The following is a 71696-nucleotide window of genomic DNA, read 5'->3' as shown; positions in this document are numbered from 1 at the left end:
CAGCCCCCAATTGTGAACATTTTTAATAAGGGAGAATTGTGTTTGATAAGGAGAATTTATTGGCTTTCTAGTATAAACACTCCAAACCCTGTCTTGAAAAAACCAAAAAACCAAAAACCAAAAACAACAACAACAAAAAGAATGCTAACTGGAAATGGCCTGGGATTTTGAAACCTCAAAGGCCCCCAGTGACACATGGAAACTTGGTGGCATACAAGCAGACATGCTGCTGGAGAAGGAGCTGAGAGTTCTGCATCTTTATAATGAAGGCAGCAAGGAGAGACTGTGTACCACACTAGGTGTAGCTTGAGCATAGGAGACCTCAAAGCCCACCCGTAGAGTGACACACTTCCTCCAACAAGGCCACACCTCCTAATAGTGCCACTCATTTTTAAAAAATCTTTCTCGTTTTTAGAAAAGATTTATTTCTTTATTTATTATATGTAAATACACTGTAGCTGTCTTCAGACACAGTGAAGAAGAGGGCATCAGATCTCACTATGGATGCTTGTGAGCCACCGTGTGGTTGTTGGGATTTGAACTCAGAAGCTTCGGAAGAGCAGTCAGTGCTCTTAACCACTGAGCCATCTCTCCAGCCCCAGTAGTGCCACTCTTATGGGTCAAGCATTCAAACACATGAGCCTCTGGGGTGACCATTCCTATTCAAACCCCCACAGGGACCACTGTTGTTCAAACCTCACATTAAGCAACTCCATTCCTAAAAAGATGAGATTCCAGCTCCACACAGTTGTTCACAACAGCACTACTTGTAACAACCAAAAGAAAAAGAAAAGTAATTTTCCCAACAGCGGCTGAGCAGCTCAGTAAGTTGTGCACATCTCTACAGTGGAGATGTTATCTGGCATTGAAAAGCTGAGGTGCTGGCACACGCTCCAGAATGGACGAACCTTGGGGACTCAAAGGAAAGAAGTGCCAACTTGTCTAACTCCAGGCTAGGAAATGTCCAGGAGAGACAACTCACAGAGATGGGGTCAACCGATGGCTTTTAAGAGCTGGGTGTGTGTGCATGCGGAAAGGATGGGGAGGAAATGTCGATGGAGTGGACTTTCTTCTACAGGCTTGAAGTTTTCCTAAAGATGGGGCCAGCAAGAGGGCTCAGCAGGTGAAGGTGCTTGTCACCAAGTGTGGTGGCCTTGAGTTGGATCCTTGGAACCCACATAGTTGAAGTAGAGAACTTACCCTTGCAAATTATTCCCTGAGGACCTCATGCATGCTGTGACATACACACACACACACACACACACACACAGAGAGAGAGAGAGAGAGAGAGAGAGAGAGAGAGAGAGCATCAAATGAGTGGGATTTCTGTGAGGTTTATCCAATACAGTGATTTAAGAAAGAGGAATGGAGCTGTAAAAGCTGTATATGTGCTTCATGAAGACAGTACAGAAATACCCCGCACACCAAGAAGGGAACTGGAGCCTGGCTCCTCGGGCAGCCTTCAGCACCTTTGGAAACAGTCTGTACTCATCCATGCCTGGGACATTCTCTGCTGTGGTACTCATAGCCACAAATACGCCAGTCCACTGTGGGCCTAGACCAGTCCATCTGTTTTAAGAAATATACGTGCAGAATATAGCCTGTGAAATATGAGGCAGAGATGCCAGTGGGTGCCAAAGAAATTCAAAATGCTCATCGGACCAGTGCCTGGAAGGAAAGAGGGCACTGTCATGAGGGAGTGTGTGAGGTGCTTCTCTCAAAGCTGACCCTGCCACACAGAGACAGTGCAGGCTAGCCATACATCTTCCATGATCACTCTGCTCAGAGCCCCTTGAAGAGTCAATACCGGTATCTTTTGGGGGTGGTCACAGTTTATTCCCTCAAAAACATCCTATTTTAAAAAAAATGGAGTCAGCATAAGACTTAGTGCATTAGGTTTCTATATAAAAGAAACATATGTGAGACCAGGGATGTGTGTGTGTGTGTGTGTGTGTGGTGCAGCTTAGGTGTGGCACTCTGGTCTCCCATGTGAGCCCTGGGGTCCAGCCCTAGAACTGAAACAAAAGAACAAAACAAACAACAACAACAACAACAAAAAACACAAAAATATTGAAAATCTGGGTTACGGGATCCAACTTTCCTGGGGTGTCTGTGGGGGAGTCCTCGCCCTTAAAAACTATTTATTGTGTACTCCTCTGCTCTCTAAAATAATTATAGGATCCCTCCTACGCTTTTCATTCTAAGCCCGTAGAGTCCATTGCACCTTTTAGTTCCTGGGCCTAGCGGTGTCGAGAGCAGAATCTACCTCTAGGTGGAGACAGGCCCTTGTCTCTTGTCTTAAGGGTTAATTCAGCACTGTGGCAGGCCAGGGACCTGGCTGGCTAGGGGACCATAAGAAGGCCGCTCACCTTAGACAGAGTGCTTTTTCTGTCCAGACTCTCGCTCCCCCACCCCCACCCCCACCCCAAGCCCACAGTGTAGCCCCTACAGCCAGCAAAGTTGCCAGGAGGCTCAGGGATCTGTCCCTGTCTGATGGCCGACATAGAACACAGAGCTATTTGTTTTTCTTTTCTGCAGTAGGACCAGGTCTTAAGTATTCTTTCGAAACTCCTTAACCAAAGCTCTGGGCTTCCTAACACCTTTTCTAAGCATCCCCCTCCTGGAGGGTGGCTCACCTCCGGGCTACTTTATCTCAAATAGCTTGGCTGTTTTTCTTCTGTCCTCCCTTCCACGCAGCCAGGAGATCCGTAGCTTGCCTGCCTTAGGGTTCTCCTTCTAGACTCTAAAAACTGTCCTCCGGCTTCTGTGTGTTCAGGGGGTTGGGGGTGGGGATGGATGTGGATTCTATTTGTGTCCCTAATTCTATTAATGAAACTAAGAAGCCTGAGAGAGCAGAACTTGGTTTCCCAAGTATCATGTGACCATGGGTGGCCAACACCCACCCTTCCAAGACACTGGCCACGCTCTGTCCTACTTTAAATTCTTTAATTAGGAAAGCAACTATGGACAGAAAATAAAAATACATCTCAAAAAAATAATTTAAAAAAACCCAAGGTTCCAGGCCAACCTGGGTTATATAGAGACCCTGTCAATCAAGAGTCAGAGAGAGAGAGAGAGAGAGAGAGCTCGATCATCCTTATTCCCTTATATAGTAGAATCTAAACTCATGTACTAAATTCACCTATTACCTATTTAAAGTGGGGGGGTCACTGGAGAGAGGGCTCAGAGATTAAGAGCATTGACTGCAATTCCAGAGGTTCTAAGTTCAAATCCCAACAATCACATGGTGGCTCACAACCAAAGCAAGCACTCTGCTGACCGGGACATAATTTTTCCTTTAAACTTATTCTTTCATACCAAATTTTCTGTTCTGTTTTTGATTGAGGAGTTTTCATAATTCTCTAGAACCCAAATCTCTATGTAAATTAAAATTAGAAAAATTTATACTTGCAAAGACTACCAGGCTGTAAGCAAGTTAAAATAATTTATGTGTGTTAGATGTTTTCATAAATGGCCAACATAAAAGGAAAATTTTTATTAGGCTTTCGAACTCATAGTCCATGAATCCTATGACATATACTACATATTAATGGATATCATTTGTCTCTCTTTACTTCATATATACATATATATGTACACATACATATATATTATATATTTATATTTATAAATAAATATATTATATATTTATATTTATAAAGATATGTATACTTTATATTTATATATATAATCAATATATAGTGGTTAACTTTAAGTATAGGAAAGTGCACATGAGTGGCAGGTGGTGTCCATTTGTTACATTGTAGTAACCACTTCGCCTCTTGTAACATTGTTACACTTCACAAGCACTTGGTAAATCCTCCTCCTGCCCGGTATACTATATTGTACAGACCCAGGCAGAGCAATCAACATCACCAGTTCTTCGAAGTTCTCAGCCCTTCTTTCTTTTTTTTTTGTTTTGCTAAAAATCCTGTTGATCTTTCCTGGAACACTCTAGTAGCTCCTTCCTGAGAGAGGTTAACCGTGAAGGGGACAAGTTGAGTTGGCCTGTGCTGACAGTTCAGTGTCCTGTCCCCTCGGTCCCCACCACACTCCTTAGGAAGCAGTGTGGGAGAGACCAGGCTCATCACAGCCCTCCTGTGATGGTAGATGAGCTTCTGGCGGTAAATAGCTCTGTTCCTGACTTCTAGTGCCCGAGGCTACACCAGATCCCAGAATTCCCTCTTTTAATGCCTTCAATTAATGTTACATATTACTGAAAATCACCCATAGTGCATTGGGCATCATGTTCTCTGTTGTACATTATTTCACACTGTGACTATATCAGGGTTTACTACTCTAGTCTCTTACATAACGAGGCTCGGGTTTCACATTTCACACCCATTTCAAAGACTACCAGGCTGTAAGCAAGTTAAAATAATTTATGTGTGTTAGATGTTTTCATAAATGGCCAACATAAAAGGAAAATTTTTTTTTTTTTTTGGTTTTCCAGGATGCTTTATGTCAAGGCCACCATGTGGCTTTTGTCACAGTTAATACAGCCGATGTGAGCTCTCCCTGAGAGCCCTGTGTAGGACTATTACTTACATCATGCTTTAACAAACTCATGACAATGAAAGGACCTCTGGACACAGAGCACCTTGCTACATCCCTCTGGTTAAATCTCTCCTTTCTGATATGACCATGTTGGTAGCTGAGTTCCTCCGACCATGTCAGACAGATTGAACTCCGGTGGCTTGTCAGAAATCTCAGTGTGTTCCTCCATGAAGGTGTGGGAAGATGCTTGGGAATATAGAGGCACTGTTGTAATACATTCCAGTGCCCCAATGGGATGGCTGGTCTTGATTGTCAACTTGAGTCAACTAAGAAGCTTGCTTCTGCTCTGCTCTCCTCCATCTTGTCTGACCCTTCTCTTCTCCCCTTCCCCAAAAGGAAAATTTTTATTAGGCTTTCGAACTCATAGTCCATGAATCCTATGACATATACTACATATTAATGGATATCATTTGTCTCTCTTTACTTCATATATACATATATATATGTACACATACATATATATTATATATTGGGTCTTTTCTTTTGTGGTTCTTTCCTGGCACACACTTGGGGTCTTAGTCCATGTGTGCCTCTGTGGAGCCCTCCTGTACTCGGGAGGATCTCTGTGGGTTCAAGACCACCTGATGTACATAGCCCTGTCTCCAAACAAAGCAACAGTAAAAAAAAGTGCCTGTTAGAAGGAAACAGGGTACTTTAAAAACATAATTTCTAACCCTTGCCTCCCTCTGGTCCTCCCCCTTTTTTCCCATCTCCCCCCTCTTTCTTCTTCTCCCTCCCTCCCTCCCTTCTCCTATCACTATTTTGTAGTTTAAGGTGAAGCAAGCATCTAGAGAAACAAACCACAAACTGAACATTCACCCAACTCAGAAAAAGTACTAGATCTAAAGGGAGTTAGAATCTTTGTCGGGTTTTTTGTTCTTGGTTTTTTTGGCTCCTGAAGTCTAACCAAGGGTTTCACAAGTGCCAGACGATGCTCCACTCCTGAGCTGGCGCCCAGCCTGGTCCATGTATTCAGGAGCATTCTCTGTTTATCCCACCACCCTGCACATCACTGGCACCCAACACTAGTTAACAAGCGGATCGATCCACTATACTGGATTTTTTTTTATATGCCTAACTCTGATTTCTTTCCGATTGAGAACAGATGGGCACAGACATGCTTTTAAGACATTAAGCAACATAGAAGACAAGTTTTTCTGCCTCTGGGTTTTGTGTCCTGTTGGCTATAAGAATAAAGCAGCCACTCACAGAAAGAGATGGGGGGGGGGGTAATCTGAAAGACATGCATAGCTGTGTAAAACCCAGAGAAAGGCTTACGGCTGAAAACAGTGCTTAATGGGAACCCAGAGGACAAAATAGAGTGGAGAAGGATGGGGTGCTGACAGGCTGCCACCTGGCAGCAGCTCTGTGGGCCTTTACATTGTTTTAATTTGTTAGTGTATACATCTTATTTATTGATTTTGGGGGTGGGGTGGATTTTTTTTGTTTCGAGACAAGGTCTGTATTTTATAGGCCAGGCTTGCCCAAAACTTCTGGCATTCCTCCCTGTCCAGTCCAGAGGTTTCATGCTTTCTTCCATCAAATCCCACCACAGTGAATTCTTTCTTTCTTTCTTTTTGAATTCTTTCTTTTTATCCAGTGCTCAAGCTCGAACTCGGAGCCTTGCATGCTCTGGACCAGTACTGAGGGTCTGAGCCACATCCCAGCTCTGAACACGATTTTATACAACAGGTGGTGCCACATTGCAAGGTGGTACCTCGAGAACACTGATTTGGGTCACAATCCAGAAAGTAGTGGCTTCTGTTGCATCAGATCCTTTTGCGTTATTAATAAATTACGATTTCGGCTGGGCGTGGTGGCGCACGCCTTTAATCCCAGCACTCGGGAGGCAGAGGCAGGCGGATTTCTGAGTTCGAGGCCAGCCTGGTCTACAAAGTGAGTTCCAGGACAGCCAGGGCTGTACAGAGAAACCCTGTCTTGAAAAAACCAAAACCAAAAAAAAAAAAAAAAAAAAAAAAAAAAAAAAAAAAATTACGATTTCTGTAGATTGGTCAGGAAAAGAATACTAGATAAAAACGGATGGAGGCAGGACAGTACTCCCTTGTGCTGGCTGCAGAGGGCCGGAACAGGGTCTGAAGAACCCACACTATCTATGCAGAAATTCACGCAAGAACTTCACATTTTATAGTTTCTTCAACTTAGAAATGTAACCTCTGTGAATATATTCTTGAGCTGGCAAGAAGTCTCAGGGGATAAGGACACCTGTCACCAAAGACTGATGACCTGAACTGGAGGGCCAGAAGTCACACTGTGGAAGGAGAGAACAGACTCCACAAAGCTGCCTTCTGACACACACACACACACACACACACACACACATAATAACTTTAAAAAGAAAAATCTGGAATGAGTTTAGATATATAAATCCTAGAACATTTGTTGAAGTATGACTTTTTAATAGTAAACATGGGAGAATATAAGTGTTAAAAAGTAGGGTATTTTTACCCATTTTTGTGTTTTGTTTTGTTTTTCGAGACAGGGTTTCTCTGTATAACCCTGGCTGTCCTGGAACTCACTTTGCAGACCAGGCTGGCCTCGAACTCAGAAATCTGCCTGCCTCTGCCTCCCGACTGCTGAGATTAAAGGTGTGCGCCACGGCGCCCAGCTTATTTTTACCCATTTCAATGCCATGGAAACTGATCATATGATTATGCATCACATACAAACAGAACGGTATTCCGGGTGAAGGTAAGAAACCTTAACTGGACCCCAACAAGAGGCGGGGGGGGGGGGGTCACAGCACTGAGAGGGACGCAGAAGGCCAGGAGGGGTGACTGTGGCAGCAACAGTGAGCACAGCACTGGGAAACAAAAGGCAGAGTCTGAGGGAAGATGTAAGCACGAGTTGACCCTAAGAAAGCAAGGCAGGAAGAATATCAGAAACAGATTATAAAAAACACCCAGCCCGAAGCAGGAAGCCAGCTGCTGCTGCAGCTGGGGAAGAATTGGTCCCCTGAAGAGTAAGTCTGACGAGAGTCAGTGTTCAGAAAAAACACTACGCATCCGTTGTGAGCTAAGCACCTACAGGGGCCAGGCACAGTAGACATATTTGGTGTATTCTTCTCCATAAGGAGCTTGGAAAGGCCAGAGGTCGAGGTCACACGTGTTTGTAACTTAGAGCTGCACTCTGACCTGTCTTAGGGCAAAGCCAGTATGGCACAGCAAGGAAGACATGGTTGGGAACAACAGTCTCTAGTAATTCTGACTGGATCCAGACAGGGTGGGCACAGACCAGCCAAGTGTGGTGTACTGTGGGTGCCTGCCTTCTCAATGTCTCAAACAGCAGCAACAATAACAATACCACACACACACACACACACACACACACACACACACACATACACAAAACACACATACATACATACATACATACATATACATACACACACAAATACACATACATACACACACAAACACACATACACACACATACACATACATACACACACAAACACACACATATACACACATACACACACACAAACACACATATACACATACACACATACACACACACAGAGCAATGTTGTGGGCCATCTCTAAAGTCGCACACATTGAATATAATTCACTGTAAATGACAGGACCCAAGGTGGCCTGTGCCATCAGATTGTGCTCTGTTTATGTGCCCTCATGTGGGAGGACCGGAGGGGCTTGTTCAACTCCTGTTGACGAACAGTGAACCTATAACAAGCTTTTGTGCAAAGAAGAGTCATCCCCTCTATTCTGACTTGATTAGTAAAACACTATTTTCTTCTTATAAATATTTTGAGCAGTTAGCAGTCCCTTAACCATTAACGTTTAAAAACCACTGGGCTGGGATGTAACTCATGGGCAGAGCATTTACTTAGCACACATGAAACCCTTGGTTGGTTCCCAGAATTGCATACAAATGATATTTCCTAACATAGTTATTTATATATGACTTTCATAACTAATAAATGTAAATTTTTGAACATTGTTAAAATATTTTTACATTTATTTATTTGCATGTGTGCATGCATGCACATTCCCATGTGTGTGCACATTCCCACGTGTGTGTATACGTGCATGCTTGCATGTGTGCTTGCCTATGTATGTACTATGGTATACACGTAGAAGAGGTAACTTTTGGCATTGGTACGTGAGTTCTGGGGATCAAACTCAGGCTGTCAGCTTTGACAGAAAGGGCCCTTACCCACTGAGCCATCTTGCTGGCTCCAATTTTTGAACTTTTGACAGATTAAGATCCTTATCTACCAGAGATGGGTGTGGTGGCACACACACCTTTAGTCACAGCACTCTGAAAGCAGACGCACATGGATCTCTCTGGGTGTTTGAGGCCAGCCATGGTCTCTAGAGTGAGTTCTAGCTGAGCCAGAGCTCTACTGTAAGACTCTGTCTGAAAAAACAAACAACAGAACAAACGAAATCTTTATCAATCTTAAGTAAGAAATTCTTAACAACATTTTCCAATCACTTGATTAAGACACTAACAAGTTCAATAGACAAGCAAAAGGCAAGGGACTTAAAAAGCCGCTTGTCCGTGCTTTTACGCCCAGCTCCCTTCCTATACTGTTTTGAGATTCATCTGAGTGTGGCATGTCTCAGTAATTCCGCCTCTCTCTTGTTAAAATTCGCTTCTCTGTTCCTGCTCATAGACTTTGGGCTGGTTCCCAGTCTGAGAAATCTTATAGATCAAACCATTCTCAGCTGGCCAGGCCTTGCTAGGTCCTACGCTGGGATCTTGTTCTTATTCGGTCCCTTGCTAGCAGACGAAGTGTGGGGAAGTAGCAGCCTTTGTCTTGACTGTTTCTGCCTCCTTCTCTCTACAGCTGCAGTGACCTTACAGATTCTAAAAGTGAAAAATGGTTTTCAGGTCGGACCTTCTGCGGTTTCGGGATCTCTGTTGCAGACTGGTTCCAGGTTTGAGAGCTCAGCTCACACTGGGTCTTTAGTTGGGGAGAAAGAACCACTGGGCCACAGCTGGACGCCTAAGAGACTCAAGTCCCACTCTCTTTTATCCACAGGAGTTCTCAGGTCCACTTTCTCATGGATTCTAGCTTGCTCAGAAACAGGGTATCCGGTTAGGCTTCATCTGGTGAGCGGTGCCAAACTCATGGCCCCACACTTGCATGTTAATCCGGCTCATTTGCTTTTTCTTTTATGGTGCTTGGACCACCTAACACAAGCTCTCTGCTGTTGAGCTACGTCTCCAGCCTCTTTTTTTTTTTTTTTTTTTTTTTTTTTTTGGTTTGCTTTTTAAATGAAGCCATACTGCCCCATGAATATTTATTACGGTGAATCGTTTAACTTTTTAGTTTTAGTTTCTGCATTTTGGGCCTTAGGAAAAAGAGAATGCAGCTCTCCTCCCCTCAGGCCCTTTGCCTATTTTGTGGTTTTGGAGCAGTGCATTTGGGTTGGTGATAGTGCACTGCTGGTGTTGACTGACTTCTGGCCCCCTCTCTGCTGTTATTCACTCACAGCTGGTGCTCTTTAGTCTTATCTGCTCTGGGGACAGTTCCTGCATTTTTGGAGTGGTTGCACTAACTTGTGGTTTTCCATGCATGTTCACTTATCGATTATATGGATTGTAAGTGAACTATGCTTTCTAAGCCAACTCATCAGAAGAGACCTAAGCATCCTGATATATTAATAGCTATAATGGTGTTTCGCAATTGCCTTTCTGTGTACTCTATATTTTCTTGTCTTCTGAGTATTAGGATAAGTCCCCTGATAAGATTTATCCAGTTGACTTACAGTTTCTATCTATAGTTTATAAATTGTGCCCACTGGGGATTCATTAGAAATGGAGATCCTGTCTGTCTATTTGTCTGTCTGTCATTGTTGTTGTTGTTTAGTTTTCCAAGGCAGCTGTTTCTCTGTGTGTCCCTGCCTGACCTGAAAGCTTGCTTTGTAGATCACACTGGCCTCAAACTCATAGAGATCTGCCTGCCTTTGCCTCCCGAGTGCTGGGACTAAAGGCACACACCACCACGCCCAGCCAGAAATACAGATTCTTAAGTTCCAAGTCAGATTTTGCAAACTTGTTAAATTTAGCTCTCTGGAGATGGGCCAGGTAGTGTGTTTCCACACGTGTAGTTTTTACTGATGCTCACTTGAGTTTGGCAACCTCAGTGGGAGCTTCCCCTGGGTGATGCCACCACCCCCTTTTGTGTGCGTGATGTGTGTGTAACCATGTGTGTGCACACTTTGTAAGTGCAAGTGAACCTGGAGGCCAGAGGTTGATGCCAGGTGTACCTCCCCCATCATCGTCCACTTTATTGGCTGAGGCAGGGTCTCATGCAGAACCCAGAGGTCAGGAGTTTGAGCTAGCAAGCTAGCCTTCCCAGAAGATCTACCTGGCTCTGCTGTGGATCCTGGAGATCCAGTCTCTGGTCCTCAGGCTTCTGTGCCAGACACTTTGTCTGTGACGTCTTCTCCCTAGGGCTCAACCAAGCATTTTTTTTTTTTTAAAAAGCATCATTGCTTTCTGGGAACAGTACAATACTCCAGATTAAAAGTGAATCATTTTCCTCCCTGAGACAGTCAATCAGCTTCTCTTCTCCACAGTGTCTTCTTTAGAGAAGCCAGAGGATGCTATCTCAGTGCCAGTGACATACATGCTGGGGACCATCCAAGGGACAGCTCCAGAAAGAGAGAGTGCACCTGCAGCCCCTGCCCAGCCCACCCAAGTTCCTCAGTGTTCCTTGTGTATGAGGTTGAATGAGGTTTTAACATTCTCTACATTGACCACCCGGACCTTCCTGTCACTGTTTCTTTTCCAAGTACCCAAACTACTCTCGGTGGTGTTTGAGAAGTTGTTAAGTTAAATTGCACTTCCTTCTTCAGAGGTTGTTCTTTTGAAGAGCAGTTCAAGTGGGGAGACCAGGGCAGCTTTGCAGTGAGCTTCTCTCTCTCTCTCTCTCTCTCTCTCTCTCTCTCTCTCTCTCTCTCTCTCTCTCGCACAGTGTGACAGAATGGAGGGGGTGTGTGGTGTGTATGTTCCCTTACTCTGGGAACTCCTGCAGCCAGTCTGTTTCTTATTACTGAGATCTCTGCCTTGCCTAGTTTTCATTGTAATTATATGGTCATCTTGAAGTTTTCTCTATGGCGGTGTGTGTGTGGGGGGGGGGGGGGGAGGATTCTGAAACAGGATGTTTCAGAATTCTCAGGAGGGAATTTTGCATTCTTTTCAGACCTATCCCACCCCCATCCCCATCCCTGTGATGCCAGGCCCCGTGTTTTACCACTGACCTACATTCCAGATCACCACAATATGGTTGTTGTCCTTGTTTCTTTTGTTTTAGAGACAGGGTCTAGCTGGCTCACTCTTGCTCTCACCTGAAGCTCATCTCCTGACGTTGACTCCTGACTTCTGGGGATTACCGGCTAATGTCACCATCTCCAGCTGCATTCTTCTCTCATCTCTCCACACAAAGTGCTACTGGCCCGGTCGCCAGGTTCCTGTGTGTCCATCTAATGATTTCTACTTGTGTGAGTGCCTGGGTCAGGAATGTGCGTGGCAATGATTTATTCACTCACGACATAGTTAAGGTTACCATCGCTGTGGTGACACACCATGGGGAGCAGAGGGGTTTTTGGCTTTCGCTTCCACATCCATAGTCCATCACTGAAGTCAGGGCAGGAACTCAAACAGGGCAGGAACCTAGAGGCAGGAGCTGAAGCAGAGGCCATGGAGGGGGCTGTTTATTAACTCACTTATCATGGCTTCCTCATCCCGCTTTTTTATAAAATTCAAGTTCTCCTGCTCAGGAATGGTACCACCTACAATGGGCAGGGCCATCCCCAGCAAACACTAATTAAGAAAATATCTTACAGCTGGATCTTATGGAAGTATTTATTTCCTCAAGTTTCCCCTCTTTCAGATAGCTCTAGCTTCATGTCAAGCTGACAGAAAACTAGCCAGGGATATGCAACAAATGAAAATTTAGTATTTATCATGGGCCAGACAGGGTATAAAAATACTACACACACACACACACACACACACACACACACACACACACACACGACCGAGTCTGATTGCAAATCATATGCCACCTCATTTCTGCCACTTGAGAAATTTATTTTTCCCTCTGGAACAATAAGATGCTACTCCAGAATAGCACCCCTAGTAGGTTTAAGGTCACATCTGTTTTCTTTTCAGGAGTTTTATTTGTGACAGAACCATTAAGAAACCCTTCAACTGTAGTCAAGTGGGGTAGGTGAAATTCTGAAGGGGCTGTAGTTGTAGGTGTGTACAGTTGTAGTTGTGTACAGGTGTGCAGTTATGGGTACGGTGAGGTGGGGACAGCTAGAGAGAGCAGAAAAGTTGGACAGATACTGTGTTGGGGCAACTCCTGGAGACAGTACTCTTTTCTTTTGGTTTCCCAGAGAGTAGCAGCAGAAAGTTATAGAGTCCACCTCTGGCCATCATCTGGCTTGAAGGCCACCCAAGAAGTGCTGTGTACTGTTTTGGTAGTGTACGACTATTATATCAGCATGGAGGAGGCTGAGACAGAGGGCATGAGGTTGAGGCCAGCCTCACATAGCAAGACACTGTCAAAAGGAGGCAGGGCTGGAGATAGCCAGAGGACATGGGTTCAATTCCCATTACCCACATGGCAACTCACAACTTCCTGTAATCCAGTTCCAAGTGATGTGACACTCACACAGACACCCATGCAAGCAAAACACCAAAGCACATAATAAATAAATCTTTTTATTTTATTTTTTTAAAAGCAAGCCACAAACCTGCCATATGACCCAGTCTTCCTCCTTCCTTCCTTTCTTCCTTTCTTTCTTTCTTTCTTTCTTTCTTTCTTTCTTTTCTTTTTTCTTCTTCTTTTTTTTTTTTTTTTTTTTGAAACAGGGTTTCTCTGTATAGCCCTGGCTGTCCTGGAACTCACTTTGTAGACCAGGCTGGCCTCAAACTCAGAAATCCACCTGCCTCTGCCTCCTGAGTGCTGGGATTAAAGGCGTGCGCCACCACGACCAGCATGGCCCAGTCTTTCTACCCTTAGATTTATTCAAGAAAAGCAGATGCCCCTAGTTGCATACTGGCTTTATTTGTAGTAGATCAACCCAGATGCCCATCAACAAATGTGTAAATGAAGCATGGTAGATCCACATGGTGGAGTAAGACCCATCAGTAAAAAGGAATCACACAGCAATATGGGTAAGTCTCAACATAATTATAGAAGAGTGCACGTGATTGGTTCCACTTATATAACTAATTGAAGGTGACAAAGTGATGCAGGGTTGCAGGGGCGGCGGGGGGATCACAGTAGGGCAGGAAATAAAACCTGTGTGTATCTATGTTCAATATCTTGTGAGTGTATGCTAACATTTTTAACCCTCTAAATTTGGGTAGCTAATTGCATGTGAACTGTACTGAGACAAATACAAAAATAGCCACAATAATGCCTTTTTCTGTCTTTAAAAGTTCTCTTGTGGTGTGCACAGTGACGCATGCCTGTGACCCCAGCACTTGGGAGGTGGTATGAGGTGGAGAAATATGAGTTCAAAACCAGTCTGAACAGAGAGCAAGATCTGGGCTTAAAAACAACTGACTAGGGCTGTGGGGAGCTCAGTGACAGATGCATGCCATGCACAAGGCCCTGGGTTTGATACCCAGCACTATGGAAAGGACACTACCGCCCCCTTAAAACCAACAAACACAGCAGAGGCTCTCTTACCTTCTCTGCCGTGCTCAGCCATCCTAAGGCAGCGCCTTGACCTCTGGAGTACTCTACTTAACTTCATTGCTTGTTTGTTATACATCCTGGTGAGCCCTGCCAGAGAGCAGATATGGTGTTGGGAGTTAGGGAGGCAATGAGCCACCCAGGGTCACGGGGAGGATGCATCCAGGGAGTGAACTGATGTGAAGCTGAGCACTGACTCCAGTAACTGGGTCACATGGACAGGACTAGTTTTGCACTTGTAAAATACAGGTCCTAATACTAACTTCATGAATTTGTCACCAGGGCCCAAGAAGAGAAATGTCAAGAGTCTGTCTGATAAGTATCAAGGGCTAGTATTGTTTCTAAAGACTGTTTGGGGACACCAGCTTGGCATTCCGGAAATCTTCGGGCTTCTCTGGAATTTTATAAGGATAATTAGAGAAATGTCGTCTGCGGCTGGAAGATGGTGATTTGTGAGTCTGTGGTGAAGGGTGTGTGCTTACTGTTGGAAGGGAAACAGAAAGGCGCTGAAGGTCCTCATAGTGTGGAAAAGTAACGGCACAGTCCCTCTTGTTTCCAAGAGTGTATTTTACACCCAGTCAAGTGCACACTAACTCTAAGTATAATGGTTTTATTGTTGTTGTTGTTGTTGTATACCGTAAGTATTAAACACACAAATGGAGACACAGAACATTTCCTCGAAGTTCCCTTGGTCCCCCTTTAACTGCAATGTGCTACCCCTATAGGTCTGGCTCAGATCTCCACTGATTCTTTTTGTCTGTATTTGAATTTAGATTCATGCAGATGGAGTCATACTGTGTACAATCTTGTCAGCATTCCTGCTCCTGCTGTGACACGTGACCACACAAATGCGTATCTTGCAGCTTTTTGTGTTAGAAGCCCAGCAAGGAACTAGGTATGGCAATGCAGTCCTGAAATCCCAGCACTCAGGAGGCAGGAGAGGGAAGACTGTGAACCCGGGGTAGCCTAAGCTACTGCACTACAAAGCTAAACAAAAGCATAAAAGAAATCCATCAAAGGTTTTGCTGGGCTGGTGTCAGTCGATGTGCTGGTAAAGCCGCATTCTTCTCTAGATCCCTAACAGGGAAACTGTCTTTTTGTCTTTTCTAACTTGAGACACATCCCCACTCCACTAACCTCCCCCCGCCCCCCCAACACCTTGACAATACTTGGCCCACAACTCCTTCTCCAGTCTTCAAAATTAGCAGCGACACACCCCTTATTTCTATCCTCCCCATCCACAGCCTCCCCCCCCCCCCACCCGCCCCTGGCAGTGGCCAGGAAACATTCTCTGCTATTAGAGATTCATGTTATCAGACTGGGCCCTGTCTGGCTTCAACACGCTGTTTCCCCGTAGACTTGTATATTGTGACCCTGTCCTAGGAAGGGACAAATGTAGTTCTCTGGTGACTCAGGTTACTTCTCAAGATGAATTATTATGAAAATAATAATAATAAACAAGCCCAAAAAATAAAAACCACCCTGCATTTTACTGAGTTTTTGTCTCTCAGTGTTCTCGTTCTTAAATAAGTTCGTACCACAACGCTGTCTGCATGGTGTGATATAGCAAGGACTCTTGCCAGAGCTGGAAGCTGTAAGGCTGGCCAGTGGTGGGCTTCTGGCTTCCAAAGCCGTGAGCTGAATACCTGCCTTTTGCTTGTAATGTACTTAGAGCCAGGTATCCTGTTACAGCCACAGAAAATGAATCAATGCAGGCTGTCTTAGTTAGGGTTTCTAGGACTTTGAAGAGACACCGTGGAGACTCTTATAACGGAAAACATTTAACTGGGGCTAGCTTTATACTTTCAGAGGTTTAGTCCATTATCATCATGTCAGGAGGCATGGCAGCATCCAGGAAGCTATGATGCTGGAAAAGAAGCTAAGAGTTCTACATCAGGATCACAGGCAGCAGAAACAGACTGAAAAAACACAGTAGGTCTGGCTTGAGCTCCTGGGAACCTCAAAGCCTGTGACACACTTCCTCCAACAAAGCTGCACCTACTCCATCAAGGCCACGCCTCCTAATAGTGCCACTCCCTGTGAGCCTGTGGAGGCCATTTTCTTTCAAACCAGCACACAGGCTCGCTCAGATAATCCACAGTTATCTACCATGGCCAGAGCTTCAGCCCCTGTCGTAGGTGCCCCTTTGCCATGCTTGCTAGCTTGTACGCCCACTCAGGATGATGGGGTACAGACCTTTGAGGGGCACGAGTGATGATCCTCAGCCTCGTCCACCTTGTTGTGATGTCCCACGAGTTGTATTGCACGTTTTTACATTCATGCCTTTGAGGATGTTCAGGCTGTTAGCAACTGGGGCCATTACACATAAGAACTTACTCTTACCTTGTATTTCATTGCATTTGTAGGGGAATTGCTAACCCATGAGAAGATGGCAGGCTAGACTTTATGTGCTCATGGGGGGTCATTAACATCTCTTTCTTTGTGAGGCATATCTTCAAGTGTCCCGTCTGTTACATTTTTGTCGGGTTGTCATTGCCTTATGAATTTGTAGAAGGTCATTCTATGCTTTAAAAACAAACTATTTGTCATACACATGCATTGCACATGTATGTGGATATGGGTAGGGTTCTTCCTGCTTACATTTTTTTTTTCTTTTTTGCGATATGTCTTTGGTCAGCAACCATTTTTAATTTTATGAGGTCTGATCTCTTAATTTTAAAAAAACAAAGTGCCTTCCAGTTACAGTAGCACAGAGTGCAACCCCAGCACTTCGAGAGTGGAAGAAGAGGCTGGAGGATTCCCAGCCATCTTGGACTGCAAAGGGAGAGCCCGTTTAGGTCGAGACAGCTGGAGAAACAGCTCAGTGGTAGAGTACTTGCCTAGCATTCATGAGAGCCTAGGTTTGATCCTCGGTACCGAATAAATGAAGAGGAAAAGTTGCTTTTGCACCATGTCTGAAATCACTGAGTCATAAGGATATTCTCCCGTTTCTGACCGAAAGCAGCTTAGCTTTAGCTCATCCGCTATCGGTCTGTATTCTATTTCCAATCAGTTTTTTTGGATCTGGTTTGTGGTAGACAGCTATGCCAGATTTCTTTGTCAAAAGGACTTTTCTCACGGTATTGTTACTTCTTAGAAGTCACTTTATCAAACATGTTTGTATCCATTTGGGGAGTCTATCCTGTTCTAGTGGGTCATTTGCTTAGTCTTTTATTTTGAAACAGAGTATCACTAGTTTCAAAGCCAATACCCAAGCTGGCCTTGAATTGGTAATCTTCCTGCCTCAGCATCCTGCACCACAATCCTTTGCCAAATTAATCTTTCTTTTGCTTTGTGGTGGGAAGTGTGCAAGCAGTCTGTTGTTAAGCTGCATCTTAAACCAGCTTTCTTCATCACAGCTTTATACCAAGTCTTGACTCTGTATCATCTCTAATATGACTCTCATTAATGGAGGTCCATTTGGGGTTTATACCACTGGGTTGGGTTAAGTTGTGTCACACTCTCAGATTTGCTCAAGTACCTCTGGATGTGACCTACTTCGAGATAGCATCTTTGGAGACGAGATGGAGATAGGGTAAGGCCATCCAAAGTTACAGCTAGCTTAATCCGTGTCAGGTAATAGTTGCTACCCTTAAAAGAGAAGAGATCCAAGCAGACATACAGGGGATATCACATGGCAACCAGAAGATCAGGGTGACACACTGACCAGCTTGAGGCACTGAGGATGACCTGCACACCCCCAGGAACCAAGCAGAGGCCTGGGGCAGATCCTCCCTGCATACCTTCCGAGGAAGCTGGTCCAGGCAGCATGCGATCCCAGGTTTCCAGTCTCCAGAGCTCCAGGAGAGAATGCACATCTGTTGTTCTAACTTCCCTAGCAGCTCAGCTATGGACAGATGCTGAAACATGACTCAAGCTAGGCTAGGGAAGAAGAAGAAGAGTCTGTCTCTTAGAGTTACAGGACCAGAACTGCCAAGCCTGTTATTTATTTGTTACAGGAGGCATTCAGGCTAAAGCTGAATTGTAAAGATCAGAACATACCCTTCCCCTATAGGAGTGTACACAAGATGGTGATCTCACTCTACTTATTTATTTTTGGTAGTTTTGAGGCTCGAATCCAGAATCCCACATGCTCAGCACATGCTCGGCACATGCTTGGCACATGCTCAGCACATGCTTGGCACATGCTCGGCACATGCTTGGCACATGCTCGGCACATGCTTGGCACATGTTTAGCACATGCTTAGCAGATGCTTGTCCACTGAGCTACATCTTCAGGCCCTGACGGCTTATTTTATTTTTCCCCTGTAGATGTCAGTTACCGATAGGGTTGGTTAACATAGCTGCTTCATGACATCAGAGACCCAAGACACTTCTATGTTTCTGCTGCCATTCTAGGAAAGTGATCTCTACCTCATGGCTAAAATCCAGCTTCAAGGCTGCCTGTCATCCTGTAGGAGAAAGCCAAGTGAGGGAGACTTACTCAGGAAGCCACATAGGAGAGCTCTGTCTGCTGCCCAAAATTTAGTCATATCACCAATTTTAACTCAAGATAGACTGGAAATATACTGTTTCGGGAATGCATGAGTCTACTTGTTTGTTTACAGATTCAACTAGAAGCATCTTCCATAGAGTGTTTGTGGAGAAATATCAAGCGCAGAAGTCCTATGGGTAATTGCAGGTAAGACATTTAAGGGGAGGAATATTTGTTCTGAAAGTAAAAAAAAAAAAAAAAAAATTAAAGTGAATGAATTTCAGTTATACATTTCCAGGAGGAAGGTGAGATGGCTGAGAGAAAGTAAAGTCCTGGAAGAAAGGATCCAGGAGGGTGCTGGTGAGATGGCTCAGTGGATAAGAGCATCGACTGCCCTTATCCTGTCCTGAGTTCAAATCCCCAGTAACCATATGGTGGCTTACAACCACCTGTAATGAGACCTGATACCCTCTTTTGGGGTGTCTGAAGACAGCGACAGTGTACTTACATATAATAAATAAATAAATAAATAAATAAATAAATAAATCTTTAAAAAAAAAAGAAAAAAAGAAAAGAAAAGAAAAAAGAAAGGGTCCAGGAGAGGCAGGAGGTTAGCCATGATAACCTGGAGGATTCAGAAAGATGAGACCCTTAGGTGATGCTCTGGACAAGTTTCATGAAAAGAGTGGCCAGCAGTGTGCAGAGAAGAGGTGGCTATGGTCTGACTATGTCAGACCTTGGGGTGGCCTGAACATTACAATCTCATTGCAAGTTTGATCCTGTCAAACAGCGGGGCCTTTGTGAACTGGCTGTCACCAGAATAGAGCTCTCCCAGATGGAAGTAAGGGTTACCAAAGGGCTTGAAGGGGGCGCCGTTTGCTCTTTCCTTCCTTTCGCCCTGTGAGCAATCAGCAAGCCCTCACCAGACAGCACTGGGTGGGAGTCTTGATCTTGGGCCGCCTGGCCTTCGGAACAGTGGGGAAGAAATCTCCGTGATTCACAAATTACCTAGCCTGTGATATTTTATTATATGATAGCAAAGCATATCTACGGGAGAGACCGGTTAAAATAAAGATCGGGTCTTTACAGCACTAGAAGTCCTGACTTTCCTGTTGGAAATTAAAGGAGACATCAAGTCTTTTTCTTGAGGCCATTGCAGCCAGAGACTGAATGACTGAATGAGCTTTTGAAACCTGGAAGTTAGGTAAGTCTCAGTGAGGAGATGAAGGATACAGCTCCCCGTGCCTCCTGAGGGACGGGTTGCACCTGAACACTGAGGTCATTGACTATCTCTGTCACCACTGTCAGGTGGGGGGGGGGGGCATAAAAGGCCCTAGGATATGGAGCCCAGCCAGAAGGCTCTGGAGAACAAGGGTTTAAACCTTTACCTGGTTCTAGGGAAGAAATCAACACATGTGCAGCACTGAGTGAGGCCTTTGCACTGAGATGTGTGTAAGGATGGGCTGGGGGCAACCCAATTTCACACCAGGTGAACTGTGGACAAATGAATTGTGTTCCACGCACTAACTGAACAGGTAATTGGCATCTTTTTTTTTTTTTTTTTTTTTTTTGGCTGCTCCTCCCAGATTGGTTGCTGCTGTTGGCTTATCTGCTCTGGGGCTCAGTGCCACCCTTGACTGCTTAGTTCTTCTTCACCCTAGGGAGGCAGGGTGTGGCTAACTTCAAAGTGGTGCTGAAAAGAGACAGGCCTGCCTTCTATTAAACCACTAAGGGGTAGGCAAGCCCCTTAGCTGCTCTATTCCAGTTTTCACACCTGCCGACCACTGGCAATGATTATATTATTCAGGGGTGGCTGTCAGGAGTGACCTGGTGCATGCCACATTCTGACACCTAGGAAGGCTGGAGTCACTGGGGAAAGATGTCCTCACATAACACCATCCAAAGATTCTGTGATGATGGCCGTTGATCACTTGAAAGTGTCTAGTATAGCTAAGGAAGTGTCTGGTGTAGTTAAGAAAGTGTCTGGTGTCTGGACTGAAAACTTTCACTTTATTCAATTTTGATTGTTTTACATTTATTTATTTATTTTCTTTTGCAGGTCTGAGGATGAGCCTTCAGACTCAGGGCTCACCCATGCTAGGCAAGCACTTTATTGCTAAATCATATTCCCAGGCCCCAGCTAGCCCCTTACTTTACATTAATTTAGTGGTGTGTGTGTGTGTGTGTGTGTGTGTGTGTGTGTGTGTGTGTATGTGTGTGTGTGGTGTGTGTGTGGTATGTGTGTGTGTAGCATGTGCATATATGCACACAAGGCGTATGTTGTGCCGGACAAGATCAGAGGTCAACCGCAAATGTGATCGATTCCCTGGGCACTGCCCACCTCCATTTTTAAGATACAGCTTTTCATTGACTTGGAGTTCTCACTTTGGGATTGGCTGGGGAGTCCCAGGGATTTGCCAGCCTTTGCCTCTCAGGGCTGGGATTATAAGTGGTGTCCATCTAGTTTGGATTTTTTAATGTGGATTTTGGGGCTTGAACTTGGATCTTCATGCGTGCACAGTAAACTCTTTACAGACAGGATTGTACTATGTAGGGTTTTTTTTCTTTTCTTTTCATGCAGTAGTCCTCAAATCTCCACTCTCTTGCCTAGACCCCCTTCTACCATCCTCCTTAGGGCTGGGACTATAGGCGCAGGCCACCAGCAGGCCTCTTATTTTACGTTTAATAACTACCTGGGGCAAAGGGCTGTTGGTCACCTGAGGCAGGAATTCTACTGGGCTGTGCTAAGGATGGACGCTCAATCATACGGACCCTATACCAGAATGCATCTGTCCATGTGGTACTCTGCGCTCAAAGATCATCTCAATTGAAGACTGCATTCACCTCAACCCACTGCCCTCAGCTGTCCACTCTGTCCACGCACAACCTTATAAATTCCTTGAGAAAAGTCAGATGGAGGACTGGTTCTTTGCAGAGGCTACTGAGGCCCTTGGCTCCTTTATTTTTGCAGCAAACAAGGAGGCTTTCTGCATGTGCAGTTCCATTTCATAGATGAGGCTCAAGGAGGCTCAGCCAGAAGGCGGGAAACAGGGTAAACTCTTGGAGAACTCTGATGCCCGCAAAGACACTTCCTTGGGTCGGGTTGTCAGGGTGGTAGAGAAAGCGGCGGGTAAATATTTGGGGCGGTATCCTGGACTCCGGCGACACCCGTCACTGCGGTTCTTCAGAGGCCAGCGCGTGGCTAGGGCGGTGCCGGGAGTAGGGGGTGGAGGGACAGGGGCGTCCCCTAGGTCGTCTGGGACTTACTCAGCAGCCCCGCCCCGCCCCGCCCCTGCCGGTGGCTATAAGACGGAGTAGCCGGCGGGTGGCGCGGCTCAGGCGAGTAGCTAGCGCTCAGGCTCGGCAAGGAGCAAGGCAGAGGCACCGGAGCAGACTGCAGTGCAGGCGGCAGCCACCAGGGCCAACACCTCGCAGCATCTCTGCTACGCGTGTCACTGAGCAACTTCTCCATGAAGCCGCCCTCAGCGCAGAGCAGTCCCGCGGCGGTCGCGGCCGCAGGTGAGTGCCTATTTGGAGGTGTCTTCTCCACCTCTGCGCCCCGGGATCGAAGCCAGGGACTGCGTCCACGCTAAGCTACACTCTCAGCTCCGGGGCCCCTGAGAGCTGGAGCCTGCAAGTAGGGGCGAGAGAACAGAGGTCGCTAAGGTCTTCTTCCACTGCCCACCCTTCTGTCCTCCATCACCCTGGCATCCCGTCTCCGGATCGCTCGTCCGATGCAGGTTTAGTTTGGTTTTCCACGCGGGACAAGGAACCGGAGTCTGACACGTAACGGGTGCCTGCTGACTCAGACTTCCCGCCGCCACGCGCTCCAGGGAGCGAGCGTGGGCAACAGTAGGAAAGCGCGTGGGGTGGGCTAGGTGACTTCCAGACTTTCAGCTCAACCCACGGAGGCTTCTTCTCCTCCGTGTCTGGTGACAGGCGCTTTAGAGGGTGGTTGGGAGGTTACGGAGTAACTGACTGCGTGGCTGTCACTGGCAAAGGCAGAGTGGAGTTCTAGGGAACGCTGGCCGCCCCTCCAGATGCCCTCTGTGCCCTCCCTCCCCTAGCCCCGGCCATGGACTCCGCGGCCGCTGCAGACCTGACCGACGTGCTGTGCGAGTTCGACGCGGTGCTGGCCGACTTCGCGTCGCCCTTCCACGAGCGCCACTTCCACTATGAGGAGCACCTAGAGCGCATGAAGCGGCGCAGCAGCGCCAGCGTCAGCGACAGCAGCGGCTTCAGCGACTCGGAGAGTAAGTGAAGCCCTGTTGAAGTCAGTAATCCTCAGACTCAGGCTTCCTAAAGCTCTAGATTCACCTGGGTTATCTTTAAACTGAGGCACGACATCTGGGGAAAGTCAGACCCGGGGATCTGCACGGCTCTGAGATGCCTGAAGAGTTGACTTTCTGAGTCGTTAGCCCAGATGTGCGGGGGTCATTAAGGCGTTCTTGGGGAGAGAGGTACGAGGGTGGGTGGGTGGCTCTTAAAGAGCTGTGGGTCTACCTGTCACGGCAGGTGTGTACCATGAGGCCTGAGGGTTTGTGCAGTCAGCCAGAACTCCTGGGAGTCCAGCCAGGCCTTCCAACCTTTTCCCGCCTTTCTACCCACTCTTCGCTCTTCATTTTTTTTTTTTTATTTTATTTTATTTTGAGACTCTCCCAAGGTGATCTATGTAGCTGCGGGTGACCTCGAACCTCTCTGATCCTCTTTCCTCGGGCTTCAGGGTGCTGGGGTGACAGTGCAATGCCACCACATTTAGGCACATCAGTTTATAGGCAATGCTGGGGGTCAGACCTAGGGCTTCTTGCACGCTAGGCAAACACTAGACCAACAGCACCCTCCCTTTCCTTTTCCAGAATGGGTGTTGGGGAACATGAGGACACGAGTGAGCACAAGAATGAAACATTTGTGAAACCAAAATGGTTTCATAAGCTGCTGTTTTTGGAATGCTTGAAATAACTTCGTTCACTTTCTGCCTAGCTCCCAGGCTCTTTCGCCACTCCAGGCACTTTTGAAACAGTCTCCCGCTGGGCTGCTGAGTTCAAGTACAGGGTTTCAGGCACGCCCACCCTCCAGGTTACCCACAGAAGGTCATCCTAGTAACCTTTTCCACATTGCCTCTGGAGAGGGGAAGGGGGAGGGGAGGGGGAGGGGGAGGGGGAGGGGGAGAGAGAGAGTTAGTTTTCAGTAACTCAAGTGACCTGCAAGAACAGTGAATTTGGTGACCTTTTATTTATTATTATATAATTGTTTTCAAATCTTGGCTTATTCACTGTTTTTCAATGTGAACTTTAAATTCTGTTTGTTCTTGTGCCCTTAGTCCCTAGATACAGGCTCAGACATCACCAATTGTGCTGTCCCCAACTCTGGGAGTAAAAGTCACATTGCTGTTTTGAAATCTAGAAACATTTTCCTTTGTTACTAGGTGAAGATTCTGAGCCTGAGCTGTCCTCCTGAGAAGGGATGATGTTTGACATCCAGGTCAGGATTTGAATCTGAAACCCAAGCTCTGGTTTGATTTTCCTTAGCCACCTACACAGATCACCACGTGACTTAGGGGGCGAAGGGGGAGGGAAGAGGGCTGGTGAGCTGTTCATTTCCATTTAGAACTTTTGCGTCTTGATGCCAATGACCTGGTCACTTGTTCTCAGCAGTCAAGTGAAGCCTGACGCTGGAAATTTTTCTCCACAGCTGTGGTGTAACTTGAATATATTTCTTTCCACTGGGTCAAGGAACAAATTTTTCATTGTGTATAAATTCTCTTCTCCACAGAAGAGAAGGCTAGGTCTGTCCCCGATGCTCTGTAATCAAGTTCAGCTCCTTGCTAAGCCCCAGCCTCAGTCTAGATTAGAGTCTGAATTTGTGCAGTGATGTCGAACAGCACCCACCAGTTCTGCCAGGAGGGGTTTCAGATCCACGGTATGTTTTTAGGAGTCTCAAAAAGAGAATTCACCACAGTTTCTTAACAGTTGGAGAGAAGATTGACAGAATTTGCAGTTTTCTTAGGCATATCTCTGTGCATTTTGCTTTCTGCTTTTGTTGTCAACTTAAGCTTTCTTTCTGTGGTGGTTGGAGAGTAACAGGGAGGATCTAAGAAAGCACAGATGACCTTGGTCTTTGCCGTCAATGTGGTTTTGTTCCCTGCATGCTTAGAAATCGTCTTGGAGGGCTGGAGAGATGGCTCAGCGGTTAAGAAATCGTCTTGGTGGATTTTGTGTGCATCTAAGTCATGCTTTCTTAAGGACACATAATATGTCTGTCTTAATTGTCTCCAGGAATGGAGTGCAGACATTCCTAATACTTGTCTGTCTGGTGGAAGTGGATGTCTGGGAGAGGTGCAGCCCACTGAAACTTAGCTCTCCTGAGAGGGCCAATCAGGCTTATCATGGTGGTGGTGGCAGCTAGCTTACTTTTAGCAAGCCCTCACTGGGGTTGCTATGATTGTAACGTGATAGCTCTTGTTATCAGCCATCTCTGGCTGGTCTTCCAATGTTATCACACAAAATCTTTACCACAGTCCTACAAGTTAGGCACTTTTATCTTCATTAGTTTTGCTCTGGTTGCCTAGCATGTGAGCCAGAACTTGAGTAGCCCAGCGTTCCCTCAAGCTCAGATCATGTATCTTTTTGTACGTGGTATTGCAGGTCCTTTTCAAGGCTTTCAGGATCAAAGGTCTGTGGACCTAGGTGATGAATATTCCTCCTCATTTTTGAAAAATACTACCCCCCCATTAAAAAAAAACAAAAAACAAAAGCAGGTTGCAGGACTGGAGTGATGACTCAGAGGTAAAGGACAGGTATTGCTTTCCAAAAGGACCAGACTTCGGTTCTGAACACCCATGTTGACAGCTCACAACTGCCCTGCCTGGAACTCGATCTGACACCTTTGGCCTCCAAGGGCACCATTCTCAAATGCACAGACACACACATTCACACTGGGGATAAGTGAAAGTGGATTTTTAAAAGGGCTGTGTCTTTCCCATAGCACTCTGTTAGGAACAGTTTTAAGAGTCTCAGTAAAAGAGCAATGCAGATGGGAGCTAGAAAAGTGGTCTTCAGGTTTGAGCCTTTGGGGTGCTGTAGAAGTTGAACATCTTTGGGTTTGTTTGTTTATTTATTTATTTACTTATTTATTTATTTAGGTTCTTTCAAGCCAGGGTCTTACTATGTAGCTCTCTCTGGCTATCTTGGAACTCACTATATAAACCAGGCTGGCCCTCAGACTCACCAAGATCCAAGTGATGGGATTAAAGTTGTGTGCCTAGCTTTTGTTCAGTATTTTTTTTTTTAGCTTTAAAAGTAATCTTTAAGTGGGTTTAATAAAGCTTTCACCCATTCTATCCCAAATTTTATCCCATGTATTTATTGTATGCTTCTACTGGTTGACTTCGTAAATGGTTTATTATACTGACTTATGCCTTTAAAGATGAGGCTGAGGTGTGATTCTTATATATTAGGGTTTCACATAAGTCATCCTGTGAGAGGACAAGTGTGCTGCTGTTTAATAGGAAAGGTCTGAGGTCTACTGTCCATGCCGTAGCTATGATAAGATTGTAGATATTTGGGGAGAATAGGGACTGGGTGCTTTAGCATAGCAACACTTAGAACATCTACTTATGTTTAGAATATGCTGGTCTGGCTCTGAGAGAGGAGACCTTAGGAATCCTAGAAACCAGAATGACAGTTACCAAGCCAGTGGCTAATGGAGCTGAGGAGTCGGGAGTTGAAACCTGGCAAGGTGTGAGGAGGAGGAGCCCTCCAGATACCTGGTACCACATTAGGAACGGAGTGAGTGACAGATCGTATTCTCTGATATCTGGTATGCTATCTTAGAGGGTCAGGGCCGTTCCAGAGGGTGTGGGGGGGGGGGGCACAATGATCAAACAGAGACCCAGGGTTCTTTGGCACTGTGCCATGCTTCACTGAAGCTGTCAGAATTTAGAATTGGAGGAGAAGAAAGACCCTCCCTCATGCCTGCCATTCCCCATGGGACCAGCGCAACAGACACAGGGCTTCCTTTTTCTTGGTTAATTACTGTAGTTCCCTTGCTGCAGATGTGTGGACTGTTCTATATTTGCAGGAACTCTGGGCAAGGCTCGCTGTCTGTGGTTTTACTTTTCTTCAGGGTAGCATGTGTCCGTTCTAACCCTAAATTACCTTTCTCCCAACCCCCAAACCAAAAACAAAAAACAAAAAACAAAACACAAACTATGCCTTTAAAAAACAAAAAAAAAAACAAAAAAAAAAAACAAAGCTTCTGTTTGTACTATGGAATTTCTTATACTTGATGGGTATACCTAAAGTTAGGGGTTGTGTATATATAATATGCCTTTGTTTATTTATTTTTGATGGTCTCTAAGGAGACCCAGTCCCAGAATCTGAGATTCCAATACATTAAATGGATCAGGAATTTAAAGGATGTTTGCAATGGGGATTTGATTCTGGTGAGGTGGGCTTTCAAGGCCGTCTGAAGTAGACGCCTTAAGGTCTACCTTACCACATTTAAAGGTTCCTCAGATCATCACTGGGCCCCTTGATCATGACAACACTAGATAGCAGGGTGGGACAGCAGTACATGTCTGTGCTATCAGCCAGAGGCACACCGTTGTCATTTTATCAGACTGACTGAATATTATTTTTGCAAGAGCTAGCGTTCTAAGGGAGTGAGCACAGCCGGAGGCTGAACCTGGCTCACCTATCCATCTGCCATAACCTCTAGCACGAGATTCCGTTCATGCAGGCTTCTTAGTAAAAGCTTGCTTGGGAGAAACACTGGGCAAAGATGCTCAGAGTCTGGGTATCTCTGTGTCGTGGGCATGTCCTCCGTGAATTACCTCTGAAGAGAACCTTTTAAAATTAAATGCTATAATCTGAAAATAGCGGGAAGCCAGGGTTCAGAGTCTTGGTTCTTCTTCTCCTCAGCGTTGATGGCTTCCCCCCTGGACCTGCTGGTCTCCATTTTGCTAGGAACTCGAAAATCCAGTCATTATGAAGCCACGGCATCCTACACAGAATTCATAGGTCGTTATTGCTTTTCACATGGGCTCTGCTCCCCCACCCTCTCTACAGCCGCATAGCTTCAGGTCCTGAGGGGGTCGAACAAAGTGGAGCCTGTGAAGACATGGAAAGCAGGTAGAACCATGGTGAGGTGATGAGCTGATAGGATGTGGGACAGTGTGTGCGTGTGTGTGTGTGTGTGTGTGTGTGTGTGTGCACGTGCGTGTGTGCGAGTGTGCATGAGGCGGGGTCAGGAAGAAGGGAAGTGAGCACAGGCTATGCTTGCCCTGCCTCTGTATGTGTATGTTATCCAGATATAGATGCTGTATTTTACCCCCTCTTCCTCCCTCATTATGAGAGCAGTGTGAGTTCCTCAGCACTGAGGTGACCATAGATCAGTCTGGCTTACAACGGAATTGATTTGTCCAAACCAGAGTCTGCCTTTATTTTCCTGACCTTGAGGGAAATTCGTGGGCTAAGGAATTTATCATATGGACTAGACTTTAAAGGATCGAAGGCAAGCCAGGATGGTCCCCTGAGACTCTGGCTTCTTCCCCACAGTCACTTCATGCTGTCTAGGGTGAGGTGTCCCTTACTCCTCTGAGGGTATTCTTCACTCTTTTGTTATTTCCTTTTTGTAACGACCTTTTCCACGTCGAGGTTAGTGCTTCTTTAAACAGCCATAGTTTAGAAGATAAACCAGCCTGATTATATGTGGATGTGAAATTTCTGGAGATTTGGAGCTGAACAGAAGTGAAGTTCAAAGCTAGGGCAAGGACTGTGGCGTCTGCAGGGAGGGGTGGAATGAGGTGTGGTATTGAAGGTGGCTCTTAAGTGCCATCTGTTCTGAGAGATAGAGAGCAGGGAGCAGGGTGGCCTTTACACTCTGGGTAAAGTCTAGTGAGTTTCAGAGCTGGAACTCTGGTCTAAGGATGGAATGATGTTCTTGGATGTCTTTAAGACAAGGATAATAAGGTGGCAAGTTGGGGGGGGGGGAGCTGGAGAGATGGCTCAGCGGTTAAGAGCACACTGTCTGCTCTTCCAGAGGTCCTGAGTTCAAATCCCAGCAACCACATGGTGGCTCACAACCATCCGTAATGAGATCTGATGCCCTCTTCTGGGGTGTCTGAAGACAGCTACAGTGTACTGACATAAATAAATAAATCTTAAAAAAAAAAAAAAAAAAGGTGGCAAGGGACTTGGTATTCCCTCCTGGCCTATAGCCTACTTCCCTTGGGTCTCTCTGTGGCTTTCTTGCCACCAAAGATGACTTTATCTTCTCTTCATATGTTTCTCAGTCTGTATCTGTGGTGATCCCCCCTGGTTATTGACAGAGATAACAGTGATGCTTTTCCAGGGATCTGCAACGGATATGTGTGGTGTACTTTCCTGTGTGCAGGGGATGGGGTTGCTGTCGTTGCTGCTGTTGTACAGGCGGACTCAGCTGGAAAAACAAAACGAAACAAAACCCAAAACCAAAAAAAAAAAAAAAAAAAAAAAACAAGCAGAAGAGCTTCCAAGTCAAATTCTAGAGAGTTCCAACATCCTAAGAGATATTAATAGGAGGGCACTAAGTGTCCCATTGTCAAGTACACTTGGGAAGTAGGGCTGAGGCCAGACCTGTACACCAGAAGTGATTACACTTCTCGGGGTAGTTGCAGTGGGAGGGATCGTGGTGTTCTTGGTGTTGCCAGAACACAGTTGGTCTCACGCTTCAAGGACCAGCTTTCTGAGGGGTGGGAGGTGAGAGTGAGTTATAACATTTGTAGAGGGGACGTATAGGTTTAAGGTTCAATGTTGAAAATCTCAGTATGGGTTCCTGTCATCATCAAAGCCCTGAAAAAATGACTGTGGTCCTTTAAGGTGCTCTGGGCTAGAACTCCTAAAGGAAGGAAAGATGATGAGGGCTACTCATGAAGATCTTCTGGAGATGTTTGGAAAAGTGGGGTAGGTGGGTATATAGGCAGAAAAGATGACAAGAAGGTGGTTGGAAGACAGAGGAAACAGCCAACCAAACAAGACAACTTGGGAACAGAGCCCAACTCTCACACGGCTAGAAACTTCTTTCAGAAGCCTGATTTTTGTTTATTCTGAGCACATGAAGAGATAATTTAGACAAGTTCACTCTGTGTTTGTGGAACTAGAGCAAGATGTGATTTCTCTCCCTGAATGGAGGGAACCGGCTTGAAGGGCAGGAGCCGCGGGCGGGCGGGGGAGGGGGGGGGCGGGGGCGCGGGGGGGGGGGGCTGGCTAGCAGGGACCTGGCCAGGCTCTCTCTCAGCTGCTCACCTCAGGGCCTTTCCAGAGCGCCTGCAGTGCCCTGGCTGGCTTTGCTTTCCTTTCGATTTTAACCAGAAAATTGGCTTCCTCACCACCACCTCTGGGGCCACATCCTGCTTCCGTTAACCTCTGTCTTTGAGCCTCTGTGTTACATCCTCAGAGCAGGGCTGGCTTCCTCCTTCTCAGCAGGACTTAGAATCTCAGATCTGGGAGGACCTGGAAGGATTGTCCAGTCCACCTTTCTACCTTATTGGTGGGTAAATTGAGGCCCAGAATATGGTCTCTTTCATCACCCTTGAGCTTGCAGTAGCTGGCCCTGGTGCAGCGTGGCCTGGCAAGGACTCCGTCGACTGCTGCTTTGACATTTGGGGAATAAGTATAGAAGGAGCCGCTAAGTCCCTTGACTGTCATGGATGAACAGACAAGAACAAAAACAATCTTTGTTTCTGACTCCAGTACAGGAGTGAAGAGTCTTGGGCACTGTGTGATCAAGACTCATGAGCAAGGAAGGGGCATTAATTCGATTCGGGGCCCAACATTGTGCTTATATTAGTGTTTAGAAGGAAGAGACATTTTTCACGAAAAGTAGCCTATATTTTGAGTGTTTAAATTTGACTTACTTGTATGAGTGTTTTGCCCATATATATATGTGGTGCCTGAGGAGGCCAGAAAAGGGCATTAGACCCCTAGCACTGTAGTTAGAGTGTTGGGAGCTTCTAGGTTGGTATTGGGAATGTAAACCAGGAAAAGCAGCTAGGTCTTAACTGATGAGTCATCTCTTTAGTCCCTGCTCCCCCTCACCCACCCCACCCCTTATTTTGACAGAGCTACTCCCCCCCCCTCTTTTTTTTGGACAGAGCCTCCTGTATTTCCAGTGTCAGGCTGGCCTTACGCTCAGTATGTAGCTAAGGATGACCTTGAATTTCCGATCCCCCTATTCCTTCCTCCAGAGTGCTGGGATCACCAGCGTGCCGCTGACTGACGGGTGTGCCACACTGATCCAGTCCAGGGCTTCTGCTAGGGTTTGTTCTCTCTACCAGTTAAAGCATTAAAAGGCAGCAGGAGCCTCAGAGAAATCTGCAAACAGGAGCAGAATTACCACTTGAAAAAAATGGTGGTTATTGGGGGTGAGGAAAACACCGATTTGTGTCAGACACACAGAAAAAGACCCTCTCTAGAGCAGAAGCCTATAGAGTTTCCTTCCCCTAATTTAAAGCTGGTCAGTTTGAAGGAGGACAGGATGGTTGATTGGCCCACGGCTGTTTTGTAATCTGTCCTGATCCAGCCTCAAACTTGTTGAGCTAGTCCATCAGCAGAGAGCCTGAGGGTGGGAGACGAAAGCCTGCAAGGCCTTTTGCTTAGACTGCCAGGTGTTTCTTTCAAGTCAGGAAGCTGAGGAAGAAGCCAGCCATCTTGGGAGCTCACTACCTTTATTACTAACCATGGCCCCTCTGCCTATCTGCCCGGCCTACAAGGAAGTCTAATTCCTAGTCTTTCACCACTGTGCCAAATTTATATGGTGCTGGGGACTGAATCCAGGGTTTCAGGTCTTCTGGACAAGCACCCTACCAACTAGGTTATGTTATATTTCATCCTTCATCCTATCAGCCAGGATCTGGCCAGCAGACTCCTGTGTGGCAGAGGCCTAGTCCTATTAATTGGTCACACCTTTTTTTTTTTTTTTTTTTTTTTTTAATTTAAGAGGAACAAAGGTAGCCAGTGGACTTGGGCACACACACACTTCTCTGCCTAACATCATTTAGTGCCTAGTTTGGGAACTGTCCTGCTTTTTAAAATATAGATCTGTAACATCTGGTTCCCTGGGAGATTAACTGCTGGGTTCTGTAGACAGGCTGGCAAGTGTGTGGTTTGGTAAGGACAGCTCCTGATAACTATGGCTTCCTTCCTTAAAGGTGCAGACTCAGTGTACAGGGACAGCTTCACCTTCAGTGATGAGAAGCTGAATTCTCCAACCAACTCCTCTCCAGCTCTCCTGCCCTCCGCTGTCACTCCTCGGAAAGGTGACCTCGCCGACTAGACTGCTTTTCTGCTCCTTTATCCCCACCCCGTATCCTCAACTAGGCTTTCCCCACATGTATACATACACACATACATACACACATACCAAATATATATTTGTTTTAATATAGATCAAAACATCTACATATAGATGTTACAAATATGTATACATATGTACGTGTATATATATATATATATATATATACATATGTACGTATATATGTTTAAAACACACACATACATATATATATCTATATCTATATTTAAAAGTGGACATGACTCAAAGCAACAGCTCCACCCTCTCTCTGCTTAGGTTTTAACAGACTAAAGAGGGGTTTAAGTTTCATGAATAGGTTCTTAGTTTTTGGAACTGGCCAAGTCTCACCAGCTAGAGAGCTGAATGTTCTGTTACATTGGACAGGCGCCCTGCTGAGAACAAAAGAAGGCTACCCCCTCCAAGGAAAAGTTGAACTTGCTGAAAATAGTTGCAAAAGACAATCAAAATGGAGTCAAACTCTTAAAGAAATGTGACGATCCCACTACGTGTCTCCACATAGAACTTCCCTCTTTCTTGAAAGAGATAGTTTTAAATTCCCTTCCCATCACAAAAGTTAGCAGCCACAGGGGACTCGCCGTGGTTCAGTCTCGATCTGTAATGGCTCTGTGCACTCCAGGGAGAGAGCAGTCTAGAGAATGGCTTAAATACCGCTCAGATCCGCCCCCTAATCCGCCAGAGGAGAAAAGGCCCTTGTGGCGAGGGGACTGGAAAGCCAAGAACGATCATCTGTTGTAGGAAGCTAGGGTGACTAAGAACAATATTTAGCAATGCATTTCAAGGAAGTCATGAATGACGAATTATACAGAAGAAAGTAAAATACGTGCAGAAAGCGTCTGCCTCTGGCTGCAGAGGCAGCAGTGTCTAGATACAATGTAGCAATGTCTGCGCTACTCTGGATGTGTCAAGTAAGGCTGCCTGGTCCATGTTCCACTTTGACAGGAAACAGTAGTAGTTTTACACTCACGTCATGTTGGAGGATCACAGTATTGTCTTCCAGTAACAGCACAATTTGCCATCCCTCCCTACCCCCAACTTTTATGACACTGACAGACCAGTCTTTTAGGATAGGAAGGTGGTTGGGGTGGTCGGTGGGGTGGGGATTGAGGACTGTGGAGACCTACGGGAGAAACACCCAGGTTAGCCTCCAGGTCAGTTGCTAAGATGAAAGTAAATGTGGGGCAGACACTAAGGTCTGGTGCGTGGCACACTCCCATGAGGTCTCTGAAAACAGCAGGTTTTCCTAATCCCTGGGAAAGTCCCCTATCAGCTGTGTCCGAGAGGGAAGCTGAACCCTTTTCTGTTTTGCAGCCAAATTAGGTGACACTAAAGAGCTCGAAGACTTCATTGCCGATCTGGACAGGACCTTAGCAAGTGAGTACACGCTGGGTGTTTAAAGTATAGCAGAGCACCGAGCCCCGCCTTTGATAACGTGCTATGATGTTTCCCAGCTTGCCCCGGGGGGTAGGAAGTTACACCATAAGGCTGCTCTAGGTGTAGCAACGGGACCTCATTGGCTCAGAAAGCAGTTTGGAGGATAAGCCTGCAGAAAAGTTTCCCAACTGTGCAAAGAGGTCAGCAGGGCACAATGACATGTTGATTAGAAAGTGGTGAGAGCTTTGCTGAGAAGAAGTCCACACAGGATGTCCAGTCCTGAGAAAAGAGGACAGATTGGTCACAAATGCCTTCCTCCGGCCAGCCTGGTCTGGTCTGATCAGGGTAATTTTCCCGGGTTTGATACAGGAGCCTGGTGAGAGGTCTGACCCATGTCAACTTGCCCCGATTCAGTTTGCGCTTCTCATTTGGGAATTTCACTCTCATTATCCATTTTGTGTGACCCCAAACGGAAAACATCAAATCAAAATTGCAGTGGGGGTGTGGTGGGGACCTGTGTTAGAGGAAGGAACTGCCACACTCTCTGCATGCCCTACTTCAAAGGACAAGGTTGCAGGAGTCAGAAGGACCAGCCGCAGCCTGCAGAGTTGCTGGTGTCAGCATTTCTCATGGAGGACTTGCTAAGCCTTGGAGAATTTGTGTTCTGGCTTCTTACTTAGTGAAAATGATTTTTTTTTTAATTCTGCAAGAAATATTCTACGTTTTTACTTTGTCAAATAGGCAAAAATCTAAAAAGCTAGACCCCATAGCTAACTTTAGAATAATCTGTTTAAAATTAGCCATGTTCTTAGCACCCCATCATTCTGTATTTGCTTGATGGTTTTATTGGCCCCTTTGCGCCATCCTACATCAGAAGATGTAGGCCTGTTTTGACAGAGATTATTCTAATTGCAGCACAATTTGTAATCAGTCCATGCAACACGCCTGTCTACTTTATGCAAATTGTAGCTGGCCCCCTAGTCCTTCCAGTTAGCCAGCCCTGCGTTGCAGGGAAGCCTGCCATTAACTTTGCTTCTCATGCTCATCTGAGACTATGTGATGTGGTTAAGCACGCGAGTTGTGAGCCTCTGGCGGGGATAACTTATTCTTTGTCCTCTTTTCAGGTATGTGAAGCAAGGAGTTTGGGGTCCAGAAGGCTCCGAGGACCTGGCAAATCGGCTACTAGAATCTGCTGTGGGAGAGGGCAGAGCTGAGGCTCCTGCCCCCTGGCCATTCTTGGTTCACTATAACATTAGCCATTGGGCCCATCTCTGGGCAGTTCGGAGAGTGAAGCTCACTTTGTTTACCTACCTGCAGCATATTCAACAGAGGATCTATCTAATGTGTTTTTACTCCTTTAAACATAGCTCTTCTATAATTTAAAATGCTTTTATGGAAATATTTGTAATTACTTATATATAGTTGGAGGTCATAATAAGCTTTCCCATCATAATATATTTTTGTATGCAAATAAAATTAAAACGGAGATCTGTACTTTGAAAGCTGCCTTATTTCCGTCAGTATATTTCCATCCAGTAGTTTCCTAGTGGGACAGGCTCCTGGATCCCTAGTGAGCATCCCATGTGCTGTGCTTACACAGACTCCTTACAACTCCTTACATTCTTAAAACCGTTTCTTTATGGGGGTGGAGAGAAGCCTCAGTGGTTAATAGCACTAGCGGCTCTTCTAGAGGATTTGGGGGTCAATGCCCAGAAACCACATGGCACTCACACCTGGCATAACCTCCAGTGCCAGGGGATATGACGCCACCTTCTGGTTTCCTCTGGCACTGCATGCATGTGATGCACAGATACTTAGGCAAACACTCATACATTAAAAAATAAATAAAAATCTCAAAAAATATTTTTCCCTTGGAGCCAGAGATATGGCTGAGTAGTTAAGAGCACTGGTTGCTCTTCCAGAAGACCTGGGTAGAATTCTCAGCAACTATAAGTTTGCTCACAACTTATCTGTAACTCTAGTTCCAGGGAAATCTAATACAACCTCTGACTTCCTCAGACAGCAGACACACATGTGCCGCCCAGACAGACGTGCAGGAAAAAAAAACCCAAAACACTCAAACACATAAAAAGAAATAAATCGCCGGGCGTGGTGGCGCACGCCTTTAATCCCAGCACTCGGGAGGCAGAGGCAGGCAGATTTCTGAGTTCGAGGACAGCCTGGTCTACAAAGTGAGTTCCAGGACAGCCAGAGCTATGCAGAGAAACCCTGTCTCAAAAAACCAAAAAAAAAAAAAAAATAAAAATAAAAATAAATAAATAAATAAATCTTTTTTTAAAGCCTTTGACTTATTTTTTCTCTTATTGTTTGATAGTTTTCATATCTTTACATAATACGTTTTAGTCATTGTCACGTACACCCCAATCCCTCCCCAGTCTCTTCCTCTCCTGTTGGACCCTGCTCAGCAAGTCACCCTCCTGCTTTCAAGTCTTCTTTTTGTGTGGTCCAGAGTTTGATTTAGAATTTCTTGCCTGAGTGCGGGTGGGAGGTTGTTTATTCCAGAGGGAGAGCAACGTCTCAGTGGCTACACCACCGAGGAAGATGGAAACCATGGACCAGTTCTTGACTTTCTGTGCATCCTCACCCAGGCACTGTGCTGAGCTCCGTCTGGCCCAGTCTTGCATATGTGCTGCTGCTGAAGGATCCATCCCTACATTCTCTGTGCTGGCTGGTTATGTAAACTTGAGTAGGCTAGAGTTACCTGGGAGAGGGAACCTCAATTGAGGAACCGTGCCCTACAGACTGGCCTGTGGGCACATCTTCCGGGCTTTTGCTTGATTGATGATTGATGTGGGAGGGTCCGGCCCATTCTGGGCAGTGCTATCTCTGAGCAGGTGATCCTGGCAGCTTTGAGTTATGGTCTACAATAGCCTGAGTTCCAGGACAGCCAGGGCTATACAGAGAAACCCTGTCTCAAAAAACCAAAAAAAAAAAAAAGATTTGATCATGACAGTAACAGTCATGCTACTTACTGGCTCGTGTAGTCATTACCTTCTTTCCATGGTTAGAGGTCACAGGTTTTAAGTATTCAAGTTTTTTTTTTATTGTACACAGGCTCTGTTGTACTGCCAGCTGCTTCTCACATCAGTTACCAATTTTCTTGATTGTATGAAGAAGTTACACTTGGTCAACATATGCCGCCCGGATATGGGCTGAGACCTTTCTATGGTGTTCGACAGTGGTAAAAATCACTTAGCAACGCGTGTTGGAAAACTAATAAGATTTGGTCTTTTCTAGGGTAGTGTGAAAAGACACCTTTTGTTTTCTTCCCTCAGACTTCTGAGAAAGCTTTGTGTGTGATGTAAACATTTTCTCTCCTTTTTTAATTTAAAGAACTTCTGTGTCTGTGTGTGTGTGATAGGAACACATGTGCCACAGTGTGAGGAAGTATGGAGGAAGGAATACATCTTAGTGAGGTAGTTCTTTCCCTCCACTTTTGAATGGGTTCCTAGGATTAAATTCAAGTCAGTAGGCTAGTGTAGCCTCTTGCTGGCCGAGCTATCTCACTCACTGCCCGCCCCACACTTTTTTTTTTTTTTTAGAAAATTTGAGATATGATTCACTGAAATTTTAGCTTTGCGGCTCTTGGCATATCCGCAGATATTATAGCCATCATCGCTGCTAATTGTTTGTATGAATCTGTCTACTTTAGACACATTACATGAAATTATATGTGTTCCTCTGTTAGCATATTTCCAAGGTTAATCCATATGTCATCCCTTTGAATAACGAAGTAATATTCCACCGTGTGGATAGGTCACCTTCTGTGTATACAACCATTGCTTGGGTAACGGATAGCATTTAGGTTTCTACTTCTGACCTAGTGAGACCGCTCCTTCGTACCCATGAGCAAGGATTTGGAGGTCTCTTACCTCAGCTAGATAGAAGCAGAACTAGAATTATGGGGTCAGGTCAAGGGCTGTGCTAACTTTCTGAGGAACTGTTGAGTGTCATGGAAGCAGCCACATCTTGTCACTTTCCCAGCTGTCGTTGAGGCCTCCTACTGCCCCATGCCCTCATCCACCGCGATGGTGTCTCTCTGAAGAGCACTCCACTGAGTGAGGAGTCCGGTCTCACTTGTCTTGCAGTTCCTGTCTGATCAATGAAGTCTTCTCATGTGATTACCGGCTTCTGTTTCAGGGTTGAGCTATAGAAAATGACCGAGCATTCTGGATACAGGTTCCTTACCACATATGTGACTTGAAAAATACTCTATTTGTGGGCCTGTTGTACAGGGCTCTCTGGCCATATCTTCAGGATGTCTGCTTATAAAAGACCCTCACAGCTGGGCCTGTTGACTTTTTCCCTTCTCTCCTAGAAAGGAGGTGGGGAGGGTAATGGAACCCTGGTATTCAACTGCCCCACCTCCCAACCAGCTGTATGCAGTTCTTCCTAGTTGCAGATGACCTTAAGGTAAGGGGGCAGGGCTTTCCCAGTAGATGACCAAGGGAGGGGACTTCATCGGCATAGCCAGGGGGAAGCTGTCTTCCGGGTTGTGTTCCAACCTCCAGTGCAGCTGCCTGAAGGTCACCTACCTCCTTCCCATAACCTCTCACCCATTGCTCTGTAAGTAGGCCTAATAAACACATCGGTTGCCCCTGGAAAACTTTGGTAGAACTGTGGAATTGCACCTTGGTTTGCTAATGGCGCTTTAGGAACAGGGTGATACCGTGTTTCCATCTCTCCACGGAAGGACTTCAGCAGCGGAGCTATATTTTCATGTTTTTGGCCTTGAAGCGATGACAGTTTTGATTTTGTTGAAATCGAATTTTTTTTTTCCTTCTGTTGCTTGCAGTTGTGGTGTTCTTTCTAAGAAACCAGTCAGGTCCCAGCTCAGAAACAGTCACTCCTCATCTTTCAATATGGGCAGAGTGGTTCATGACTGTGATCCCAGAAACTGAGGTATGATCACCTTGGGTGCAGGGCGAACGTGGGCTACATAGGTGAGTTCAAGGGCTACATAGTGAGACTCCATCTCAAAACAAAACAAAAAATAAAAATCAGGCGCCAGGAGAGAAATGTCAGTGAAGTGCTTGCCTTGAGAGCACCATAACTCAAGTTTTATATCCAAAACACACACAAAGATGCTGGGCACTATGGCATGCCTGTAATTCCAGTGCAGGACAGGTGAAGACAGGCAGATCCTTGGGGTACAGTCAGTTACCCCAACTTGGCAAGTTCCAGCCCAGTGACGTTGGTTCTAAAACGTAGGTGGGTGGGACTGTGGTTGTGGCTCTGTAGTAGGGCGCCTGCCTTATTAGAATGGCGTTTTAGGCTCAACCCTCAGTACTGAAAAAGAAAAAAGAAAAACAAAAGGTACCTGAGATTGTCCTCTGCCATCTCCATGCGCATGCTGGACACACATTCACACTGTGAGCATTTCCTCTAGGCTCCATCCAACCGTTACCTAGCAACAGCCAGGTACAAGCCTGGGCTACATATAAGGACTGTTTCCCTCTCCCCCTCCTCTCCCCTCCCCCTCCCCCTCCAACTCTTTCCACCTCTCTCTGTCTCTCTCCCATCTCTTATATGTCCCAGCAGGCCTCTCCCTCTTTCTTCTCTCTCTCTCTCTGTCTCTCTGTCTCTCTCTCTGTCCTTCTCTGTCCCCTTCCTTCCTCTGCCTCTACCCCCTCCTCCAGGTCCCAAATAAACCCCCTTTTATATTAGGCTTGTCACATGGCTTGATTGTTGGGGGGCGGTCACCTTGGCAGGGCCCACCAAAGCACCCCCCTCACGCCACTGTTTTTTTGTTTTGTTTTTTTTAATATATAAAATACAGAACACACTCAATGCTCTCACACACAAACTAGACAAAATAAATTGTAGTTTTAGCTTTTGCATGTAGGTCTGTGGTTTACTTTGAGTTAAGTGGCATAAAACTAGTTCCAACATCATTCTTTTGCACTAGGCCAGCCAGTTGTCACAGTACGACTTTTAAGACGATGTTTCCCTATATTGAGTCAGATCGGTGCCCCTGTGGAACAGCAGCCGTAAGTGGGTGGACTCTCATCTCCCTTTTTCTTTCTCATTTTCTTGTCTAGTCTCACTGTGCAGCTCAGGCTTTTGAGCTCAAATTCACGAACCTCCTGGCTCTGCCTCCTCCATGGTATTCATGATGTGCACCATGCCAGTCTGGTGCCTTCTGCCTTAACAACTGATCTTTATTTATAGGCATGAAACTCCTTTCAGTTGATCAGGAGCTGGTTAAATTCTTTTAAAGTTACAAATAACCGAAGTTTATTTTACCTCCTTAATTTCTCGCAATTATATCTTGTAGTTTTTGTGGTATAAACCTTGAATTTTTTTTAAATTAAATTTATTGTTAAATGTCTTAATCACTGTTCTATTGCTATGAAAAGACATCATGACCATGGCAACTCTTCAACAAGAAAACATTTAGTAGAGGGCCTGCTTACAGTTTCAAAGGTTAATCTAATATCATCACGGCAGGCAGGCAGGCAGGGCACTGGAGCAGAAGCTGATCCTCAGGCCAAGAGAGAGACACTGGGCTTGGCATGGGCTTTTGAAATGTCACAGCCCACTCCTAGTGACTCACTTTCTCTGACAAGGCCACACCTCTTAATCCTTCTAATCCTTTCAAATAGTACCATTTTTTGATGACTAAACATTCAACAATATGAGCTTATAGGGAGACCATTCCTGTTTAAATCACCCCACTAAATATTCTGATTCTATTAAAAATAAAGAGTTTGCTTAGTGCGGAAAAGCACTTGTCATACCAGCCTGACAATCTGAGATCAATCTGACAACCCAAGTAAAGATGGAAGGAGAGAACCCATCTGTAAAGTTGTCCTCTGACCTTTACAAGTGCACTGTGGTACACACAGGCCCACAGTCATAAATCAGGAGCACACACCTACACAACAAAAACATAAAACTAATAAAAATTTTAAAAAAGAAAATAGATTTTTATGAAGTTTGCTTTTAGCTTTTCTTCATTGATAGTGAATAGAACTGGCATCAGTTTTGTGTATGTTGGTCCCATGTCCTTTATCCTTGTTGTGTTTATTATGCCTCTTGTGTGTGTGTGTGTTACAAACATGACATCACACTGTAAGTACTTTGTAAGCCTTTGCTTCTCCACTGACACTCTAAATGCCTCCCATTTCTTCACTGCATTGGTTGTGTCCTCCTTTGGTTCTTGGTATCAAAGGTCAAGCTTGTGCCATTAAGCAAGATGGCATGATGGCCCTGTTGTAAAGTGTTACGTTGGTAATTTTCTCAGTTTTAAAAAGATTTATTTATGTTTATTTTATAGGTATGTGTGTTTCGCTTGTATGTATGTCTATGCAGCATGTGTGTGCAATGCTTACACTTAGTCCAGGAGAAGTTGCTGGATCCCTTAGAACTGGCATTATAGACTCCACGCTGTGAGCTGCCATGTAGGTATTGGGAGCCAAACCCAGGTCCTCTGACACAGCAGCAGAGGTGGCCACTAACCACTGAGCCATCTCTCCAGCCCCTCTCATGGATCACACAAGTGTTTGGCTTCTTTTCTAGATTTTATCTTTTCCATTGTGTGATTCTGGCTCTTGCCCACGATTCCCACTCTTTGTCTCCTGTGGATAAATCTTTTTGTTTTTCTCTTCAGGACACCAGTGGCTCTTTGCTCTCTCCATGTCTTTTCATGCTGGACCTGAGGAAAGCTACCTTGCAGTTCTTTCTTTTGGGGCTCCCAAGACCCGGGTTCCAAGCTGGGCAGGCAGGGAGGGCGTGAGGCTCTGCGGCCTGGTGTGAGTGATAAGCTTGGGGAAAAGGAACGGATTCTTTTCTGTGAGTGGGGAGGAGGGGTGGCGTGTGCTCTGTGGGCCTTGGTTGGATAATGACTTAGGGACAAGTGGCCTAAGTCACAGCCTGAGGTTCTGGGAATGTGAAGTGTTTTCAGAGCTCCTTAAGAAGTGGTTCAAGGAGCAAGGCCATCACCTGTTTTGAAAAACAGGTGTTATGTCATCTGGACTTGAAAAACATGAATGCCCCCGCCTGAAGATTTGTCACGTACATTTCTGTGTGTGTTTCTTGGGCGTTGCTATAAGCCCTTGGCTCAGAGATTAAGAGGTAGACAAGCTGGAGGTTTCTCTCTCACCAACTTTCTAGAAGTGAGCAGGGCAGGGTTGTTCCCTGGTCACCAGCATGGCTAGGCCTCTAGCACGCTCATTTATCTGTCAGCCAGGGGGAGGGGAGAAGGCTAGTCAACCCCAAGCTTGTCCCTTTCCACAGCATTTGTTGAAGACACACATCACCTCTGCTCACATGGAGTCCCTTGTTCAAGTCTTAATCACAGGCTAAAACTAATCTTCTCCAGGGCCTGGGATGTCCTTGGAACACCACTTGACTGTGACCCAGAGAAGGTTAGCCAGCAGTGTTTTCAGTGACATAGCAAGACTGGATTCTGTGCAGGCAATGCAGGTTTGTTTGGTTTTTGTTTGTTTTTTTTTTTCTTTGTTTTGAGTGGAAATATTCTGTTCTAATTTCTGAGAGGAATGGCCAAAGAAAAACAAAACAGAAAATATTTCACACCCACAAGTAAGACGATTTAGTGCCAGCTCAAGTATGATGTGCCAACCCAGCCTCTGGAGGGTCCCAGCACATGTTGCTTCCTCAGGAACCATGACCGAGGGACTCGATATCACATTCACCTCAGGTGTGAGAGATCACGTCTGAGCTGAGGGGAGATGATGCTGATTGGCCATTGAGAACCAAGGTTGGATTTGATGAAACTTCTTCATGGATGTATCCTTCTGGGTGTGTGGTGGTTAATGAAGGACAGATTTTGAATCTTGACCAGGTTAAGCTCTCATCAATACTGTGTAGTAGCTGTGGGACCTTGAACAAGCTATTTCACACCCAGCATCTCTATGGCTTTATTTGTGAAGCAGAGAGGTGAGTCCTTGTTTGCTAGGGTCATGACAAAAAATCAAACAGAGCCAATGAATTGTGTCCAGCACCCTTCCTCTTCATATCCACAGGCACCATGGACTTCTATTCCTGAGGTAAAGCTAAGCTTCAACTCCAGTGTGTACCATGTACCTGGGAGCCCAAGCCCCATTGCTGACTGGGTCTGTTACACAATCATGCTTGATGTGTGCTAGCCCCACAGTTGCTTCCCCTCAGGGGGAAGGGATGCCTCGGCATAGGCTCGCTGAGACACCCCCTTCTCCTACACCTCACCACACCCTGATAGAACATATTATTATATTTCTTTATCTTTTTAAAAATATTTATTTATTTATTTATTTATTTATTTATTTATTTATTTATTTATTATATGAGTACACTGTCACTGTCTTCAGACACACCAGAAGAGGGCATCAGATCTTATTATGGGTGGTTGTGAGCCGCCATGTGGATGCTGGGATTTGAACTCAGGACCTTCGGAAGAGCAGTCAGTGTTCTTACCCAGTGAGCCATCTCTCCAACCCCCACAATCACATCTACCACATGCTCTTGCCACCTTCTCTTCCTCTGAGACTGTGAGCCCTAAGCGCTTTCTTTCTCTTCCTCGGGTTATTTCCGTTGGGGGCTTTGTCACACCTGTGAGAAAAGTAACCAATGCAGTGAAACTTTGTGGTGCCGCCTCTCTCCCTGGCTTCCTGCAGCTGGATACGCTCTGTGAGAGCAAGGGTCTTGTTTGGTTCAGCCTCACTGACTGCCATGGTGATGGACTTAAGCATAGTCCATGATCACTGAGTGGGTAAGCGCTCTCAACTCCTCCAGCACACTGAGAGCATCGGGAGTTTGGCATCGGGAGCTTGCTGGTCCTGCCGTGCTTGCTGGTCTTGCCTCCTAAGCTGAGCACTCAGCTTACACAGACTTTACCACCTCCTCTTCTCCAGGCCTTTCTCCCCATCCTACCATGGACATGAATTTAGAACCAACACTGCTATTGAGCCCACAGCAGTCCCCTCTCCAGCTACTTCTAATTCACAAGGAAAGAAGAGGCCCCTGAAAACCGAGAAATCTTGGAGTCCCAAAGAAATGAATTTGTGGGTGTAGGATTTCAGGGTCTTAAGTACCACTGAATAGATCACTCCTTGATCTCAGTAGAGTTTATATTTCCCTGTAGAACAGACTCTAAAGTCAGCTCTATTTTGGGAGACTTTTGTATAAAATATTATGCAGGGTGGGTGTATGTGTATGTGGTGTCCCACATGTACAATTGTACCCAGGTATTCATGTATTTATCAGTTCTGCAGTTAAAGGAATAAAGGAATAGTGGACCAGGATATAGGTTCCAGTTTGGAAGACCTGGGCCTTGAGGGACTGGTTGTAGTGGCTCCCTGGGCTGGCCTAGAGGGTGGTGACAGTTCCCAGACCTGGCACTGGGGCAGCCTCACCTCCTGCAAACTTGCCTTTGCTTGTCACCTTACAGAACAGGATTCAATTCCTAGCTAGGGTTTCACACATCACATGGGAAGGGCCCATTCCCATGTGCACCCTGGAAGTCTTCAGGCCTGTTGTCCTAGGCCAGAAGCCAAAGTATGTTCTGTAACCAGAAAAGTCAGGGCTTGGCTGTGCATTCTGAGCCAGAGGAAGCCCCCACCCAGCCAAGAACAGGTTTGGGAAGGACAGGAGCAGAGTGTGACCCTTCTCTTGTCATAGATGTCTTGAGAGTGAAGGCAGAGGTTGCAGGAAGGAGACCCTGGAAGTCCAGGGGGAGTTAGCAGCAGGGTCACCAGCCAGTCCAGGATGAGGGGACCTTCCTGCTCGGGGCATTGGGAGTCAGAGAAAGTTCATGGGATGGCTCAGACAGCTACAGGAGGGCAGAGAAATTTCTGTGATCGCTCCGCCAACGAGGGAGGAATTTTAGAAACGGGGATTATTCAGTGAGGCTTCTGACACATAAGCAGACTCAAGGAAAGGGAATGGCCAAGCTAACCTTAAAAGAAAAAAAGTATCAAATGACACTAGTATTTATTTGGGAATAGCTGAGTTGCAGTGGGAAGAGCAGGGCCTGCAGCAGGAGCATGACCAGCTATAACCTTTGGCCTACGGGAGGAGGGTGAGGTAAGGGGAAGTCAGTGTGGAGAGAATGGGAAGGGTCACGGCACACATTTTGAAATGACCACCCTTGGCCTTGGTGACTAATTACGAGAGTGACATGGTCTAAGATTAAGCAGATGGTTTCTGGGCAGATGTCCTTGTAGAAGTTCTTTGGGTATAAGGTTGTGGTGGCCTTTGCGGGCTCCTGCCTGGAAGAATCTTTGGTGACAATTATTCTTAGGCCATCTTGTATGAGAACCTTCCCACCATAGCCAGTTTTAGTCACCTCTTTTCCTGGTAAGAATGGCACACAAAAGTCCATTTCATTTGGACAACTTTCAGATTTCTTTCATGCGAGTGAAATGGAGTCCAGGATCTTTCTGGAAGGTAGACTGGCAAAACATTAGCTGTTAGTGTCTGATTTTTGGTCCAGACTGGCTGGCTTTCTTTGAACTGATATAAACAAATAAACTGATATAAACAAAACAAGCCAGCAAACAAAAAGGAATTTAGCCCAATCTCCTCGTTTTAGAGACTAGAAGATGAAGGCTATTTCCTAAGAATTAGGTACCTATCAGATGTTGTATCTCTTAGACAAACAAAAAAACAAAACCAAACACAAGCAAAAACCAAGTAAACAAGCAGCCAGAGGTGGAGGCATAAGGCATAAGGCTTTAGTCTGAGCACTGGGGAGGCAGGGGCAGGCGCATACAGGACAGCCAAGGCAATACCTTATTTTGAAAAACAAACAAACAAACAAACAAACAAAAAGAAAGAAAGAAAGAAAGAAAGACAACAGATCCCATAAATTAAAAACCAGGCGGGTGAAATCAAGATCTTGGGGATTGATTTCAGAAGGAACCACCAAATCTTAGGGGATCCGTGCTGACCCAACTGTTAACTGTTCCCTGAAGGACATCCATTCACTAGGTGCTTGGGTGCAGATAAGAAAGGTTGCCTAGGGCCGAAGGCCAGGGAGCCTTAAGCTCAGAGAAGAAAAACATTTGGGAAGGGAGGTCACCTTGAGAGGAAGCCCTATTGTGCTAAGTATAGAGCCAGCGGAGAGGTTAGGAAACAGGTCGCGGCTGGCCCCTGGGGACCCAAGGTACAAGGGAAAATGAAATCTGGGTCCTTCCAGAAAGGTGAGGAAATAAAAGAAGCCTCGTCAGAGAAAGCAGAGAACAGCTCTTCACCCGGCAGGCAGGCAGCTAGCTGGACGGAGGTGGCCAGCAAAGCCAGGCTAAGACAACTGTCACTGTTTCTTTGTTTGCTTGTTTTGTTTAATGGACAGCTGTGAGCCAGTGCTTCTGTACTGGTGGCTCTCCACGCCTGTGAGATCTGCTGTTTTTGTCTTGTCTGTCCCCAGATCCAGAACCCATCCCCGAGTATCTACTAAGGCCCATTTTGAAAGACAGACTGTCCTCAGTGAGAATAAAGAGCTTGTCTAAAAGGTCAGATTAGCATTTCCTCCAGAGAATCAAGAGGGCCCCAACAGTCACTGCTTTCTTTCTTTTAAGATGTCAAATACCTGGCTTGCTTCTGTCCTTGGAGTCTGGGCTCCTACTTTCTGGTACTTTTGGTTGTGTAATTCAGGAGAGAGACAGACAGAAAACAGGAGGGTTGGGAGTAAAGCCTTCCTTCAAAAGAGCTGTCCTGCACAACTGGCCAGTGGCAATTTAAAACCTCTCTGCTTCAGCCACTTCCCTTATTGTCAAGGAGGGAGCAAGAGACCCAGAGTTAAGTGACAGAGTGGGCATGACATTGTAAACTGCCCTGGAGACCAGAGCATTACATAGGGTTGTCTCTGTCAAGGGTGAAACAAGCTGGGACTTTCAGTCATGTGTCTGGACAGCTCCGCAGGAAGGCTGATTTACCTGAATGAGCGGGTGGGGGAATAACTATCTCCTTAAAGAAACAATGTACTTTGTTACCTAGATGGTTCTGTTAGGTTTTTTTTTTTCCCCTGCCAGTTAATGAATTAAGAATCAGGAAAATAGACAGTAGGTAAATCTTAGATGTATCAGAGGGAAGCAGACAGAATCAGCTGGTAAAGACATTTATTAGGAATGAGGAAATGCACAGGTGGGTGCACTCATCATCAGGACACTCAGAGATAAAGACCCTGGGCAAAGCAAGAGGGTGGAGTCTGGAAGCTGAGGCCTGGTTTCTCCTCGAAGGTTGATGGTTTGCTTTTGTTTTGCTTTTTTGTTTGTTTGCTTGTTTTGTTTGTTTGTTTGTTTGTTTTGTTTTGAAACAGGGTTTCTCTTGTGTCCAGGAGTTTGCTTTGTAGACGAGGCTGGCCTCAAACTCTGAGATCTGCCTGGCAAGTACTGAGATTAAAGGTGTGAACCACCATTGCCCAGCAAGCTTGGTAGTTTCAAGGGTCCTTATGAGGGGATCTTCCTCCTTCAGTTTAGGGTTGGTCAGTTAGAACACAGACTTGGAGGCTAATATGCCCATAGGTTTGGGGTAAACACACCGTGTGGTCTGGCCTTGAACTTGTCAGGCAGTTCCACAGACCGGAGACCCCTATTGGTGGGAGGAAACGCCTCTCAGGCCTTTGTCTCAGGTCAGAAGGGTGATACTTTTGTGATTCGGTGACATGATGCAGTAGGAGGGGTGCCTTAGCGGGCCCATGCTGAGGCACCCCTGCCACCCTGGTATCATCCCGTCAGGGTCTAGTATGAAATGACGTTTATTTGGGAAGGGTTTGTGGGGAAGGGAATTGAGGCAGAGAAAGAAAGGGGACAGAGAAGGACAGGAGAGGAGAGGGAAACAGGGGAAGAAACCCCCCCCCCCCCACACACACACACATACACGCTGCTGCAAGGAACATGGAGGTGGGAGGATGGGGGTGGGGGAGGAGGAGGAGGGGAGAGAGATGATGGGAGTAGAGAGAAAAGACAGGGAGTGAGGGGGGAAGAGGAAGGAAGGGAGGAGAGGGAGAGGGAGGGGAGGGAGGGAGACAGAGAAACCAGAACAGTTTTTTATAGGTGAGCCAGGCTGTTGCTAGGCAACTGTAGGGCGGAGCCTAGAAGAAATGTTAACCCAGGGTAGGGAAGAAGCCCGCCATCTTGGAAGCCGATGTGCTTTATTAGCGAGTTATGGACACTCTCCCTCTCTGTCTGTCTCGGGGAATCTGCCTGACTCCTGATCCCTCATTTCCACACCCAGGAGCCCCAACAGCCTTGCAGGCAGTGGCTTGCCAACCTTCCTTGCTAAGCTTGTCTACCTTTCTGACATATAAAGCACAGCTTCTCTCATCTCTTCCTTTGCTTTTGTTTCTTTGGATACTGATCCGAATCCTAAACCTGATTGCTCGTTCTAACCCTGAGGACGTTCTCACTCTCAGCCTGCGCTACTGGACTTGCCTGCTTTCTTGGCCCTGAACTTGACGACTCAAAACTCGATCCTCTTAGCCATCCCCCCCCTGTCAGCAGCTGCCAAGCTGCAGTTTGTCTTCTGAAAGGTCAAGCAGAAGGAAAGACAAAGGACAAGTGACTTCAGACAGATGAGCTCTTTCTTATGGTGTAAAACCTGCAGTAGGGGTGGGGGGAGGGAGAGATGGGGGGTTGCTTGTTATAATCTCTCAGATCTTGCAAGCCACTTATAAACTGGGGTAGTTAGAGGGATGTGTGTGTGTGTGTGTGTTGTGTGTGTGTGGTTTCCCCTTTTGACTGGGGACTGACTTTGCTGGCAGTGACCAAAGGAAGATGAGTAGTGAGTGGAAGAATATCAGGTAACTGATCTGCTACCATCAGGGGTCTGCTGCCGCTGGCAGTGTTAGGAAAGCTAATGTGGAATGCTAACCACTAGAAATCTTCACCATTTAATGGAATGAAGGAACTTATCAAAGTGTCTGGGGCAAGCTTAACTCCTGCTCTGTTATTCTTTCGAAATCTACTAAAATAGCTCTCCGCGGGGTATTGCTGGGCAGTGGTGGTGTATGCCTGATAATCCCACCACTCAGGAGGCAGAGGTAGGTGGGTCTTTGTGAGCCAGCCCGGTTTATAGAGTTAGTTCCAGGACAGCCAGGGCTACACAAAGAGAAACCCTTTATGGGTGTAGGGGTGTGGGGAGTAGGTGGGAGACAACCTCCAAAACAACAACAACAACAACAACAACAACAAACAACAACAACAACAACAAAGACAAGGTATCACTATATAGCCTTGGTTAAGCTGGAACTTGATATGTAGACCAGCCTGGCTTTGAACTCACAGACATCCACCTGTCTCTACGTCCCCAGTGCTGGGATTTAAGGTGAGGCCACCACACCTGACCTGAATACTTTTACAAATGAGACCGAGACTCCACTGAAAGAAACTCCAGGTCCCTCCTAACACTCAGAGGAGGTGGCAGGGGGAGGGGTGAACTCTGCTGCCTCCAAACCCTGGCTTTTTCTTTCTTTGAAATTTTAAAAAAATTTTCTTCATCTGTATGTATGTCTGGTGACATAGTATCTGGTGACATAGGAAGAGGGTGTCATCCTCTGGGACCAACATCACAGAACCACTGTGTGGGTGCTGGGAATTAAACCCAGGTCTTTTGCAAGAACAGTCAGTGCTCTTAATTGCTAAGCCATCTCTCCATTCCCCTTTTCCTTTTTAAATGATAGATTATAATGTGCTCAACTGGATGTTAGGAGGCCCCTGTCTGAGGATGGGAGGTGGACCTGATATGGTGAGGTTTTTTTCTGCCCAGAGTTCCAGTCCCTGTATGGACCTCTTGTGATGTTGGACTTTGGCAAACTGAATGACAGTTCCTCACTGGAGCTGTGCGGAGCCTGCTAGGCAGTCTAAAAGGAGCACAAACCAGAGTCCACCTTAGTCACCTTTCTAGGCAGTACAGGAAGAGGGGACTGTCACATGAAATATGCCTGTTCTAGCTTGGCACGGAAGCATCAGAAGTCACTTCAGGGTTTCTTAGGACAAAGACATCCTGTTCTGGGACTTAAATAGACGAATCTAGCGTTTAAGTGTGCAGTCGCCTTCAGAGGGCCACTTGCGAGGGATGTTTATGCGGATGTGACTGCAGGAGAATCCACCGCCTTTGGAAAGCCATGCTCTGGAGGCCTCTTGAGAGTGGGACTCAAGTGCACTTGTCCCGTGGGTAAGGCACTTGACACAGGTGACTCATTTGTTCTCAGAGCAGCCCCGCTAGCCAGGCAGTAGTCACCCCCACCCCACCCCCAGTGTGCAGACAGAAAGAGCTTCAGTCAGGACAGTGCAGAGAGGCAGGGCTGGTCCACGCTCTCTCTGTCATGCCAGAAGATCTTGTTCCCACTCAAGGCTTCCTGCCATTCCAGGGCTCAGGAGTCAGCTTCCTTGGGACGTTGATCCAAATTAAATCGCATAAATCTTGCCCTGTGACCATGAAGTTCAGCTTTTCCCTGTCATCATCTCGCCACAACCTGACAGTCTCTGAAGTAACCTGGGTCAATGTTGCCATGGTAACCTCATGACTTCTGAGGAGAGATTTGATGAATACGGCCCCAGGCTTATTCCCTTTGGCTTCTCAGGCTATGTCCAGAGGTTCTGTAGCAAAAGAGAGAAGGGGGAAATGTATAAAATTCATTTCTTGAGACCTCAAGCAACAGGGACATTTAATTTAGAAGCCACCTAGCTTGGTCCCCAGTACAGCTAAGTATATTGGAGATGAATTTGTTTAGTTTGTTTTTGAGACGGGGGGGGGGGGTCTTAATGTAGGCCAGGCTGAATTTGGATTTGCTGTGCAGCTAAGGATAACCTTGAATTTCTAATCCTCCTGTCTCCGCCTCCCAAATGCTGGGATTTCATGTGTGTACACCACACAGTTTTATAGTGGGCTGGTGATCGAACCCAGGGCATTTGTGCATGCCCCCGGGAGCATCCTGTCAACCTGACTGAGGGACAGCCCCAGCCCTGGGCACGAGACCCTGCTGCCTCAACGCCTGTTTCCTCTGCCCTTGGAGTCTCCTGCATTTTGTCTTCCTGGACTTGCTTAGACCAGGGGCAGCCTTGCTCATGACCCCTCCACTCTACGCTGAGCTGTTGGAAGCTATGGCTGCCGCCCCACCAGGTCCCAATGCTCCCATGGGAGATGTGGCCTGGCTGACCTGAGTTGAAATCATTCCAGGTTGGAAGGAGCCGTGTGTGCTCTTAGACCTGGCTTGGCACAAGCTGCGGCCTTCAAACCCTTCGTTCAAAGGAAAACCAATGCCTCCCCTATTTCAAAATTAGCTTGGAGTAATAAGAAAGCTGAACTGGGAACCTGAGAATTGATTGAAATCTTGGCCCTGCTGCTTTCTAGTTGGAGATTTGGGGTAAGTCTTTAACCTGTGTTGAAACCTGAGTATTTGGTTGTAAATACCACAAGCAACTTAAGGCATATTAAGAGAGAGAAACGAAAACACATAGAGCGTATTCATGAAGAAAAACAAAGGAGAGAGTTTTTGTGTTATTGAAAAATGTGTAATGAGTAAGTTTAATTATCACGAAGGCTCAAGATATGGCTTTAAATTGTGAGTGCTACCAATCCAGAAAGCCCTTTTTTGGGGGGGAGGGGCTCTTCATGGTCAAAACCTGGTAAAGATAACTCCACACTGGATGTCCCTACTTATAGACTAGGGAGGGTCTGAAAGTCTTCCTGGTTTGGGCTCTCTCCTATGCTCTACTTCCTCCTCCCTGGACTTCCAGTCTGCAAGGCCTGATGGGAATGTTTTTCCCAGGAAGAGTTGCACTGCTATCTGATGACTGTAAGGCCAGCCCCAGGTCCTTCAGAGTCCAGGAGGAGGAAGCCCAGGCTGCAGGCCTTTCCTCACCTCCAGGCTGACTGTACCCTTCCTGTCTCTGTCACCGCATGTGACAATCTTACCTCACCTGCCTCAGGGCAACCTATGGGCTCTCTAAAGACACCGGCACCTCTTTCATTCTGATACCAAGATCCCTGGCACATAGTAAGTGCTCAAGAAACCCAACTGAGTTATAAATTTGGCTGTAGGACAGGATGTCAAACTGCCAGGTGTTACTTCAGGCCCGAGTCTCTGCTTCAGTGGAACTTGTTCCAAGTGTACGGAAGTAGTTTTGGCTGAATAGTTATTAATATTGTAAAAGAAAAACAACCAAAAAGCACAACTCAGATTGGCAGGGGAGTCACTGGTGTGCTGTGACAAGAATTTGCTTCACGTTTTAGTGATGAAAGGACAAATTCCTTGGAGGTGAATCTCTGAGTCTACAGTGTTACCCGTCTCGTGCATGGCAAAGACCTGGAGCTGCTCCTCACTGGGTGGGGCTCTGCCCCCGCAGCTGGTACCTTCTTTCTATGCAGCTGCCTTGTCTTAGTTAGGGTTTCTATTGTTGGGAAGAGACACCATGACCACTGCAACTCTTATAAAGGGAACCGTTTATTGGGGCTGGCTTACAGTTTGGAGGTTTGGTTCATTATAATCGTGGCAGGAAATACAGTGCTGTGCAGGCAGACATAGTGCTGGAGGCCACACTTGCTAATAGTGTCACTGGCCTCTAGTGCCTACAGAGGCCATTTTCTTTCTAACCACCACAGACCTCCAGCTTCAATCAATCAACTTCTGGTTAGGGCTCAGTGGGCTCATGGGATTTTTTTCTCTGTTGTCCTCACTGTTAAACTGAAGACACCAGCTCTGTGTTGATGCCTCATTGGGTCACTGTTGCTTGCCCAAAGCCTTTCCATGCTTCTTGACTTGTCTCAAGACAGACTTTTACATAATTGTGTCATTGAGTGAAGCTCATTTACCACAGCGTCTTCCCCGTGTACGGGTCTGTTCTCTAGTGCAGCCATGGGGCTTGGCCCCCATCACTACTGATTTCAGAGTATTTTCATCACCCCTGAAAGGAAACTGATACCCACCAGTTCTCACCTCTTCCCCATCCCCTGGCAGTCCCCCGGCTGCTGCTTCTATGGATTCTCCTATTCTGTCTATTGTGTCTAGATGGGATCATGCATTATGTAGCCTTTTGTGGCTTTTTTCTTTCTTTCTTTTTTTTTGTTTGTTTGTTTGTTTTGTTTTGTTTTGTTTTGTTTTTTGAGACAGGGTTTCTCTGTATAGCCCTGGCTGTCCTGGAACTCACTTTGTAGACCAGGCTGGCCTCGAACTCAGAAATCTGCCTGCCTCTGCCTCCCGAGTGCTGGAATTAAAGGTGTGCACCACCACACCCGGCTCAATGTGTAGATTTTGTTTAACTCATTTATCTCATTTATGTTAACATTATTATCATGGATATTTCAGTTGTTTCTCCTTTTGGAAACTTTGAAATATTCTGTTGTATACAGTTGTGTTCATGGGTTGTGTAAGCAAATGTTTTCAGTTATTTGCATACTTATGAATGAAATTCCTAGGCATTTGATATTTAAGGAGTGGTTTCAATTTCTTAACTGAGGGACAAGAATTGTACACATTTGGAGTCTATAAGGGGTTCTTGTAGAGTCCTAGAACCTTTCTCTTGGATCATATCATACCTGGACACCTCCAGCAACCCATTGCCTGGCACAGCCAGCCTGTAATCTCTGAATGGAGACAACTCATCCGAGCTTTCCTCAGACAACTAGGTGTTTGAAATAGGATATTTGATCACACTGGGAACCCCAAGATTGTTGTTGACTGGAAAAACCTGTTTCTAGTTGTGGTGTGACTCAGCCTTAGCATATACCTTTAACCCCTCTAGGTGGAATATAGGCACACTCTTAGTATACACCTTCAATCCCAAACAATGAAGGTAAAGTCAATTTGTAGAAGGAAGCACCCATGTTTGAAAGTGGTGTCTAGCTGAGTGGCAGACAAAGTGACGAATCAGAGAAAGATTTGACAGAACAGGATCTGCCCAACTCTCAGGAGAAGGGAGAGGAAAGGAAAGCTTCTTGCGGGGCAGTGCAGAGAGAAAGAGGCGTTTTTACTGGGAGAGTTTTACAGAGACAAGTTGAAGAGAGAGCAAGCTAGACACCAGTAAAGACAGAATGAGCAAGGAAATGAGAAGGAGCCAGAAGATTAGAACACATTGCCAAAGTTAGGATGAGGCCAAGCAGTGGAACTCAGGAGAGGCAGAGAAAGAAGCCAGTTTGAATCATTCATCTTGGAGAGGAGTTTGAGTCAAAATAACTGAGTTGAACCAGCCAGCTAGAGCTCAGAAAGAACGAGGAAGAGGTGAGTTTATTCAGCAACAAGTCTCAGAGGCTGAAAACATTGTAAGCCTAGATTAGATTGTAGGGAGGCTAGAAGTTTCCAGGATTAGCCCTAGGTTAGCACATGGAGGCAATAAGTCTCCGAGACAACAATTACATCAGGCAAATTAAAAAAAAATACAATTACAACTAGGGTGAAAAAAAAACAATTACAAGAGGGTGAAAAAAGCAACCCTCTTCCCCACACTTGTAGAACTCATAATACAGTGGGAGGAAATAGGCAAACAAATACAATTCTATTAATAGGTACACATGTGCATAGCTGGCTTGCTACCAAAACTGTTTCCTTAGTTACTATGAAACCATTCCTGTTTCAGCAGGCACAAAGATCACATTTTCTGTTTTCTCTCTCTCTATGGTCTAATCTATGACCAGGTGTGGTTATGTGAATAGCCTTTGGAAATGAGATGTGAACAGAAATTACCATTGTCTCCTGGAAGAGGCTTTAAAGAAATAGATAGGCCTGCATTTTGAGTAGGGGGGGTGTGGAGAGGGGGGCTTTGAGAACTTTGGGGATGTCAGGCCCACAAGGTACAAGGAACCTGGGGCCTAAATCACCACGTGGACTGGAACATTGGAGTCATTTCTTGAAGCAGGTAGCATTTTCCTAATAATAAAATTGAGAGGACTTTCATGTCAATTATAATCAAGCAGGTCTGTATTTTCTAGAAGCATCTAAAATACTCTGACATTTGCTTCCTGCTTTGTGCTTTCTGTATCAGAATCCTCTAAGCCAACCCTTTCCCCACAATTTTTCTACCCATGCAGAGACTTCCCCAGAGCATGCTCTGTAGAGCTGGCCAGCTGAGAGGGATCACAGACACTGGGGAATGGGGAAGGATTTGTGCATATTATATTAATTATATTAATAACCCTTCTCTAGTTTTCCCAAGTCTCTCCACCAATCACATAGCTCTATTATCAGACAGTTCCTATTTAGGAGTTCTAGAACTTTCAAAAACTAGCTAGCGGAGAGCTACCTAGGTGAGGGCCCCTGATCTCTCAAAGCCAGTCTCTGCATGGTGTACAACTGCCACTTCCTGAGTGTGGGAAATCAGTAAGCCACATGGAGACCCGGGAGGGAATTATGTCACACCTGGAAGAGCGTGTTTCCCAGGTCTCACGTAAGAGGCTCTTCTCTTTCTTCACATCCGCTCCAGTTCCCCCCATCTCAGTCCCTTCTTCCTTTCCCTCCCTACCATCTCAGCCTTCTTACTTCTGCCTCCCCATTTCCCAGAAGTCTTCCAGTCCTCTCCCAAGCTTGGAGTCTTTGCTTCTCACTTTCATCCCTTTTTTTCTCACTGAAAGAATCAAGATCTCCCACTGTGCCCTATAACCTGTGATCCCCCAAACACGTGGGCTCTTCTTCCTCTGGATCTACTGTTCTTAAAGCAGAGCAAAGGGGTTTATAAAGAGCTGTGAGTTTGTCTGCTCTAGTTGACATTTAAATCGTGGCTGTTTTCTGCCTTTTAAGGTTTGACACACCTGCCACAGTCTAAACATTCCATACACCTGTATCAAATTGAATCAAGGGTGCTTGGAAATATATTAGAAACATCAAGTGAACTGGAAAGTGGCACAAGTTAGTTTGAAAAGAAATGGTTTGTTATAGCAGCTGGCATCCTTACCTCTCAGGCAGTCTAAATAGAGTCAGACATGGTGGTGCAAACCTGTAATCTCAGTGCCTGGGATACAGAGATCTAGACCACTCTGGAAGAAACTAGATGGTCAGATCTAGAGTTTGAGGCCAGCCTGGGCTACACTGTGCATGCCAGGCCAATATGGGTTGCAAAGCAAGAACCTATCTCAAGCAAAAAACCCTAAACTGAAACCAAACCCCACATGATTCAGTTGGTGACTAGAAGGAAGGCTGATTTGCTTCTGTGATGTGCCAGCAGATCGCAGCAGGTGTTCCTGTCCCTGCAACAGATGTTTCTGGCTTCTTGCTGGGAGCGTTCGTTCTAAGCTCACAGACACCTGCACTTTTTGCATGTTCTTGCTCAGACCACAACATTTCTGGTTATAATGCTTCATGTCCCCCGCACCCCCCAGCCCCGTGGGTGCTTAACTCCAAACCGGCCCTTCCTCGAACTTCCAAAGTGGGACCAATCTTTTACGGGTTTCAGTAGATGTGTGCGTCATCGTGGTTCAGGGTTCCTGCTTCTCAGAGTTGAGATTTCCAGTGTCGTCCGTGAGATTGCTCGTTAGGCTTGTTGGACGTCTACACGTGGGAGGCACTGCAACCAGCATTTTAACATTTTATCTCAGGGATCCACATGATTATTTGAGGCATTAGCTGCTGTACTGACCCAGGAGGGCCTTAAGGGGCTAAGTTTGCCCAAGGCCATGTGGTAAGTGAGTACACACTGTTCCCTCCAGGTCTCTGAGACTCCAGAGTCCCATTCTCTTGACCACTGTTTTGCAACAGAGGGTGAAAGCCCAGACTTGCTCAGCTGCCTGTGTCAGAAAGCAAATTCGATTCTGTTGCCTCTAGGGTTCCCCCAGCAGAGTGACTGAGCTGGTTCAGGCTCTGGTTGAAAGGGCAGGTCTGCTTTGAAAGTGGACTTGGGGGAAGAGAAGGGGAAGAACTCAGATTGCAATTAGCATCTTCTTAATTGTGTTTCTTCTCTTTCTTAGTGCAGCCCTAGCTGTTCTAAAGCTAGCTGTGTAGACCAGGCTGGCCTTGAACTCAGAGATCTGTCTGCCTCTGCCCCCTGAGTGCTGGAATTAAAGGAATGTGCCACCAACACCCAGCTTTCTTTTCTTAATATGTATGGATATTTTGCCTGCAAGTATGTTGTGGGCCACATGTATGTAGTGCCTATGAAAACCACCTGTGAATATGTGGGCCACAAGTGTGAAGACCAGAAAGAGGTGCTGGATCCCTTGGGACTGGAGTTACAGACAATTGTGAGCCATTATGTGTGTGCTGGGAGTGAGTCCCAGGTCTCCTGGAAGAACAGGCGGTGCTCCTAACTGCTAAGACAACTCTAGCCACACATTTAGCTTATTCTAATGCCATTAATGAATGTCTTTTGTTTCTCTGTTTGTTTTTCTGTGTGTTTCAGTAATGTTTCTTGCAATGATAGCAGAATCTTCAAATTTTTCAAATAGAAGCAATTTAACAGTAAAATAGCTCAGTTTCCACCTCCAGGAAAGGCTGGAGAGGTGAACCCGTGGACCTGTTTCCTCTCTCCTTGACAGAAATTGGGAGTACAGAGCAGATGGATAACTGAGAGGCTTAGCATGGAATTAGTTTTGAAGGTGAAGTGAAGCTTCAGCCTCTAGTATTCCCAGAACAGAACCAAGGCTTCCATCTCTTCCCTGGAGCCACATTTATTACTACTGACTCATCTAGACCAGTCTGGCTCCAGGGTCTCCTCTGGAGGACCTTTGTAGGAGATGTGCCCAGTGATTGTCTCTGGGGCTTTGAGGGTTGGTGTTCAACAGAAGTATTGAGAAAGTAACTCCCAATAGGAACTGCCTACAAGAATGTGACCCTTGTACCTCATTTCCCCACCATGTTGGCACTTGGCTTATTTTTCATCCTTTATTGGCTGTGTTGGCTGACTTTTGTCTCTAGCCCCCCACCACCTCCTGCAGTCACACATTCTCTCATACGGCTGTATGGTTCTTCCCTTACTTGGCCCTTGTCTCTGCATTTGCTGTGTACCTTGTTTTAGTCAGTGGGTTGTAGCAGACATGGCAAGCAAGGACCTGACATAGTTTCTCCTGGTTGGCCTTATCTTGTCTTTATAGCATATGCCAGGCTAGCCCTCCAGGCTAGACACATGGGGCCAATCTGATTGCAGTTGGCCACACTCAGCCTGCATCAGATTGTATCCAGCCACTATGTAAGTGAACGAGCAAAATGTGTGTATATTCTGAGAGCCTAGTTACAGTAGCTGGCTTCTAATGCAGTGTTTCTTCTAATGTATTCTGCTCCAACGTTCTCTTGGCCGAGGCCTCGAGTCAGAGCTTCCCAAACCTTGGTTGGTATATGTGGTTTGTATCTATATGTCTTCAAGTCCAGAAGGCTGAAGGGCAAGAGCAGGAGTTGTGGGCAAGTCTAGAAAGGAAGGAAGAGTTAGGAGATATGAATCATTGTGGGGAAAGAATCTGTTACTGAAGAAATAGGTGGTTGTGAAATGAACGACTGTTTGATCTTTGGGTTAAAGCTTTTGGGTGGCCAACCCTTATGGGACACACGAGGACCCTGTGTGCCAGGAATTCACACAGTCTGACATGTGGGGCGGCTGCCATATGTGAACAACAAGACCAGAGGTGACACAGAAGCCATCAAGCCCTTTCAGGAAGGACCACAGATTCTCTGAGTTGTGCTGTTACAACTATACATATACATATGGAGAATACAGAAAATGACAAGGAAAAGTGAGACTCATCTATGATCGTTGCCCAAAGATAATTAGAATTGGCATTTAGAATTTTCCCAGAATTCTTAATGCTTTTTATTCTGTCTTTAAAAACAATGTATGTTATATCTTAGTAATTCTTCCACACTGTTAAAAAAAAAAAACTTGGAAAATACCAGTCTCAATGAGTGCTATTCTCCCATTGGCTGGCTATTTTGATGTTTGTATAATCAATCTAATGTTAGATATATATTTTCTAATTTTTGTTTTGAGACAGCTCCTGCTGTACAGTGCAGACTGGCTTGGATCTCACTTTGTAGCTCAGGTTGGCTTTGAACTCACTACCCTCCTTCGTCTACTTCCTCTGAGTGTTGCGTTTATAGACATGTGCTACCAGATGCAGGTTAATTGTCTGTTTGTTTGGTACTTTTTGGTTGTTTGGTTGTTTGGTTTTTCAAGACAGGGTTTCTTTGTATACTAGCCCTGGCTGTCCTAGAACTTGCTCTGTAGACTAGGCTGGCCTCAAACTCACACACACCTCCCTGCCTCTCCTTTTTGAGTGCTGGGATTAAAGGCGTATACCACTATGCCCAGCCAAGTTAATTTGTTTAAATATGTATGGATGCTTTGCCTGCATGTCTGTCTGACTGCCTGCCTGCAAGTCTGTCTGTCTGTCTGCCTATCTGTGTGTTCCTAGTGCCATCAGAGGCCAGAAGAGGACATCAGATCCACTGGAACTTGAGTTATAGCCCATTATGGGATACCATGGAGGTGTTTGGAATTGTACTCAGTTGTGTTTTTGTATATGGGGTTTTGTTTTGCTTTGCTTTGTGTGTTTTGGTTTTGAGACAGGGTATCTCTGGGTAGCCCTGGCTGTTCTGGAACTTTCGTTGTGGGCCAGGCCTGCATCAGATTTAGAGATCCACCTACCTCTGCCTCCTGAGTGCTGAAGTTAAAGGCTTGTGTCACTCTGCCCAGCTTCACTCTTGTTTTCTTACCAGGGACCTACGACCACTTGAATTTCAGTTCTTGGCATTTCTTCTTTGAGATTTTGCAGATACAGCAAACTCTTTAGAAGAACAATACCCTGTATGTATGTATACATGTACATACCCTGTAGCTACAGTTCTGTATCTAACCTATGCCTCTCAGGGATGGCTGGAGCAGGTGGAAGAGGAACAGAGGTCCAGGGACTAAGCCACAGAGGAAAACCAGCCATGGAAGTTAGTTTCACTCAACTGAAGTGGACCCTGAGCTTTGCCTGTCGATTTAAGTGCAAGCTTCATCTCACTCTTCAGTTTCTGCCAATCCCTTTAGTCCATTTTTTACTGAGAAAGAAGGTCAAATGGAATATAAATCCCATAACTCCTCTTTATCATCTGACTTCTATGTGCCCGTTTCATCTACCCTTCCTATGGCTGTTGTCTACATCTGGTCATCTCTCTACCTAAGAAAGACTTGGGAGTCTTTCTCCAGTGTGCCCATTTATATACAAGCACGCTCTGATAACTTTTCATCTTTTTATTTTTGCTTTGCTTTGTTTTGGGGCAGGGTGTTGCTATGTTGCCCTTGCTGTTCTCAGTCTCCTGCTTCAAGTGAGCTTTCTTGCCTCGTCCTCCAGAGCCACTGGGACTACAAGTGTGTTTTACCACGTTCAGAAACCTCTCAGCCTTCAAAACTGGAAGCACAGCTCATTCTCTTCATTGGCCCTGAATCTGTGAGCACCTCTGCCTCATTACCGCGGAAGTCCTCAGATGGTCACTGCCACTCATGTTCTCTGCCTCCCCCATTCCCATTCTCTCTATCAGACTTTAATTGTCTTCACTGTCAAGTAGTGGCCGAGGTCACTGGTGATGCTGCTGGGTTTCCAGTGGTCTGTGCCTCTTCTTCAGCTCCACACCTGACACATTCCTGAGTGCTTACTTTGCCTTGGTTTCTGGGGCACTATAGATTTGCTTTCTGCTTACGTAAACGACCATGGGTCATCTCCAGTCTTTGCTGCCCCTCATATCTCTGTAGCTCAAGGCTAGAAGCCATGTGACTTAGCCCTGGACCTCTGCTCCCTCCCACACACTCACTCCCTTGAGTCTCATGGTTTTCAAGGTTGTCTGTAGGGTTGCTGGTAACTGTGGTTTAACCTCCCACCTCATCCTGGGATGGAGTGTCTGTCTGCTTTGTCATTTGGCTCTCACAGGATCTCCAAGCAAACATGTCTCAACAACCACCTGATTCAATCCCTGCCCCCAAACACCCAGGCTCCCTTCGGCTAATTCCTTCCTTCTACTTGTTAAGGCTGAAATTCTTGGTATCAACTTTGATTCTTCTCTCCTTTAGTACTTCTGACCCAAACTATCTAGGATTCTGTTGGCTCCACCTCTCTCTACCATAGCACTGCCAATATCTTTCATAGCACCATCTCCCTCATTCACATAGATGGTGAGAAAGCATCCAGCTAATCTCTGTTTGCTTGACTTTCCCCACAGTTTCCTCTCCCAAAGCTATTTTCCATGCAGATGTTAAACTGACAATGTATAATTCTCAAATCACCCTTTTATGGCTTCCCATCCATTTCATGATAAAGCCGAGACCCTGACTTCTGAGACCCTTGGCTCACTGGCCTCTACCTCGCTGCCACCCCCCCCAACCCAGTCTCTTCACTATAGCTTTCTACACAGCATGCTTGTACTTCAGGGCCTTGGCAATGGGCACTGTGCCCATGGCTGGAGTCCTTTGCCAGCTACCACACTGCCTTCAGGCTCCTTTCCTTTATTGCCTGCTTGGGTCCCAGCCCAGGGAGTGATGTCTTGGAGAAGCCTTGGCAGAGGAGAACAAGCGACCAACAAGATGAAGTAGGGACATTGAAATGAGCTCCAGAAACTCAGTGCTTGCCCAGGAGAGAAGCACAGAGCTTTCTACACTGTGGCCCACAGACAGCAAAGTTAACTAAGACACATGACAGCGTCCTCCTGCTGGCCCAGGAAGGGACAGAAACCATGCTCAGCAAGATGATGGAGGAAAAAGAACAATAGTTTTGTAAAAAGAGTGAGGAGCTAGGTAGAAACTATCCAAATAGTTCGTATAATTCTCAAACCACCCTCTTATGACTCCCCATCCATACTATCCTTTCTGTGCCACGAGCCTGAAGTAGGACCAGGGGAGAGGCTGCTCACTGGGGCTTATAATACCTCATACCTCGGGGATTTAGCTCAGCGGTAGAGGTAGAGCACTTGCTAGCAAGCACAAGGCCCTGGGTTTGGTCCTCAGCTCTGAGAAGAGAAAATAAATAAATAAATAAATAAATAAATAAAAAGACATCAAGATACTTCACAGTTTAATTTCCTCCTGGGAGGTCTTGCCCTACCTTGCTGTGCACTGGAAAATGCTGTGTTCACTTGAGTCTTCATCCAGGGTGGCTGAACCAGCCAGCAACCCAGTTAAAGTTAAAGTTTGAATATTCTTTGCTTTTGTTCTAGATTTTACGAGGAAGTAAAAAAACAAACACACTGTCTAGCAACTCCTAGCCTGGAAGAAAAGAGTCTTGTGAGGTAACTCAAAGTCAAAAGAGAGGGAAACCCCAGAAAAAAAGCAAGGAAGAGACAAATCCGTAAAAAAAAATGCAAGCTGAGAAAGTGATCATCTAAGACATGAAAGAGCACACTGCTATTAATATCACCCGAGGGAAGGGCATTTTCAATGTATACTTCATTTACTCATTCTGTGTGTACATTCTTTAGTTATGATGATTAATTATTTTTATTTTGGTCTCGATTTGGAGACGGGAGAACTCTGCAGGTGCTAGCTGGAGGTGCTAGAGCTATGGTTAGTCATCCAAGCAGCAGCAGTTCTCGGAAGGAGTCTGTTTATTAGATCCTGAGGAGGCGTCAGACAGTCTTGGGACATCATCTTGGGAATGAGCCCTATAGTACCAAGTGAATGTCATTGTAAAATGAAGTCGTGTTCCTGGGAAGTAGGGAGTTATGTGAGCATCAGTGGCTTCATAACTCTTCCCTACCTGACCCAAACATTCTAGACTTTATATTTGTTAAGCTTTCTGTCTTCTGTAATTATTATCCAAATCAACGGTCAATTTAAAAAACCAGCAACACCTTTCAATGTCTGCTTCCACACAGATGAGGTAGGGTGGACCGTTCATGTACCTGAGGTAGCAGGGGACAGAGTGAGACGGGTGACACATTGTTATTATTTAGTACTTTAAAATTATTTGAGACTCAAGGTCTGATCATTTATTTGTTCCTCTTCAAGGTTTAGTTTTGACTGAACTGAGACTTACAAGTAGATCTCAGCGAGGACAGTAAGTGTCTCTTGGTGACCTGTCCCTGGCGGTTTCCTTTGGATTCTTTCATTCCTTTGGCTAAAAGATGAGTATATTATGCAGCCTCGTTGTTTTTCTTAGTGCGTGCTCTCTCTCTCTCTCTCTCTCTCTCTCTCTCTCTCTTTCTCTCTGAGGTCAGGTCTCTCTATTAGTCCTGGCTGTCCTGGAGTTTGCTATGTAGACCAGGCTGGTCTCAAAATCAGAGATTCTCCTGATTCTGCCTCTGTAGTGCTGAGATTAAAGATGTGCACCACCACACCTGTCACCCAGTGCATTAATTCTTCAGAGCAATACGTCAGTCAGTGTTCGTGCCTCAGGACACACCGAGTAACAAGATGCTGAACCTCGGCTGCTTTGGTCCTGGGCTTCTTACCGTCTTTGTTTAAGGGCTATCTCACAACATACTGGTTGACACTCATCTTTAGAGAGGTTGAAAAGCTTTTGGATTCTGTCAGCTCTTAGGCTCCAACTGTCAAGGTACAGTAGTATCTGTCAGTCTCAGCATAACCCCCATCTGCCTTCAACAATAGCCAAGTTGAGAACAGTCAGATTGGCATCCACAGTGCCTCCACAAACAGATGCGTGCTCACCCTCTCCAGTTTGCCTTGGTCTATAACAAGAAAGCCCCTCACTCAACAGCAGGCAAGCTCTGCTGCTGATCAAGACACCTTACTTCATGGGAAAACCTTGTTTGTCATTCTCCCTGACCAGGACCACGTAGCCCTTCCATTCTTTACCCAGAGCAGCAGCAGCAGCTACTTCCGTGACTGTGTGCTTCTCAATGGAAAGTACAAAGTTTGTGTCCCACACAAACTTGGACAGGGAGTGTCCAACCGTGGGTGGCTGGGAAGAAGATACTCAGCTTCATCCCCATATTAAGCTGACCACCTAGGAGGTGCCACAAAACAGAGCAATCACTGTTACTGTTAAGACACTGGTTCGTAGATCAGGCAGTGAAAGACCGAGGTCCCTGAGACACAGTCCTGCCTGCAGGTTTTACTTTATCGTCTAGAATTTCCAAGCCGTTGTGCGCTGGTGGGTAAACTAAGAGACTCAGCAGTCTCCAGTTAAACTAGATCTGAGAGCTGGAGGAGGAGAGGCTGGGCAGGGACAGATCGATGATCAGCAGAGGGGCCCCTTGTAGATTAAGGCAAGTATCAGTCACTGCGCAACAAAGCAAATGTGTGAGAAAACTAGGCAGGGCAAAGATCCACCCAGGAGGGCTGTAGCGGAGATCCCCCCACAACTGAATCGGAACCCTTAGCTGTCCTCAGGGATGGAGAGATGGCCCAGTGCTTAGGAGCAATTGCTGCTCTTCCAGAGGACACAAGTGCAGTTCCAGCATCTATATCGGGTGGCTCAAACCACATAGAACTCTGCTTGAGAGTGTTAAAAGTCCTCTTCTGGCTTTTGTGGTCTCCCCCACAAAACAAATGTGTGCTATACAGTCAGCTCCTGAGCGTGTGCGTGCATACATACATACATACATACATATATAATACATATATAGGAATAAAATCTAAAAAAAGCCCAAATCATACACACACACACAACCCAAAACACCCCAAATCACTAGGTAGTCAATGAATATGCACAAAACCAAATCTTGGTGTTAAACTATAGGAAGAGAACACGGCTTCCTTTTGATCTTGAGCTGGATAGAGGTCTCTTAGCTACAATACTGGCAAATCTTTAACAGTTTTAAGTGAGCATATCAGCTTTATTGATAATGATACAAAACTGGCCACTGGCCCACAGGTGTTAGGTCGGCCTCTTTGATTGTAGTCTCTTAAGTGGGTGGGAAAGGATGTCGGTCATGTCTTGATAATGTCCTTTGAAGTTTTGAATTTTAATGAAGTCCAATGTCCTCTAGCTGAGTTTTGTGCTTCTGCTGTCGTGTAATAACAAATTTCTATCTAACCCCGAGTCATAAAGATTTATGTGTGTTTCCCTAAGGGTTTTATGGTTTTCTTTCTCTTCATGTACGTCTTTGGTCCCCTTTCGGTTATTTGTTTAAAGTTGGGGAAGGAAGTCCTTTATCGTAGCCCAGTGATGGGTTATCACATTGTAAACAGTATGTACAGCTTACTGTATGCCAATGATACCTCAAAGTCAGTTCAAAACGGGTTCTTTCAAATGATGTAAATGCTGTACATTTATGATCGTAACTTTAGTGAAAGGTATATAGAGTTTGATTTTTTTATTTCAATTTTTGTCAGATTTTTAAACATTAAATCTTGGACTGGGGATGTAGTTCAGTTGGTAGAACATGCCTACCTAATTCCTGCAAGCATTGCCTAATATACACAGGGCCCTGGCTTCAATTCCTGGTACCACAAAAAAGAAGAAAAGAAATCATGTTTTAATAATTCTTAAGAAAATTACTATTCTAATCATTAAATAACAACGAACATTTTAAAAACATGAACACTTATTTCACTATTTAGAATGTCAAAGTCCGTTAAATTAATAAAAGCTTAAAAATCAATGCATCCCATAGTTGAAGAACCTTAGACTAAGAAAGGACTCAAGGCTTTACTGAGAAAGGAATGATTCTCCTAATTCTTTTTTTTTTTTTTTTTTTTTAAGTTGGAGTCTCATTATATAGCCCTGGCTGTACTAGAACTCTCTATATAGACCAGGCTGGCCTCAAACGGAGAGAGATACCTATCTCTGTCATGTCCTGGGACTAAAGGCGTGCACCTCCACACACCCCCTACCCTACCTTTTATTTATTTTTTATAGTGTGTGTCTATCATCTGTTTAGTAAGACACAGTGATTGTCAGTGAAATATGTTTACCCTTGCCCTTGTCTGTTTCTAACATGTCACTGAGGCCTCCTGTGTCCTTTCCTGGCCTTCCTGAGGTTACCCTTGGCTGGGAGCTTTCTCCGTAGTGAACTTAGAATGGACCGGCCTCAGGGATGACAGCCTGCAAACGTACTGGGCCTTGGGAGACCCTCGGAGCTGAGCAGCTGGAGCCTGCTTGATTTCATCACCTGCTGGGCGTGTCAGAGAGATGGCTAGGGGTGTCCTGATGAGTTAGAGACTTCCTCCAAGCCCTATCCACATCTGAGAAGGCCAGGAGATGGGTATAACCCTTGATCTCCTCCACTCCCAGGTCCCTGTGCCCCTCTCACAAACAGCTCAGTCTGGGGCATGCCCATTCTTGTCTCTTCTCTTTCAGATGGGGTATCACCATGAAGTACTGGCTACCCCAGATCGCTCTAGGCTTGAACCCAAAGATCCTCCTGTCTCTCAGGACAGCTACTGGCTGTGGAGAAGAGGCAGGCAGGAGGAAATAGCCCCCGGAGGTCCTGTCGGAGAAGCAGCTGCCTGTTTTCCTCAAAAGTGTTGTCCTAAGCTCTGGTCTGTGATGAAGTACTCGGAGGGGAGCATCGTGCAGGATGAAGGGTCTGACTTGGCTCCAACAGCATATCCGTGGCATCTACTTGCCTTTTCCTTTCCCGTTGTCAAAGTGGCTTTGTCTGGGACAGAACCCAAGGTTGAGCTGAAGGAAAGGAAGCTGAAAGCAGTGTAGTCACTGGGAGAGGACACCCAGCTAAGGGGACCAGCAGGATGAGGAGGCAGCAGAGGCCCTGGAGATCCGGCAGTGAGCTAGCACACCACAGCCCCAGCCCTCACGGGGTCATGTTCTAAAGGGGAGACAGATTAGAAAAATAAGCAAATTGATCTTAAGGTCACACAGAGGCACCACACATACGTAGCAGATGTGCAGCTTGGCCTTCATGAGAGCTCCCTAACAACTGGAGCAGGAGCCATCTCTGAACCTGTTGCCTGCCTGTGGATCTGGTTCCTCTAACTGGGCCACCTTGTCTGGCCTCAGTGGGAGAGGATCCACCTAGTCCTGCAGTGACTTAATGTGTGTGTGGGGGGGTTGGGGGGGAGAGGATATGCAGGAGGGGGGAGGAGGATATGGGGGGCATCTTCTCAGAGGAGAAGGGGAGGGGAATGAGGGGAGGAGCTGTGTGAGGGGCTACTGGGAGGAGGAGGAGCTGACACTGAGATGTAAAGTGAATAAATAAATAATGAAAAAAAAGATAATAAGCAAATTACAAAAATAATTTCAAGTACTATGGGGAAAATAAAAGCAGGACAAGGTAACAAAGAGGAAAGACTTAGCAATGAATGACTGTCAGGGTTTGGGTAGGAAGTTTCTTACAAGGAGCTCATGTCTCCGTCGTCAGCTGGTAATGCAGTCCCAGGGAAGTGGTTGGATCAGGGGGTTCAAACTTCATGAATGGATTAACCCACTGATGGATTCATTCTTTGATGGCATTGTTGGGAGGTAATAGGTGGTGGGTAGCTTCCTGGGGTGAGCCTTTAAGGTGCTTCCCTGTGGTTCCTCCGTGGCCATGAGGCTCCTCTGTTTCTTGGCTGCCATGAAGCGGTGACCTTTGCCTCATATCCCTGCTGCTGGGACAGTTCACCTTATCTTAGGCCCAAAGCAATGCAGCAGCTGGCCTTGGGCTCAAACCCAAACCTGGAGTCAAAATTAAGTCTTTCCTCAGAGATCTGTAACAGTGACCAGATACTCCCAGAATCACTGGGTGAACAGTCGTGGGTGGCAGGAATCTACAAGACTGGGGTAAGCCCCGACGGCTGCTGAGGAAGGAAGAGTCACTCTCTTTTGGGGACATGGCCTGCAGTACATTGCTCGTGCCTCTGTGGACGGACACATACCCATAGTGGATATGGGCAGAGCTGACTGAACATGTGGTTATTAATAATAGTAACAAAAAGATCATAAAGTCAGGAGGGAGATGGGCTGGAGGGCACGAGGGGGAGGGGCAAGGGAGGGGGTAATGTGTGGATATGCTGATCAGTATACTTGGTATACATGCATCCAACATTCAAAGAATAAAAACACTATTTAAAAAGACAAGCCCAGCTGAGCAGTGGTGTCATTCACCTTTAATCTCAGCACTTGGGAGGCAGAGGCAGAGGCAGAGGCAGAGGCAGAGGCAGAGGCAGAGGCAGAGGCAGAGGCAGAGGCAGAGGCAGAGGCAGAGGCAGAGGCAGAGGCAGAGGCAGAGGCAGAGGCAGAGGCAGAGGCAGAGGCAGAGGCAGAGGCAGAGGCAGAGGCAGAGGCAGAGGCAGAGGCAGAGGCAGAGGCAGAGGCAGAGGCGGCAGAGGAGGCAGAGGAGGCAGAGGAGGCAGGAGGCAGGAGGCAGGAGGCAGGAGGCAGGAGGCAGGAGGCAGGAGAGGCCAGATCTCTGAGCTCGAAGCCAGCATGATCTACAGAGTGAGTTCTAGGATAGCCAAGGCTACAGCTACACAGAGACATCCTGTCTCAAAAAACCAAAAACCAAACCAAAACAAAAAACTCTAAGCACCACAAAAAGCTGCATCTGGGCCAGTCTTGTCTTTGTAGATGTCATTTCCTCTAAGCTGTTGTAGACTGAAGAGCTAGTTTCAAGTTATGCAGTCCTGGAGTTTAATGCTTAAATAATAATAATTAAAAAAACTAATAAAGGAATTGTTTTAAAACCAGTCTGGGCTCTTCATGATGTATTTGTTTAACATGACATGTGTCACTACACACACTTGAGGAGAGATCCTTCAAGAACAAAGACTCAATGTTTCAGTTGGAAAATTTCCTCAGCTTAAAAGTGGAGCTTTTATGGGAATGTTTATCCTGTAGGGATGGGCTATGAACAGACAGAAGAAATATCACCATGTTAGTGCTATTCAAGGGAAATAGTCATGCGTTTGCATGGGGCCTCCCTTTTCTAAGTAAGGATATGGAATGGCAAAGACACATCAGAAATTTTATGAGACCAATGGTACTGACTCTCAGCCTGGTCTGTCTGCATCTCATGCACAAGACTGGGGGACCTGAAAATCTGTGGGACAGGACTGGATTCTGACATACCCCCTCCCCCATGTGTGTGTGTGTGTGTGTGTGTGTGTGTGTGTGTGTGTGTGTGTGTCTGATGTTCATGCATGTGGGATCAGAGGACAAAGTCTAGTTTTTCATCTTGACAAAGTCTTCAACATGCCTGGTGCTCACCAGTTCAACTAGGACTGGCCAACCAGCAGGACAAAATGTCTCTACCTCCCCAGCACAGGGATTCCAAGTGCATACCATCATGTTTGGATTGAGTTACGCCAAATAACCCTATTTAAAAATGGGGTACAGAGCTAAACAAAGAATCTCAACTGAACAATACCGAATGGCTGAGAAGCACCTACAGAGATGTTCAACATTCTTAATCATCAGGGAAATGAAAATCAAAACAAAACTGAGATTCCACCTCACACCAGTCAGAATGGCTAAGATCAAAAACTCAGGTGACAGCAGATGCTGGCAAGGATGTGGAGAAAGAGGAACACTCCTCCATTGCTGGTGGGACTGCAAGCTGGTACAACCACTCTGGAAATCAATTTGGTAGTTCCTCAGAAAATTGGAGATAGTACTACCTGAGGACCCAGCTATACCATTCCTGGGCATATATCCAGAAGATGCTCCAACATGAAATAAGGACACATGCTCCACTATGTTCATAGCAGCCTTATTTATAATAGCCAGAAGCTGGAAAGAACCCAGATGCCCCTCAAAAGAGGAATGGATACAGAAAATGTGGTACATTTACATAATGGAGTACTACTCAGCTATTAAAAACAATGACTTCATGAAATTCTTAGGCAAATGGATGGAACTAGAAAATACCATCCTGAGTGAGGAAACTCAATCACAAAAGAACACACATGGTATGCACTCACTGATAAGTGGCTATTAGCCCAGAAGCTCGGAATACCCAAGATACAATTCACAGACCAAATAAAGCTCAAGAAGAAGGAAGACCAAAGTGTGGGTGCTTCGATCCTTCTTAGAAAGGGGAACAAAATACTCATCAGAGGAGATACAGAGACAAAGTGTGGAGCAGAGGCTGAAGGAAAGGCCATCCTGAGACTGTTCCACCTGGGGATCCATCCCATATACAGTTACCAAGCCCAGACACTATTGCGGATGCCAACAAGAGCTTGCTGACAGGAGCCTGATATAGTTGTCTCCTGAGAGGCTCTGCCAGTGCCTGGCAAATATAGAGGTGGATGCTCTCAGCCAACCATTGGACTAGCATGGGGGGCCCCAATGGAGGAGCTAGAGAAAGGACCCAAGGAGTTGAAAGGGTTTGCAGCCCCATAGGAGGAACAACAATATGAACCAACCAGTACCCTCAGAGTTCCCAGGGGCTAAACCACCCATCAAAGAAAACACGTGGAGGGACCCATGGCTCCAGCCGCATATGTAGCTTGTTGGACATCAGTGGCAGGAGAGACCTTTGGTCCTGTGAAGGCTTGATGCCCCAGTGTAGGGGAAGACCAGGGCCAGGAAGCAGGAGTGGGTGGGTTGGTGATCCGGGGGAGGGAGGATGGGATGGGGGGTTGGTGGATGTGAAACCAGGAAAGGGGATAGCATTAGAAATGTAAATAAAGATGATATCTAATAAAAAGAAAACAATGTGGGTTCTGAAGACTGAGTTGAGGTTCTGATGATTGCATGGCAAGCACTCTACAGAGCATGCCATCCCTCTAGCCTTCATAACTCACTTAAAAAGATATTTTATTTGTACATATGGCTCTCTCTCTCTCTCTCCCACACACACGTACACATGCACACACACACACTCAGACACGTAGTCACATACATGCACATGCACACAGATACACACACACACACACACACTCATATACATGCACACGCACCCACATGCACACACACACACACACACACACACACACACACACACACACACACACATGAAGACAAAACAGCACCAGAATCAGGTTAGTCTGGGTTTTTGGTGTTCTGACTTTAACCAGTGAGTAAGGGCAGTACTTTGTTAGAAGTTTTGTGGCCAAGATCTCATGATTTAGCTTTTTCTTAGATAGCTGTAGCACAAGATGCTCTTGGTCTTGAGAACGTCCATCAAGCCACCTAATCCCACCCATTTTCATTCTTACTCTCCCCACCACAAACCTGAGTGTGTGCGCGTGTGTGCACATTACATGTATATGTCAGGGTGTGCCTTCACACACATGGAGGCCAGAGGTCACTGTTGAATGTCTCCCTCAGTTGCTTCTTCATTTTATTTTGAGGCAGAGTCTTTCGCTGAAGCTAGCGCTCATCAGCCGGCAGGACTGGCTGGCCAGCAGGCTCCTGCATCCTTTTATCTTTACCTCCCCAGTGCTGGGACTGCAGGAGCATGTCTGTCCCTTACTTGTTTTTCTATGTGGGCGTTGGGAAGTCTACCCTCGAGTCCTCATGTCTGTATGGCTGACCAATCCATCTCCCCAGCCCACCTTTTGAGTTTAACTTTCCTTCTTTCTCTTGTTGAACCGCAGTTGGGCAGAGAATTCTCAAGGGAGCAGAGAATATCCCCAGTGAGACAGGGTACGGTGTGACTGTGAGAGAGCCCAACACCGGTTTATCTTCCTCTGGTACTGCCCTCGTACTGTTGCCTTTAAAATAAGTTTACTGGGCTTGGGGAGATAGCTCAGGCAGTAAAGTGCTTGCCATGCAAATAAGAAGGTCTGAATTTGACTTCAGAACCCATAGTCATGGAGACACATGCTAAAAATCCCAGCACTGTCAGCATTGACAGGCAGATCCCTGAGGCCCATCTCCGGGGGAGCCCCAGGCCAGTGAGAGACCCTGTCTCAAAAACCAAGGTGGGTGGTGCTTAAAAAAAAAAACAACACCTAGAGCTGTATTCTAGTCTCCACATGCACGAATATCCATGTCCTCATGCATTTGAGCACACAAATGAACTTCCCCATGAACATGAACACATATATATATAAAAAATAATTTAGAATGAGTCTGTTGTTTGAAATAACTATAGATTAGCAGGAAAGATACAATATAAAGTTCCCATATGTCCTTCATTCAATTTATTGTTTGAAATAACTATATATTAACAGGAAAGATACAACAATATAGAGTTTCTAGATATAACCTTCATTCAGCATCTCATGACTCTATAAGCAGAACTATCTGCCAAAGCTAAAAAATAATTAAAGCTGGGATAATAGCAAAATTAAGTAGACCATATTTAGGTTTCCCGTTTCCTCACTCTGGGCTCATTCGTGATCAAAGGTGAGGGAGCTGCAGGCAGGTGGGCTGAGAGACCAGGTAATAACAAGATGGGCTTATGGGACAGCCCAGAAGTCCAAGGTCCCTGCCACACCCACAGCTTCCTCCTAGGGAAAGGATCTCAGTTCTTCCCCATTTCAACTGTGGGTGCCAGAGGAGTTGGGCTAACACACAGTGAGACCCAGTGCTGTCACCTGAAACCCATAAGGTTTTCTAGGCATCCCAAGGGCAATC

General features: G+C 45.9%; 1 protein-coding gene across 1 annotated transcript; it reads left to right on the top strand.

The window, feature by feature from the left end:
• The first annotated feature begins 22027 nt into the window (after positions 1-22027).
• Rgcc (regulator of cell cycle) lies at positions 22028-34913 on the top strand. The gene is made up of 5 exons (NM_025427.2): positions 22028-22214; positions 22763-22948; positions 31885-31992; positions 33357-33419; positions 34544-34913. Exons 1-5 carry the CDS (start codon positions 22166-22168, stop codon positions 34549-34551), a joined length of 414 nt encoding a protein of 137 aa, NP_079703.2. The 5' UTR covers positions 22028-22165; the 3' UTR covers positions 34552-34913.
• The last annotated feature ends 36783 nt before the right edge of the window (positions 34914-71696 follow it).

The sequence above is a fragment of the Mus musculus genome, chromosome 14 (assembly GCF_000001635.26).
Source record: "Mus musculus strain C57BL/6J chromosome 14, GRCm38.p6 C57BL/6J".
Lineage (NCBI taxonomy): Eukaryota > Metazoa > Chordata > Mammalia > Rodentia > Muridae > Mus > Mus musculus.
This window is presented reverse-complemented; position numbering and strand designations above follow the sequence as displayed.

What these genes read in the sequence shown, in the direction of transcription:
- Rgcc (NM_025427.2), top strand. Translation starts at nt 22,166, where the DNA reads ATGAAGCCGCCCTCAGCGCAGAGCAGTCCCGCGGCGGTCGCGGCCGCA. An exon ending in CGCGGCGGTCGCGGCCGCAG is followed by an intron (nt 22,215 to 22,762) that starts GTGAGTGCCTAT and finishes TCCCTCCCCTAG; the next exon opens with CCCCGGCCATGGACTCCGCG. An exon ending in CGGCTTCAGCGACTCGGAGA is followed by an intron (nt 22,949 to 31,884) that starts GTAAGTGAAGCC and finishes CCTTCCTTAAAG; the next exon opens with GTGCAGACTCAGTGTACAGG.